This window comes from Pararge aegeria, chromosome Z (genome assembly GCF_905163445.1).
Source record: "Pararge aegeria chromosome Z, ilParAegt1.1, whole genome shotgun sequence".
NCBI lineage: Eukaryota > Metazoa > Arthropoda > Insecta > Lepidoptera > Nymphalidae > Pararge > Pararge aegeria.
In genome coordinates this window covers 8,968,305-9,040,393 of record NC_053208.1, presented here as the reverse complement: position 1 = coordinate 9,040,393, position 72,089 = coordinate 8,968,305, and the positions used below count along the sequence as shown (strand labels likewise).

The 72,089-nt window shown below is 34.7% G+C and overlaps 4 protein-coding genes across 4 annotated transcripts in view; 2 read left to right on the top strand and 2 right to left on the bottom strand.

Moving 5' to 3' along the window:
• Positions 1-3,570, bottom strand: part of LOC120636335 (ER degradation-enhancing alpha-mannosidase-like protein 3) — a 10,755-nt gene extending 7,185 nt beyond the window's left edge. Inside the window, exons 1-4 of the mRNA XM_039907766.1 lie at positions 3,226-3,570; positions 2,039-2,185; positions 1,384-1,536; positions 462-615 (exon numbers count right to left, since the gene is read on the bottom strand). Of these exons, the coding sequence (XP_039763700.1) occupies positions 462-615; positions 1,384-1,536; positions 2,039-2,185; positions 3,226-3,332 (561 nt within the window). The 5' untranslated portion in view covers positions 3,333-3,570. The remainder of the gene's footprint in view (positions 1-461; positions 616-1,383; positions 1,537-2,038; positions 2,186-3,225) is intronic.
• An 8,866-nt stretch (positions 3,571-12,436) lies between these two features.
• On the top strand, positions 12,437-25,127 carry LOC120636448 (histone acetyltransferase KAT6A-like). Its single transcript, XM_039907927.1, has 9 exons — positions 12,437-12,691; positions 13,260-13,767; positions 15,553-16,636; positions 16,891-17,636; positions 17,732-17,980; positions 19,401-19,675; positions 19,989-20,109; positions 21,109-21,396; positions 24,646-25,127. Exons 2-8 carry the CDS (start codon positions 13,294-13,296, stop codon positions 21,394-21,396), a joined length of 3,237 nt encoding a protein of 1,078 aa, XP_039763861.1. The 5' UTR covers positions 12,437-12,691; positions 13,260-13,293; the 3' UTR covers positions 24,646-25,127.
• Positions 25,128-41,584: 16,457 nt separating this feature from the next.
• Positions 41,585-45,149, top strand: LOC120636509. The gene is made up of 3 exons (XM_039908018.1): positions 41,585-41,686; positions 43,450-43,501; positions 44,395-45,149. Exons 1-3 carry the CDS (start codon positions 41,585-41,587, stop codon positions 44,949-44,951), a joined length of 711 nt encoding a protein of 236 aa, XP_039763952.1. The 3' UTR covers positions 44,952-45,149.
• Positions 45,150-49,441: 4,292 nt separating this feature from the next.
• Positions 49,442-71,270, bottom strand: LOC120636127 (sodium/potassium/calcium exchanger 4-like). Its single transcript, XM_039907430.1, has 11 exons — positions 70,931-71,270; positions 70,708-70,832; positions 66,990-67,092; positions 63,206-63,393; positions 62,606-62,753; positions 61,699-61,800; positions 60,704-60,805; positions 58,988-59,197; positions 56,127-56,228; positions 53,130-53,251; positions 49,442-51,696 (listed from the first exon to the last, which is right to left on the bottom strand). The coding sequence occupies exons 1-11, from the start codon at positions 71,076-71,078 to the stop codon at positions 51,481-51,483; spliced, it is 1,566 nt and encodes a 521-aa protein (XP_039763364.1). The 5' UTR covers positions 71,079-71,270; the 3' UTR covers positions 49,442-51,480.
• Positions 71,271-72,089: the final 819 nt, after the last annotated feature.

Sequence of the window (72,089 nt, the reverse complement as noted above, 5' to 3'; positions counted from 1 at the left end):
ACACGGCCGGCTCTTTGCAAAGAATGCTCTTTTATAATTCCTAAAGCGCTTAAATAAGTTTCACATGCAAAGACAATATTGTAAGCGTGGTGACGGCAGATCAGAAAAGCCTCCCGTTGGGAGAGGCCTGACTACTACTGATAGGATATTGACTTATTATAATTAACGGCCGAAGTATACGTCCACTGCAGAAGATGGTACTTTCTGAGAGAGCGTCACCACACTCGGTCCGCCTGTCTCACACAATCCCTCCGAACCATACAAAGAAGGTCTGTTTAACGCAGGATATCTTAGGCTGCTATCTAGAAGTGATATTTCCACAAAACCATTCCCACACGCAACTTGTCCATCTTCTATGTACTTTAATGACACACAAGGGGGAAAATTCTTCTTTAGATATGGGCAGCATAACCATAGTCAGCATAAGAAAAAGTAAATTGTTTTTTTTTATTTAAACTCACACGTCCATGCGGTATGCCAGTAGAGGTATAGAACGCGGGTAGAAGTCTTCGCCCCAGATCTTCAGCCATGGTTAACAATTCGCCATTGTACCATTTTAAAACTAGTATGTCATTTTTTAACGACGTTGCCAAAACATGAGCTGATAGAAGACCTCTGAAAATTGTATAAATATATGATATGTCAGATTAATCTTCTCCAGTCTAAAAATCATAGGATCCAAGATGCTGTCAATAGCGGCTGAGCATCATTGTGTTGAAGTCCCTCTAGGACACTTTTCCATCGTCAGCAGTGAACTAATTTATACCACGAAGACATCAATAGCCTTTGGGGCTGTCTCTGAATCTATCACATGTATTGTTACTGTGAGTTGTGCAAGCTAAACATACTACTTTGTTTTGTGATCAGTGAGATTTTTTATGGTAGAATTTAATCAACCCATAGATACAAAGAACTCTTGAAGTAAAATTACAGGTCTAAAAATAGTTTTGTGATTTTTCAGGTAGGAAAATAAGTAAAAGGTTAGCCTAAATTTATATTTGTCAATTCAGTTAAGGTTGTGTTGAACAAGGGAATAAAATTTAGTCACTAACAACAAATTTGGTAGGACATGGTTAGAATTTGCTATCATCAATCTCATCTTCATTTTATCACAGAATGTTGAATATAATTGAAGAAATGAACTGTGATGAAAATACAAAAGTATCATTTTTCTATTAGCAACAGTACAATAGTTAAGAAAAACTTTGCAAGATTAAAAATACATAAATTTATAATTCTTGATTTGGAAGACCAAACATCATGACTTTGCAATCCCAAATCCAAAACAAATTTAGTGAAGTGACAACTGTAAACGTGGAACTTACACCAGGGTCCCAGAAGGTCTCTATAAAAGAGCTGGGTGCTATGGAACAGTTGACATACCCAAGCATCCGTATGTTGGTCTCAAAAACAGAAACTATGATATCATGGTCGAAAGTTACATCATTGATGACCAACTTGATGGCTCTGCTAAACTCTGCAAAATCGCCCATCACCACCAAAGTGTCTAGACTGTCCACCAGTGTTAGTGAGAAGCTGAAATAAATTATAAGAAATATCATAAAATTAACAGTTTCATTTTATTCAAATTCATTTGATTGCACTGCTTTTTTTAAATAACTTAAAATCTTTTATTTATGTAATGTAAATTTTTAAACTATAACAGACAGATTTAATGACATTTTAAAACTGAACCACAATGTTTATACAAAGGTTTATAAAAAGAAACAAATAGCAGCCATTTTAAGTAGACATTGTAAACCTAAAAACAGCAGACACACAGTCGTTATATATACAATATTAAACAGATGTACAAATAGTGTTGGAGTATTCACTATTCATGTAATAAAATTAAGTTTTATATACAATATACTTTGTGGTTCTTTGTATAGCCAAATAAATACAAGGTTATCAACAAGTCAGTAAGCAATAATAATATTTAGGAACATGAAGGTAAGCTATAATAATTGGTATTACACAACCACTCAATTAAATTTCATTGTTTTCCTTTTTACTGTATAAATATTAAAATGCTTACTTTCCAAGCACATCATCCAGATCGCCGCGGTTTGGAGTCACCCCCCTCCATCTGCCTTTACAAGTTAGAGGCATTAACTCGTCTGCTGGGTATGCATTATCCATGTACGCATCAAAGGCATGGTAGAACATACGACGGGATTGTTCCCTATAAAAAAAATCCTATTATTTTAAATATACTGTTTACAGATACAGATTTAAACTTGGTCCTGAGTGGCCTATCAGGCAGGACTGTTTACATTTTATACTAGTTCTTAATTATAAAATGAATGTGAAAGTGCTTGTTTGTTAATTATTTTTCTCCTACATTTGGCTTAACCACAAACAGCACAAACCTTGATGGAAATTTGCCAGATATATTGCTTGCATCCTGGAAATCTACTTTGTTTCTGTTCCTTCAAGTTAAGGTTAATATTCTGTATATTTGTCATGCCAATCTTTAAACCACTTTGTTGACCACTAGAACTGCCAACATATCACACAATTCAAACAACACTATATATAACATCAAATCACCTTACAATGAACACTAAGCCTAATTATGGGACACTAAGCTTAATCTGATAAATTATGGGATAAGTTTTGATTTCAATTGTTTCTATACCACCACCACCAAAACCTCAGGAGATGTTGTCTTTACAACATACCATTGCTAAGATTAAGTAATAAAGATAATATGTTGAATAGAGTTAGTGTTATGGTGTCCAAAGAACATTCAAATGTTAACTAACAAATGAACATCAGTAGCTCTTACTCCTTCCAGCTTGTTGACAGGTCATATTCACTAATGAGGTCAATTAAAACACCAGCTTAGGTTGACCTGATTACCATGTGCCATGTAGGCATAGCCATATATTTGTATGCAAACACAGCTATTAGCACACTAGTTTGGTGTTATTTATTACATGTAAAGTATTCAAATCAGCAATATTTAAATAGTTTCAGGTTTTATAGACAAGAACTAGTTTGGTGTTATTTATTAAGTTAAGACCTTTTTTTCTTTACAGTTTTATATCTTAAAGATCTTAACATCATTCCAGAAGCTTGTGCAATCAGAACCTAAGTACTTAACATAACAACATATGTATTATGATAATCAAATGAATGTTAAATGGCTAAACTAAATATGCCTCAACACTACATACTGTAGTGCTAACTTAAAACCAGGAAAAAACATTAAGGGTTTACCTTAGAAACAATCTTTCTGCTTTCGACATTCGTAATGAAGTCTCCTCAACTGTAGTTACATATCCAATTGTAAAAACAAGACTCACTAAGAAATAATAAATATACATTGTTATCTCGATATTTTCAGACTAGCACTCTGCGTGTAGCAAAAAAACATGTAATGATATTGGTATGCTCATAAATTAAATGACACTATTACAAAAAGCAATTATCCAAAACGTGAATTTTCCATCGCAAGAGATAACGATTTAACATAAAATATACGTGTATATTTTTATTGGTTGCTTTCAATTTACAAAAGATTGGACGAATAACGAATGACCACCGAATCCGAATGACATTAAAGCAACATAATATGTGCCATGCGAATGACAGATACTATAAAGGTAAACAAATTGACAGATATTAATTAGCCAAAGAGGATTCAAACTAGAAAGCTCTTTGGTTAAACATTGAAAACGTTTTTGTATCATCAATTGAAACAAAACATGGATAATACCACTGGGCGTAGAGTTTGCACATGGATTTAAAATAAAATTATAGATCGGCTATGAAAAACAAAAGTGAAACTTAGGAACAATGAATAATATTGAGAGCGAGACCGAAAATGAAATACAAATATTGTGTTTGAGAATGAGCCTTTGTGTAAAACCGCTGTAAAACAGATAGTGTTGCGCCGTGCACTGATAACCATGGTTGATATTGACAAAGTATAAGAATCACTTTTACATAGTATAAGTAATTATACAGTGCATATTATTAATTTACGAAGGTATACTAATTTACGAACCAAGTGTTACCTAGGTTTTATTTATCAAATCAAAACTTATTTATTATAAAAATATATCAAACTTTCCTTTGTCATATTTTGCAAATTTGCTTCATCTTTTTATCTAATAGTCAAATAATTTTCAAATATAAGTTTTATTAAAAAATATTTAAAATGGGATATTGCTTTCGAGTCATTATATGAAAATCTAGTAAATTTTATTCAAAATTAAAATAAAACAATTATAATTTTATGTTAAAAAGGTTAATAATTTTTGATACATTTCGGAAAATAATAAAAATGTTATATTTCCTTAAATAATTGTTAACTTTGTTAGTGTTTGGGTGTTTATCTGTATATTATAAGTATTTATGCACGCGTATATTCATAACACAACACAAGCTACGCTTGCTTTGGGCCGGGCAGGATGGCGATGTGTGTTTCTTCGTAGTATATATTTTATATTTATTTGTTTATTGCACTTTTATAGAAAAACATTTCAATGGAATATACCTGCCAATTTTTGAGGGTTTTCTTTTCTTGATTAGTTATATATTGGTAATTACAAACCTGAGGTTTTAGAAAAATATGTATGATATGATCCTTGCTAAGTAAGTCCTTACAGGTCCATACGGTTTCTGAAAATGACCGTCTATCCACCTTACTCTAGCGTATGGTTGTATTTTGTTCTATCTTGGTTTCTCTACCGATCTATGGTAGATTCCTATAAGTTTTGTATAAGTACGTAAAGAGTATTTCATGCAGCTCTGATTTTTTTTTTCGTTTGCTGGTGTTTTATTTTATAAATTTCTAAATGGCAATAGGCATGATGACTTATTTTTAAAATTGCCTTAAGCTATACGGAATTAACTACTATGTCCAAAAAATATTTTATTTTTGCAGAAATTAAAGGTTCACTAATTTAAATTTCTTATTAGGTCAGTGGTTTTGATGATGTATATAGCAAATAATTTTTTTTTTTCAATATTTCCCTCGAAAACGCTCCATGGATGTCGTTAGGTAATAGGCAAATTAGAGCTTAAGTAAGTTCTTGTTCCTTAGTTAAAGAATTATGGTATTGATAAAAAAACTTAGCAACTGATAGTTTCAAATCACAAAGTACCTGATATACACGAGATTTTCAACCGGTACTAAAGTATGTTTATATATAAGTGGCGTCCTAATTTAGAATTCGGCGTTTCGACTGTCATGGCACATCGCTAGATTTTACAGTTTTATTAAATAAATAAAAATACGTTTTTTATTTTGCATTAATCATATATGATTAGATAAATACAATAATTTAGCTATTCGTTGTTACTGTCATCATGCCTATTTTGATCTACATGAAATGCACAACGTAGATATCTAATGTATTTCTCCATACTAATAATAATTTGAATAATAAATAATACTGCAGTGTTTAAAATGACATCGTCATTAAGCTATCCAAATCAGCCAAAAAACGACCAGCGGGCCACTTTGTGTCGTCAATGCACTAACCAAAATACTTGTTTTTGTAATAAAATCTAACATTTTTTTAAATACATAAACCTGAATAAGGATTGAGAACAACATCGATTTTACAATAGAGTATAAAATAATCGTGTATTGATTAATTATTGATAAAATATATTGTGCACACATTTCTTTCTAGTTTTTGCCCGAACTTCGTACCTATGCGTTTTGCTTTCGTTTGTTTACTATCCCGCGAGAAATGTTAGTACTACTGTGAGTAGGGTAACCTGGGTACGATTGTGCCAGGGTACGGTAGTGACAGTCGCCATAACAGCGAAACTATACGGATCGCGGGGAGGGGTGCAAGGAAAAAAACAAGCGGCATGCAAGTCTAAACGCGTGTCCAAGTGTTTCGTCAGCCGGCGTGCGACGGTAACGTAAGCAGGAGCCCACATTGATTTTCGACAGTCAAAAGTAAGTTTTTTTGTTCGATTTCTTTTTGTAATTACGGTTATTTGTACACAGATAGATTGCCTTTTACTTTTTTTTGTTATAACTTGAATATTGGCAGTTACTTACGAGTTATTACTTTTAATGCAGATCTTTTTGCTCAGTCATGGTAATTTTTTGTTTTCAAAAGTATGCGTTGGGTACGGTTGTGACATTGCTTTTTTTGTTTTGTTTTATTTTAGATGCCTAGAAAACGCGTGCGGAAGACCGAGAGAGGCCTGTCTGATATTAATAAATATGAAAATGCTTACGAAGAGGTGAAACGCGGTACTTCATTACGGAGAGCTGCGGAAATACACGAAGTTAATCGCATGTCGCTCTTGCGATACCTACGCAAACGCGACCAAGCCGGCGATAATCAAGGCACCATCAGCATGGGATATGTTTGCTAATAATAAAGTATTCTCTGTCGAGCAAGAACAGCAGCTGTCAAAATATATTGCACTATTATACTATTTATTTTGGCCTTTCTACGAAAGAAGTACGGAAGCTGGCATTTGAACTAACAACTAAATACAACTTAAAGCGACCTTTTGTTGACCGAAATTTTTTAGTAGTTAACCTAACATTTTGACTGATTATAAAGAAGACTATGATATGTGTTGTGTTCAGTTAATTATTTGTAACAATAAAAGTCATTAAAACTATTTGGTTGTATTTTGTATGCCTGTCACTACCGACCCCAACTACTGTCACAACCGCCCTTGGGGAGTGGCCGGTTGTGACACTTTCCCTTTTTTTAAAATTTGATCGTATGCCTAATACAGTGTAGCTAGGGACAATTTTTTATCAATTTTAGGTAGATAAATAATCAAATTAAGTATTAAAGTGATTTTTCTCCCTAATCCCGGTAAATTTACAAAATTATAGGCGATCAAACCAAAATTGTCACAACCGTACCCAGCTTACCCTACCTATAAGAAACATTCTGAGTGCAAATTATATACCAATTTTATCAAAATCTGTGCAGTGGTTGTTTCGAATATAGGCAATAAAAAATTGACTTAAAACTCGTAGGTACCTGCTAATAAATTGACAGAGCGTTGATCGTTCACACCACAATTTTTAACATCGTAGTCGGTTATTTTTGGTACAGCTAGTAACAGCTAGTAAATTATATAAATTATTGTATTGCACGCCTGTTTAGCTACCAGTCAGCCTAATTTTTTTACAACAATCGCTCGACAACGCCTTATTACGTTGCGTGGTACGGGAAGGAACTCAATACAGTAAACTAAATACTTTGCATGGTTGTTATTTTGTACTGAAACTCTATTTTACGCTTACTCTCTTCGACGTACGATAACGTAACTTATCTCAGGAAACAGTTTTTAAAATAGTTGATGGATTTAGGTGTTGTGTTGTTATTATAAATAACAATTAAGTTTCATTTATGATTAAATGTTTATTAATCACAATAAAAGTACAATTTATTTATATTCTGGTTCTGTTTTTTAGATAAAACAAAATTGTTCATAGGCGTAACTCTTCTTTAGCATTAAAAATTGGATTTTCGGGTTAAGTTAAAAATATACATACTTCTATATACTTTACGCCTTACTGTGAGATCGAGAATATTGAACACAATAACATGTCTCTATACCTTACAATCAAATAAGTACGGTGACATACCTTTGTCTTTGCCATAGCGATATGAGAAAGAATAAAGAAAAAAAGGGGGTCTATATACGTAAAACTTGCAGTCAGTTAAGTTAGGTTTACAGTATCTGATACTGTAAACCTAACTTAAAAATCCTTAAATTTTCTATCCAAATTACAAGTAATTGTGACAAAATTGTTATTATTAGATTTTATTTATTTTTTATTCCACTACATGTTAGCCATCGACTGCAATCTCACCTGCTGCCAAGTGATCTAAGCGCTAGTGTTAAATCGGTTGGCGGCATGTCTTTGTCAGTAGGGAGTAACAAGCCAAGGCCGAACCCTCCCACCAGACCACGTATAATCGCTTAAATTGAAATTGTTCTTGCGAGGATAAATCCCGGGACTTCTCACTTAAAACCACAGCTCGAATTTTAAGTGAGAGTCCCGAGTTTGATCCTCGCAAATACAATTTTGAATTAACTTAAAGAGCTTAGATGTTATAACCTTTCGAGGTCTGGAAAGTAGAGTTTTCAACAAGATTCCTTGCCTTCCTTTTGGGCGCCTCTAAGCCACTTGCTACACGCAGAGTTCTAGATGCAACAACCTCGCTACTCTCGATTCTGGAGCTACTTTACCCTCGTTCGTATTTATTCCGTAACGTAAGACAGTGCCTCTGTTGCATAGTTGAACAATCTGCTATTCCCACATATTTAGCAATTGTGATCATATTTCATCCAATTTTCAGAAAACCATAATGAAACCGTCCTCATGAACCTACAGACATCATAACATGAAGCACTCCGATCGTCCGTCCAGCATTCGTGAAAAGTGTATGAAAATCTAAGTTTTTGAGTTTTTCGCGATAAAACAGACGGAACGTCGAGGGACTTTATTTTGTAAGATATAATGAGATAGTCTATGTTAGACATTTTAAGATCCCGGTACGACTGTTTATTAACAGAATCCGCTGCACACAGCTAGTCCGCAAAGTTATTTTTTATCTACAGGTTAGCCCTTGACTACAATCTCACCCGGTGGTACCTAAGTGCCGACCCTCTTCAGTCTCACTAATCTTCATGTTGCAACTAATTTTGTATCTGTTAATTTTTCCATTCCAGACAAAAGTCTTTATTTAAAAATAAACCTTAATATGAAAATGTTCTGGAATTCATACTCCACACATTTACATTCTTATCATTAGTAGACGCTAGAAAAAAAATCTACAAAAATTTGTTTGGGAGTTCGCCATTGTACAATAAGCGCAATTTATTATTTACAAGCCATATGTTGCAACTCCTGTAGGTACTTACTTATTAATCAATACACCACTACAAAGTAAGGGTAATGTAGATAATTTGAGCCACAGCTTTTTTCTTGGCGCTTGTGTGCGCCTCACTGTTCGTACACAGAAGCGGCCCAGGTGGTAATCAATTATGCAGCTTACCTGCTAAGGCAGTTATATTATAAACCTACAAACTAGGTATATCTAAATAACCTAAAAATCATCGTACTTAAATAAAAATAATTTACTCTCTGCAATAATTGTAAAGTGTCTCGCAACTTAAAAATAAAACAGCGCCATATTGACGTAAATGAGAAACAGAATCAAGTGCCAAGGTATTATTAGTAAACCTATTATGATATATGCTTGTATGCTATACATATATAAATAGTCTGCATGTAGCGATGTTCATATGATATGAAGAGAGAATTATACAATTATAGAAAAAAAACTTAAATTCTTAGTTATTATAATAATTTGGATGGAAAAGGCAAGTTTACCGAAGGAGCGTAGTACCAGTATTAAATTTAGGAGCATACTTAATTATGTAATAGATATTTAATATAAGACCTCAACACACGACTGACAACCAATAAACTAAAACTAAGTCGGATCAACCGAAGGACGGTAGTAAGCATGATAACAGGTCATTACCCATTAAACAAACACCTTTTCATTTTAGGTATAACCTACAGTCCCTGTGCAGAGCATGCATGAAGGTATATGAAACAAAGACACACGTAACGCTCCGACGTAGAGGAGTTGCAGAGCAACGCGCAGCATATCTTGGCTCCCCAGCATCACTCCCTTAAGCACCTGGATGGCCTGCTAAGCTTCTGGAGGGAGCTCGGCTGCAGTGTCCCAGCGGAGAGCGGTACCAATGTCACTACGTACAACGGAAGGTTCCGGCCGACCAGCCGAGGAGAAAGAAGAAGAAGAAGATATTTAATCTCACCTGGTGGTAATTGACAGATGCACCCCATAAGGCGTGCGTTCAGCAGCTTCTTATTTCCATAGTTTCTGTTTGACGTGAAAAAAATTTAATGAAGCTGATATTATACTATCGCATGGCAGTTATCTAACCATGTTGTACGAGTAACTCAAACTTTTTCTATTTGACTGCATAATCAAATTTTTAGTAGTTCACATCCCTATTGGGTTTGTACTAACTAACTAACTTTTATTTTCGTGGTGTCAAATATGCGACCAGAAGTAAAATAAAAAAAACCTGTTGGGATTTAAGTTTGTTGGGTGCAGACATTTCTTATTTTCGTGAAATCTATGTGTCCACGTGACCAAATATTAGAAGCTTAAAGGTTCGATACTCTATGGCGCAACCCCGTAATGGTGGTGCTCAAACTTCTTATTTTCGTAGTGTCTATTTGACGACGCGACGCAACCAAAGTTTTAGAAGTTCATATCTCTTACAATATAGGCACAACCCCATCATGTTCTTACTAAATTTTTTAATGTAGTGGTGACCAAATTACTTTATTTTTGAAATCTCGTATAATCTATAAGCTCTAAAACTATATAGTATAGAATATAGAATTTAATATTTCGTTATCATCATCACTATCATAATGTCAATCTATATAATATAGAGTACAGGGCACGGCTCTCCTCCCACAATGCCGCTATTAGAACATTAAGGAGAACTCTCAGGTATGCAGGTTTCCTGACGATGTTTTCCTGCAACGTTGAAGCAAGTGATATTATAATGACTTAAAAACGCACACACTTAACTAGAATCGGGCTACAATTCCAGCTCGGCCTCCCGAAAGTAAAGCCGAAGTCCAAACTACTGGGCTATCACCGCTTCTCTAAACCACTGGGCTATCACTGCCTCAGTATTTATTACTTAATTACTAATTATATTATATTACAAATGAATGAATTTAGCCTTTATCATACTAGGTATCATATTTTAGCACTACGGTTACCGGTGCGTGGTCGCCATAGGTTCTCCAAGCATAAGCTCTCTACATCACTCGCTGAGTAACTCTAGACCTTCCTTTCAGGATCATAGTTTCAGAGCGGTAATTCATCATGACAATACGGATTGTTCCAAATTCAAATGCATGGTTCACAAAAAAAATGCGGAATACCAGTATTAGTGGTTGGCCCACCTTTTTAGAAACTCTGCCGAGGTTATTGAACATTATAAAGAGCATCAGTCTCTAGTCACTTGTCAGGGTCTTCATTTAATTTCATCGGTCATCTATAATACTTATTAAGCCTATACACACTTAAGATAATAAATGTTCTTTTAATAAAATAAAATAAAAATATATATCTTTGAGGATACTTAGAGAAAATAAAATACACAAAAAATAAAACATACAGACCCGTTCTGTTCGCCCGGGGTGGAGACAACTTTATTCTGATCTGCCGTCACCGTCCGAAGTGACTTAGAAATATAACGAAGAACGCTCAGCAGCGTTCTCTCGAAAGACAGACGGATGGACGGACAGAAAGACAGACAGACAAACGCAATTTCTCTGAAAAATTAACTGATGAACTGTCTGATGAACTGAAGTAGGTCTAGCGACTAGTACCAAGCGGCAATAATTGCAAAACCAATATAATATACATACTTACTAAAAGGTACACTCTGTATATATACTTATAAATTGCTCGAAAATTGCGTCCGACTTCTTAGACGGATATGAAGATTATATATATATATACTTTTCGAATTTAAACCGTGTGTGACTAACCTATATCTATCTTAGGGTATCTTTAGGCTTGTAGTTCCATACCTGGAGGTCTAAGATTATGCATTATTTACGACACAGTCTACATAATATATATTACTATAACGGTTTATGTCTTTCTACGGGTTTTATATGTTCTTTGGTTAGGGTACCAGGGTTATTTATTAGCTGCAGGGGGTTTATGGCCTACGCGGGTCGTGGATCCGCCCTCTTTAGAGATCTTACTGTACCTACCTACCCATTGATCGATAAAAAAAGTTCATCTACATGCTGAAATTGTGTGAAGGACATTAAATTTGAAAATTATAAGGGCCACAGAATTTCATGGTCCTACCAGATGCAGTCGGAAGAATATGGAACAATGCCCAAGGGATATTACGTAATGGACACGTAAACCAGCCCTCCGTTATACCTAGAATGCTATCCACTACTAGGTACTAATAATTACTATGGAATGCTCAAATCATTTAAACCCACGAAGGGCTATAAAAATAACTGGTATACTTAAAAATTTAATAAATTACACACATTAATGTAGTTCCACATTAACATAAGATTAATTTAACCTTTATAACAGTTTTTGTTAGAAATATACACTTGGATATTCTCTAGGTAGGTAAGAACGATTTGGCGCGATTCTATAAACATCAATGTACCTAGAACTATTTTTCAAGCAAAGAAACCTTAGATGATTATTTTTCTAGTTGTGAGGTGATCCACAGGGATGTATTACTGAATTGAAATACTTAAATACAATTAATAAATATAAAAATAATATTTTCTTCATAGTGGAAGTCACGTGACTTATTATTTGACTCATCGGACATCGCCGCCATATTGCGTTTATGCTGTAGTCAGGAATCATGTCGATTGTGCAGTCCGTAGTAGTTTTTTAAATATTTTTAAGATTGTGATAAGTACTTACATTTTGTGTTCTGAGACGTTCAAATAAATTGTTCATAAGTGCTGTGCTTAATATATTACCGTTGTTACATAGTGCATTCATAATTTTGATTAAGTTAGTTTGCCCTGGGTTATACCATAGAAATAACCAAGTTACTAACTAGTGAACGTCGAACGAGTACCAGAAAAGTGTCAGCCACGGAGCACTGCTAACTGGATCAGGTCATGATTCTTATTGTTTTTCACATGATTATATCGTCAAAAATTGATTTTATTACCCTAAAATCAAATACAATCACAATAAACTAACCGGCATTTCGATTGTTTACATTTTTAAGTGCAAATAATTTATTTGTTAATCCGTATTTATAACTGAGTGCATTGAGTTATAATCAATTAAATATTTTATGGCGCTTAAAGAATTAAGTTTATTGTTTGAAATTTAAATAGGTTAACCAGATTTCTCTGAATTTGGAGCGAAAGTAATTTCGCATCCTTGAGCAGTTTTCGTCGATTACCATTCATAATCATTAAACGACGTGTTTTAGTTGTCGTGTTCTTTAATGTCGGCATCCTTTCTAATGCTGGGACCTTTGCGGTCTACAACACGTATACGTTTTTCTACAAAATTGTACCATTGAAACCGCCATTTTGATTTCTAGCAAGGCGCCAGGGGAAGGGTGAGGAGGTCGGGAGGGGGCGGTCTTCACTATAAAAAAATGTGACGCTCAGTCATTTGGTATTACTTCATGTACATAACTATGAAACCTTATTGATTATGTTTTGACAGGTGCTGGTCACATGGAATGTAGCTTGATATCAATATGAATGGGGGAGTAAATGGCATAATGGAGGAGTCAACGGAGTTGTCTCATACCGACTCTCCTGAGAACTCACATACTGACTCTCCTGACAACTCTCAAACGGATAAGACCAATAATAAAGATGACCCATCATTAAACAAACTGGCTCACAGCAACTCAGAAAGTGACAATCATAGAGAGAGTGGCAGTGAACCCATAGAAAAGTCTGATAACACAGTTGAAGTTGCAAGCATTAATGGTATTGTGGACCACAAACCAGATGAATATACTAACCAAACCTCATTGGTAAAGGAGGAAGATATTGATAATACTGAAGAAACTCACTGTAGTACAATAAGTAATGAATCATGTTTAGGCTCAGTAGATAGTCAAGTAAAAACAGATTCTACTCAAGAATGTCTAAGTGAATTGGATCCATTAAAGAATTGTAATGATGATACCTGTGATGATAAAGGAATTGATTCCGATGATGAAGTAAGTTTGATTTATCTCACTTTCCTGAACTGAAAAAATGCATGCACCCTTTAACTATTGATAGAAATAGTATTTTTGAAAAATATTAGGTACTGGCTTTATTATTTTTTTTTTTATATTAATGAGAGCAGTCTTGAGTCTCCTGAATACTGCCAATTTGTACTTATGGTGTTATAAGCAAGTGATGGCAAGCTAGGTGTGCCCATACTCAAGATATGCTAGTAACACAGATTAAATTCCCAGGCCATTAAGTTACTCCATTAAATTCTCAACACCTGAATGTGGCCTTGTCTAACCTTGACTCTCATAGAGCACATTGAGCTTCAGTTGCAATCATTCACATGTGAAATAAATAAACTATAATATAAGTCAGTAAGCAAAGAAACAAAAAAAAAATAATGAAGTTTTCTTTAATATTTGTTTTAGTTTTAAAAAGGGCCACTGTCCTAACCGAATGTCCAAACCTAACTCTTTCTACAGTATGAGTTTGGTTTAAAAAATTACCAGCACCCATAACATTACAATTGACTGCTAGTAATAATTTCACAAGAGCTTAAATGTTTGTATATCTGTTGTTAAATTTGTTTGTAGCTCATTGCCTTAAAATCATCACAAAAAATTAACAAAACAATCAATCGTAGATTAAATTGGATGTAGCAAAGATCCAGTTTTGGCTCACTAAACACTTGTATGGAACACCCATAATCTTAATATATATAAATCTCCTGTCACGATGTTTGTCCGCGATGGACTCCTAAACAACTTAACCGATTTTAAATTAAATTGACACACTGTGAGCAGTCTGGTCCAACTAAAGAGATAGGATAGCTTAGATCTTTAATTATAGTCGCAATTTTATTTTATTGCAAATTATTTGTCTATAATTAATTGACAGTCTCATGTTATATATATACTACTATACTCATTTAAGGCTTAGCGATACTGAATACTTTAAAAACAATATCAAACGCAGACGAAGTCGCGGGCAACAGCTAGTGGTTTATAAATTGACTATATATGGAGAATGAATATTTATAATTAGTGAGTAGAGTTATAAATTAGTAGTGAGTGAATTCACTAATAATTTATTGTTATCAACTTTTGCCTCATGAAGCTCAGATTTCAAAGCTTTTCTTTATAGTCCTTTGTACAGTGTTCAGCCATTGATTTGGTTTAAAGCTCTTGAATTTGAGTAGAAAAGTTGAGGCAGTAGAAATTAACAGGACTTTCAAAAGCAGGTTGACGTTTAAGCAGCCAGCCTCAGGGGGTGAGGTAGGTGTTGGAAGAAGGGCCTGTCTTCCAATTAATTGATTTTGTTTTTTTCAACATGGTGGCCTTGTATTTTGTTTATTTATACAATATATTACTTATTTATATTGATTAGTTTTGACTGTAGGTAAACCAGGTGCCTAGTACAAAATTAATCGAACCCGGTTTAAAACTCCCTTTAAAGTTATGGTGTTGTTTTAATAATCATATGGCATAAGCTTCAGGTATATTTAAATGACACACCTACACTGCAATAATTTAGATATTGGTCAGATGTATTGGCATCTGCTGATGAAGGACAGGGAATTGGTTTGGAAATAATTTGAAAGATTACCTCCTTTCAAACAGTTTTTACCAATAATTCAACATGAATTAACTCAATTCATGGATTCCTTAGACCAAATTTGTCAAAATGTAAATAACACTTTGAAGGACAGTAAATTTTATTAATAAAATAAAATTTAATACAATGATAAGCTGATCTTGGATTAATATTTTTATTGTATCCTTTATTAGACATCTGATGAATCAGAATCTTCGCAAAATGAGGAAGGTCCTGAAGAATCGGTCCAGCAAAAAGTTGAAGAAACAGTGGAAACAGTAAATATCAAGTCAGACTCAGAAAATGATGCTGATGACTCCTCACAAGAAAGTACTAGTAAAAATGTAGCACCATTAAAAGAATGGCCAGGTGGTCATAATCCAAATTCTAATGAACGTTCCAGTCCAGATGTCCAGGTAATCCTTAGTGATAATGAAAACTCTGTGATAGAAGTTGATAGTGAACCTAAACCTGTTAAGGAAGATAAACCTCCATTACGAAGAAGTAGTAGGGCTATTAAACGAAAAAGGTATGATGTTGATATAGAAAATGGAGACAATGAGTCAGATGTTGAAGAAGTCGCCATGCATGATGTAAAACGCAGATCAAAACCGATCGTCATTAATAATACTAAAACTTTAGTTGAGATGGCATCAAAACAAATGAGATCAGGCACTCACAAAAAAGAAAACACAGTAGTAATCCTAGATACAAATCGTGAATTTTCCCATAGGGCACCGATGATGCGGAAAAACCCAATGGCTTTAAATAATTCCTCTTTGAGTGCACAAAATCTTTACCAGAGTATTCTTGCCCGTGGCACTACTGTAACACCGGTAAGCAATAAAATTCCTGCACCAACAACACACAGTTCTAGTAGTAACGCTCAACCTAACATACTGCCATCCCTAACAGATGACATGTTCGTTGTTGAAGCACCATCTTTTATTGTACCTTATGTTTATGAAAAGCCATCAGTGAAACCATTTAGAGAATTTGTTGATGAGCTTGGGAAAGAATTAGACGCGCAGAAAGCAAAAGAGGAGGAGTTACAGAAAGCAAAAGAAGATGAGTTAAAGAAAGCAAAAGACATTGAAGATAAAGAAAAAGCTGTTAAGGAAACCCCAGATGATGAAATTAAAGAATCAAATAAGACAAGTGGAGAGGCTGAGAATGACAAAACAGACACTGAAAAAGCTGAAAAAGAAATTGCCAAAATCTCTAAAACCGAACAAAATGCTGAAGAAGATTCGAAAAAGAAAAAGGAAGTAAGAAAAGGTGAGCAATATTAAAGCTATTTGAGTATTTTATAATATTATACAACCAAGACCTAATTACTAAGAAGTAACCTAATTAATTAAGTATCCCTCATGCATAATTTCTATTTTATTGCTTTATTTATGGATTCAGCTTGAGTTCATGTTTAACTATTCATTCATTGACTAGTTTATTTTTTCGAAATCATTGTTATGCTATGATGACAACAGTTGTTACTTTTTTTTTTTCTTTATTATTGTAATTTATTTTTTCAGAACGCCGTCGACGTAAACGGGATGATGACGATGATGCGTCTTGGGATGGTGAATCTTCATCTTCTTCAGATGATGACATATGTAGTGACGAAGAGGATGCTATCGTTATAAAAGAAAAAGCAGACTCTATTGAGGAGATAAAGGATGTTACTGATTTGACAATAGAAAAGATAGTCACTGGAAAGTCTGATAATTACTTTGATATGTCACTGGGAAAGTTCTTCATGGATATTGGTCTAAATTTTGTTCAAGAATATGTACAAAATGATCTATTGAAACAACAAAACAGAAAACTTTATAGGGAAAAGAAAGGAGGGCATAGTACAAAATCTACGGAGACATCAATTGTTGCACTGACGAAAAATTTAGAAATAAGTAAAGAAAATAATGCGCCGTATAGGTTTAAACAAATTAAATGTGAATTTTGCAGTTTTAAATCCGAGTCGTTATTGGCGATGTCCCATCACCTGGAGACTCCGCACATGAAGAATAATGTATATAAATGTAACTTTTGCGAGTATGACAGTAAAAGTCCTCACGATATTTTGTATCACATGGAAGCTGAGCATAATACTCGTGGAAGATTGGAAAGGGCGCCGGCGTACCACCAATGTGCTAACTGTCCGTTCGAAGACAATGGAAAAGGAAAGCTTGCACGTCATCTTATCGCGTGTGCTAAGAAGTTTAAGCCTGAGTTCAATTTATCGCCACCAATAGAATGGGAACCGCCTGCAAAAATACCAAAGGTGAAGTGTTACTATCCCATTTTTTTAATGCACTTGTGACCCATTAAAAAAAAGTTTATTAACTAATAATCATTTTAATGGGTACTTTTTTCCAGATGGCAAGAGCTCGCAATCAAATGTTAGGTTCATATCAAAGTATGTTCAATAAGGGTCCAAATATTAGCAACAATTTCGGAAGGCCAGTTATGAACAACTTGGGATCTTGTTCTACTTATCGACCGAGGGGGCGCTCCCCAATGGGCGTTCCAACTCGATTGACGCCAGTACAAGGCATACCAATTATTCGTAGTGGCATGATGGGAAGGAATCATCCTGCACAACAAACTTCTTCCAACTTCTCTGGGGTGAGTGTGATAATTTTACCATAATGTTAGATAAATAGGTAGAATATGTACAAAATGTGAATTTGTTGCAACAAATCGTAAAGAATAATAAATAATAATAAATAAACAAATATACTAGGACAATACACACATCCCGCCATCTAGTCCCAAAGTAAGCGTAGCTTGTGTTATGGGTACTAAGATAACTGAGGAATAATTTTTATGAATAATATACATAAATACTTATAATATATAGATAAACACCCAGACACTGAAAAACATTCATGTTCATCACACAAATATTGTCCAGTTGTGGGAATCGAACCCACGGCCTTGGACTCAGAAAGCAGGGTCGCTGCCCACTGCGCCAATCGGCGTCAAACAAACAATACAAGAAAACAAAGAAATGTTAGTGCACCCTAACATTTCTTTGTTTCCTTGTAGGGCTGCCTTATCAATTAATATACACATAATTAAATTTCAATGTTAATACAAATATGTTAGATGAATAGATAGAATAAATTGGTTACAACAAACGTAAAGAATCAATACAAGAAAACCAAGAAATGTTAGGGTGCAAAGGTGGCCTTGTCAATGAATATTCACATAATAAAATTTCAACCTTAAGCCAGCTAAATACATAGCAATCATTTGGTATTAGTATATTAGTAACGATTAATGTTAAAAGTAAAAACTTAGTCATTCAATGGTGAGAGTGTCACTAGTAACAGGAAAATGTTCCGCAGGAAATTTGTTTCGGTTGATATCACGCACATATTCAAAATCATCATAATGAAATGAAATTGGTTTAATTTAAAATTAGTCCAGTAATTTTCGAATAGCATAAATTGATAAATAGTTTTTGCATTGAGATAGATAATATTCTGTGTTTTCATAAGTGATTAGAGTAAATAGTGCAATTTTATGGAATTTTACAATGTTATCTTAATGTGGATATGCCATGCGCGGATTGAAAACTGATTTACGTTAGATTTACGTTACTTTTACGTATGCTTAATTTGAAACATAAGAAATTTAAAGCTATCTGTGGAAAGACATAACTGTTACGTTCAAGACAAAGAGATTGCATATATAATATTAGACATCATCAAATTGCATTTTCTATTCCAATCACTGGTTATCTATTGAAACAACACAATAGAAAACTTTATAGGGAAAAGAAAGGAGGGCATAGTACAAAATCTACGGAGACATCAATTGTTGCACTGACGAAAAATTTAGAAATAAGTAAAGAAAATAATGCGCCGTATAGGTTTAAACAAATTAAATGTGACATTACTGTTACGTTTAAGAGAAAGAGATTGCATATATAATATTTCGCAGTCACGCAACCCTCATACATATTGACATGATCAAATTGCACTTTCTATTCCAATCACTGGTTATCATACTTATAATAATTTATAATTATTACAAACAGAATAACGAGAAAAATATGGCAGCGCCTAAGTCAATGTACCAGCCGTCGATTTCCATCACACCATTGCCAAGACAGCCTCCCCCACTTCAACAGCCCCCTCCTCCGACTCAAAACCAGCAGAACAAGAGCTCTTGCGTTATTTGCGAGATATGTGATGGATACATAAAGGACTTGGAACAGCTTAGAAACCACATGCAATGGATACACAAAGTCAAAATTCACCCTAAAATGATATACAACAGGCCTCCGCTGAATTGCCAAAAGTGCCAGTTTAGGTATTATTTTATTATTTTACTTTAAACTGCGACTGTACCTTTCTTAACTTAATATGTAATTTATTTGACTTACGCCGAAAAACGTCAAAGAATATATATAACAAACTTTACTTATAATAGTTGAAGCATGTTTATTATTTTGTTCATACAACAAATTTAATAACTTAATATATATTTGAGGTGTCCATAACAATTTTTAAGTTTTAATATTATTAATGTATCCGGCCGTTAATGGTGTTGCATACGTACCTATTGTATTAGGAAAACTTAGCCGAAGAACCAAGGGACCTCAGTTAGTTCCTTTATTTTCCAGGTTCTTTACAGACCAGGGCTTAGAAAGGCATCTATTGGGAACCCACGGTTTGGTCACGAGCTCCATGCAAGAAGCGGCAAACAAGGGTAAAGACGCCGGCCGGTGTCCTGTATGTGGCAGGGTAAGCCTTATGTTAAAACATTTTTTTTTTTAATAAATCTGCAATCAGTCGCGAGACTATAATCAGATGTGCTGGGTTAGTTATTGGCATTTACGGACGAGGGAGCCATCGCTCAACCGTCCGTCAATTGTCGTACACATCAGCTCGTTGTAGGCGTTTCATACGTGGAAGCTACTAATAGTGAGCTAGCAAGACGGTTGGGGTGTTTAGCTGGGCGTTCTTTGTGTTTTTTACAGAACCTGCCGATTTCCTCAAATACCGTTGGCATTTCGAGATACTGATGACTCTCGTCGTTGCGTGCGAACCAGGGAGCATCAGTGATTACCCGTAGTTACCCGTGTTTTGGACCCTTTGGATGCGCATCATGATTAGATGTTTAAACATGAATGATGATTTTTATTTTAAAGATTTCTGAAAGTGTATGAAACTTAAGTGTAAATTGATAATTTAAAGGGTGTATCCATAAGTTTGTCTAACTGATCCTCTTAAATATGCTTTCTACATACTGATACAACCCTAGCTATCTGTCGCATCGTAAAAATTTACTTTTCCCTAACGCGCCAAAAGAAGTATAACTTCAATAAATGTAAATATATGAAAACTTTAAATATTTTATGCATTAAACTGGTGTTAAAAAAAAACAGTCGGTGTTCTTTTTATAAACACAGAGCTTACCGATATAACAGTTCATTTTGATTCGATAACGATTGCAATGCAATTTTCTTTGTGCTATTGCAAATCAAGCTTAGTATTCGTCATATATCAGGGACTTGTGCAAATCAACGCTGGCCCAATTTATATTTTTATAAGATATAAAAACGTGTCTCGCAAAAACTAGAAATTAGCCGCATTTTTCTAATAATGTAATAGTATTTATTGTATTGGAAAATGTAAAATCAGGAATATGCCAAAGGAAATATCTATCTATCCTCTATTGGCTAAAAAACAGCGAGTACGAGTACTCATTCGGTCGTTTTAAAAAAATAATAATAATTACAGGTATATCAATGGAAGCTCCTCAATCACGTAACGAGAGACCACAAGCTCACACTGAAGCCCGCTCACCTCTCCTACAAGTGCACGGTTTGCACTGCTACATTCGGGATGTACAAGCAATTTGAGAACCACGTGTACTCTGCGCACAGCGTCGTCGCTAAACGCGTGATGGACAAAGGCAAGACGCCTACGGCACCTGTAAAGGCTGGGCAGTCGTTACTCAAACCGCTTAAGATAAATGACGAAATTACAATTATACCACAGCCTGCGAAGGCTGCCGCTGAAAAATAAGTAAGTGAGTTCCATAATGCATAGATCTATATTTTATTGCTTGTGTAATTAAAATACAAAATATCTTTATTTATCGTTCATACATATAATATGTTTACATAATTGTATGGGGATGGTGATAAGTTCGTTCGCCAACTTAAAACTAAAGCTACGAGGGTTCCAAACGCGCCCTGGTCTAAGAGCCCACAACAAACTTACACGGGTAAATTTGTAGATTAGTGCACTTCGCAAGCTATATCAGCATGTGAGCTTTTAAATGTAAAATAATATATACTTTGCAAAATACTTTTTTTCAAGTACAATGAGAAGTTACTATAAAATCAAACTTGTCTGTTTTGTGTTTCATAACTGATCGAGAATCATTTAGTGATGAATATGGTCGTAATTATAAATGGAGGCTTGTTCATTTATTTATTATTATTTTCAATTTACGACTAGCATTCAGGGGTTTTCTTAATTCTCTAGCTTTAGGCTTTAATATGCTGATGCGCCTACCTACATACACCATAAACTGTATTTTATATACCTTCATACTAAATTGTTAGTTCATTCAAAGTACAACAAAACAGACCCGTTCTCTCAACGGTGACGTTTCTTGTCTGGTTTACGCGCGGGAAAAGGCCTACAGAGAGACAGAGAGAAGTCTGGCATCCGCGACTTCGTTTTTTTTGATAAGGATTTTTATTTTGTTGATAAGGGTCTTTTTTATCGCTAATTAAACTTTTCATTTTAGCGGTCAGCTTGATCAGAAATGTTGGGTTCACTCGTGGGTTTAGCTAATAATTACAGTGGTATTGGATTTTCTGCCAAAAAATTCAGTACCAGCTTAGAGTTGTGATGATAAATTAATTGTTATAGCACGCCAACACGAAATGGTGCTCTCATGTAAGAGAAAATCCCAAGCCTGAGTCGACCTATTCCCCAATAATAAGCTGAGAATGTCATTGCAGAACATATTAAATCTGTATGTAGGTTACTTAACGATTTCATTATTAGCCCTTAATAATTCGTTCAACGCAAAAAGGGGTTTTATATGTTTAACATGAAATGCGATTTTTTCTTTTATAACGCTGATGCGATTGACATGAATCTTAGCTAAAGTTATTGAAGGAGAGACAGGCGTTTCAATATTGGCATCTCATTTCTTACCTGACAAAACTCTCCCAAGTGTTTCTTTAGCAGACAGTGCAGCATCAGTAGTCTGCAGTATACCCAACCCCTCAGCATCTCACAGTTTAGAATACCTATCAATAAATAGGCGTTAGCTAAATGATGCTCTAAACCCCATGGCGGAGAAAAAGAGAGTTATATATCGTCAGCTCATTGCGTTAGAGAACATTTAAATCTAACTTTTGCTTTTATTTATTTATTTTCTACCTTTTGTTCAAACTTCTTTTATGTATATCTTTTCATTTTCAAAATTTTTATGCCTTTCTTCAAGCACATATTACAACATACATTTTTATATAAATATGTTCTTAAGTATTTATGTATGATTGAGTATTTTATATTAGTTAATTATTTTATATTTTATTTAATATGTTTTTTCTTATTTGTGCCATTTTTATAATCATTTTACACCACCTGTCTGCTCTCGCTCATTTTGTCCTAATCCTTAGGTTACCTGGCAGAGATTTCTACTAAGCGATAAGGCCGCCATTTGAATTCTACTTCAGTCTTTTCCTAACTTCATAGTGGGGTACAAATGCAGAGTTAAATAATAAATAGCCATCATTCTACTGAGCTAATATTTTACTATACACAATGAATGATGTAGCCAAACTGTGATAGATATCTTTCTCTGGCGGTCTCCCAATGTTTTAAAACGTTAGATTTCTCTGTATGACTAGTTGGTGATCAGGGTCTAACAACGGATATTTTCATGAATAACCTGTTTTAAAAAAATAACGTAGGCTAAGCGATATTTTTTTTGTATATAGGCTTCTAGCAAAGCATTTTTTTTATTGCAAGCAAATCGCTACGGCAAGTTTATATTACTTATTTTGTGTGTGTCAACTCATTAACTGATCTATAAAGAAGTGGGTTAACCTTATTACTCTTCACTAACTATTTCCAACCAAAATATATATTTGTAATACTTTTCAAATAATTGCTTTATTTTGTGAGAGAATTAGAAAGAAAAGTTACGTTTTGGTTTTCAAAATTAAGAATTAAAATCTTTCTATCCAATCTTTGACTCTTTTCTCTGAGTCGATTTGTATTTCATGTTATATCTAGTGGCGCTGTAATTGTGTATTACTAGGTTATTACTAGGTTTTTGGGTTATAGAAAAATTACTGGGACGATTTTGATATTGTTTTTTGTATCATATACCTAATTTCACCTTTGGGAGTGCTGTAACCACTATTACAGCAAACACTAGTGTTACTATTCTAAAGAAATACGAATGGGTTAATTTTTTTTGGGGTTTCAAGACCTACTTTGCGTACGCAACGGGAATAAATAAATAAATACCGATTATTGTATGACTTGCGAAGCATTGCTTTTTTTCTATAACGTGCTCAGCTCACGCTATGCGAAGTTACTTTAGGTAATTACCCAACTAACCCAATCAGTACTTGCTAAAATGTTCAGGAAGCGGTTTTACTAACGGCATCTAACTTTTTTTAGCTATTGAATTCACGCCAAAACGTAACAGCGAATATACACCACTCTTAGCATTATACTTATGTAGTATGTTTTGTGTTTTGATTACCTATCCACTACTGAAGCTTTTGCAGGAAGAATATATAATAAATATGCATTGTTTACGCAATCAGACAACATAACTTCAACAGCATGACTTCATGCAAATACACTCGAAAAAGTTATGCAGATGTATTCAGTATATCGGGATACATCTACATTTATTATCGAATTTGGCAGAAGTTGCATATTTTTTGACAGGAAGCCAGTTGTAGCACATATTATTCAAGTTTTATTAATATACTTTATACTTCTTACTGTAATATAGGCGTATTAAAGAATTTATTGTAGACCAAAAGCAACTGCGGAAGATATCGTTGCACAACAAAATAACGTTTAACTCTAGCACTCATCGGATTGGATGATTAGCTAATGGCTGCACTTTTTGTGTTAGTTTGGTACTATTTGTGGTGTACAAATAAAGTGTATAAATAAATAAATAAACAAATAAACCGGATAGTTTGATGTTTCGTGGTAAATTTTCTTTTCGTTACCGTTATTGAGTGATGTTCCAATGAATGATACGTTATTTTATTGTTTCAGATGTGTGCAGTGCTTCGATTGGTTCTAAGCCGTGAGCTTGCCAATATCTTGGTCATACATTACTTATGGTTAACGGGCATCACGGGGCCTTGTCAACAAATAGTGTACATTCCAATTTGTTATATAGTGTACACCAAAATTAATATATAAGATATACATCCATGTATGTTGAAACTACTATGGCAAATAGTATACCTTGTATGAATACGGATACCGAGTCTTTTCGGAATTATGTTGGACAATTTTGTGTCCCTTGTATTTATGTAACAATTTGTGATATTAAGGTAGGCAGAGAAAGTAGAAAACGGAAATGTCACGTTTCTTACACGCTTATTTCTGCCGCTAAGCCGCAATATTGCAATGCTCTGCTGCGTTATAAAGGGCGTTATTGCCAGTGTGAACTGGCACATTAGGCTTAAAACACCTACGAATCAGTTTAATGGAAGCAGGATGGCACGTTGCAGGACGTCTTCCTTGCACGCCCTGCGAAGGTTTGCTCTGTTTGTAGGTTTTCCACTTACCATCATGAGGTAAGCTTGGACCGTCAATTATAACTATTAAAAAAATAACTTGACAACATCCACTCTTGCGGCACTGCTGCACAGTTGTACGAGGCGCGGGGGTGGACATATCACAAATAATTTAAAAGATTAGTATTACATTGCATCACATTGCTAACATATGTGTGAGTATATAGTAAGTCCTCTTCGTCCGTCGAATCGATGACGCGCCCGCGACGTACGGGTAGACGGATAGGCTTTACTTGCGCGCCGGTACTTCAATGAGTAACGTAGTAAGAAGTTGACTCGCTATATCAGCAGTTCTTACGAAAATTGCAATGACTCGCTTTCGGACATCAAAATCAGCAGAATGAGGTCTACCTTTTTCGTTGAAAATTGTCAACGTCATGACAATTTTTACGTATCTATCAAGATTCTGGTTTATAACCCCGACTTCCATCTAAAAGGAGGGGGCTGATGTTTTTTTTATTTGCAAAAATTTGCAAAATACTATTACGAAATGGTTTTATTTAAGTTTCATATAGATCTGATGAAGGTCGGAGGGAGACCACGGAACTCTTCAAAAGATGACCGCAAATCAACAGCGATTGCTTCTACAGCATAATGTGCACTGTTTATGCAATCAGACATAACTTTATGCCAATACACTCAAAGGTTTTGCAGATGTATTCAGTATATCGGGGTACACCCAAATTTTCTATCGAAGTTGGCAGTAGTTGCGTATTTTTCGCGACAGCAAACCAGTTGTAGCAAAAAGTATTCAAGTTTTATTAATGTAATAATTTATTTCAGTTTTAGTTGGTATAAAATTTATTTCAGAAGTCAGTTTTTTTTTTGGTTGGAAATTTTCATTTCTGTTCATTAATCAAAGCCACAATATCCAGGGCTGTGGTTATGATAAGTAATTATTAAGATTGATATAACGTTAGTGGAAAGATTAGTTATATATTTAATGTTAGAAATTTAACTTAGTTTTTGCAGTTATTGTAGGGAGAGCAGATCACACTCACGCTGATAATATCTGTGATTATTAAATTTAAGGTTCAACATGGGTATTCTACTTGTTGAGTTTATTAAGGGGTTTGGGAGTTTTGAATTTCACTTTATCTAAACGTGCTCCCATTTCATAACGTGTGAGGTTAGACCGGGGCGCGTAAGGTATTTCGTGAAACTACGCTAAATAAACGAATTGGTATATAACAAAATAAATAAATGTGCATATTTTCTTAACAAACTGCGGAAAACAACAGTAAACACTTTTCTTGCTACATACTATGCATATGTTTAATCAGTTCTGAACTATGGGATACTAATATGGGGAAATTCTACGGATATAAATACAGTATTTATTGCCCAAAAAAGTGCATAATAGTGCGCAATGGTGGGAAAGTTCTCATTCCGGAAAGTTAGGGATAATTTTACGCGGACAAAGTCGGAGCAAACTTCTAGTAGAGTACATTCATTACAAGTTTAATGTGGTGTATCAGTAGACTCTGCCTAATAGTTTTTAATTCTAAATGACCCCGGCTATGACGTGACTCAATTTTAATTTAACTGTCACCCTTTTTTCTATTGAAGTTTTAAGAATTATGCATTATGAAGGCATGTTTATTTTAACCGAAAAAATAAAAGGGGGTTCTCAATTAGTTTGTATTTTTTTTATTCTTACTAAAAACTTTGTGAGTTTTTAACTGATTTAGATTTTTTTTTTTTAGCACGGTACACTTCACAAGGTGTCCCATTTTTGTCAGGTAAAAATCCTGTAGAAAGCCAAATATTATAGTCACAACTATATAATTTGAGAAGTTACTTGTGCATTTTTTCGAAAAACATTATTTGGTCGAGTTAAAGTGATGATGATGAAAACGAATCGAAATGCAATAAAATTTATTATTGAATAAATATTAAAAAAAATATATTCATTCCCTGTTTCTATCGTTCTGTTTTTTTATCGCACTTCCATACTATTTGTTGTTGTGTCCGAATACTTGCTTTACAATTATAGCTCCTAGACACACCTTTCTTTTATATTTCGTTTCGTACCTCGCCGAAGACAAATAAACACTTTTCTAAAATAATACTCCCTGCTGGGAATCTCTTTTCAAGATATTTAAATTTGTTTGTGTTGAATCCGAACATTTGTCAATGATATAACCACCATCTTGTCGTAAGCACCTTCACAAGATAAAGGGAATTGCATATTACATCTTTAATTATCATTGACATATAAAACATTATGAGTATTAGGTAAACGACTTTAAATCTTTCCAAAATTTGTATAATAGTACAAAGTACCGTTATTTAATGATTATTCAAAGGAATATTAGGTATAAACAATACCTGCACACTGACGCAAGTTATAAATGTTCTAATGTAAAGCTACACTTACTTTATAATTTAATAACACCATCACAATATAAAGTGTTCACTATTTTACAATATTAAGTAGATGAACAATTGTATGTAAGTTACAAGTGAAAACGCACTCTTATGTCAAACGCTGCACCGCGGAAAAATAATCGAATGCGACTGGCGAGGTGGCGAGACGTTAGCGGTGAAATTTACGTGCAAACTTTGGGCTGGCTACCCTTAAACACGTGTTTGGGGAAGCCAACCCGTGCCCGATTGAAAGACTTGCCTTGAATGTTTGTAAACTGAGTTGGCGTTACAAAACCGTATTATTCGTACGTACTGCCTGTTATTGAACACGGGAATGGCATTTTTATAAATAGATACAATTTGTTTTTTGGAACAGGATAAGTCAAATCGGACTAATTGTTAACAATGTTTGTTTTATAGAACAATTTGAGAAAAGAAAATCTATTGAATAAAAGAAAATATATAGACGTATTTTACCCGATAAAGTCGTGATCCGCAGAACAAATGAAAACTACATAGTTGCCATTCTTCTCCTTCTTCTTTTTCCTGGGCTTGTCTCCGTACTTGGTCGACCGGAACCTTCCGTTGTACCAAGTGATACTGGTACGGCTCCACGCTGGGTTATTCCAGCCAGCCTATCTCGCTCCAGAAGATTAGCAGGCCACCCAGGTCGCCAAGTGAGTTGCCATCTCATTGTTTACATTGCTGCGTAGAAACCGATTAAGGGTAAATGCACCGCTGGTATGCATACTTATAGGATATTTAAAATGACACAAAGAGTAAATCTTCATTTCATGATAGGCAAAAATATATGAATTGTAATCAAATAATCACAAATAAATAACAATCGAGCAAAACTCCTAACAAAATTCTAAAATTGTGAACGGTTACCATTCTTTCTACTTTGTCTGCGTACTTTAATGCCATGACTTTAACTTTTAGTTACTCAGCGTATATTTAAAACAATAACGAGATTTTTGTCTAAGGTCGCATTCAAATTTAGATTTAACTTTAATTACTAAAATGCGCCAGTATTGCTTAATTTGCTATGATCCGCGAGAAATCCCAATTTATAATTTCTAAAATGTTTTATATTTATAATTCACACCAAAATGTAACATCTACGCACTGGAGCATCCACTGATGTTTGCTAAGTCTTAGCAATTGTGGATTGTAAAGTTAAAATGAACAAAAGCTAAGACTTAGCAATTGTTGTTGTACGGATTTTCTTGGTTTTCGCGGATTATAACAAATAAAGCTTAATGTTCATTGTATGTTATGGTCTTCCGCAATGTAATTCCTACTCTAACCCAATACCTACGAAAACGACCAAAACCCGATACCGAAATATACGTATTAATACAGATACATGCGCCCCATAAATCGGCGGATCATACGACTACAGTCGGCCCTTTCCAGTCGGAAAAAGTGGTTCGAATAAAGGTAATGGAAATTATCGTTGTAGAATTTTCACTGGTCTGGTATTGTGAGAGGCTTCTAGTTACCAACCATACCGGCTAATCGAGCTAAATAATTAGCGTTTAGTACTAAATTCACCGATATCGTGTCTCTGTAATCGGTGGTCGTGCATAATTTGAATGCGCTCTAAGATATTTTTATATAGACTGATCAGGGTATTATGTGAATCGTCTTGTGTTACTCGTAGCAAATTCAAGTTGTAAATTTTTATTTTGATCGAAATTGATCTCTCACGCTTCTTTTTTTTTTAATCTTTAATCGTGGAGCCTTCATGCCCAAAAATTATTATTATAGGTGTGAGTATAACACGTTGTTAAACCGGAGGTTTTGTGTAGCATCAGCAATAATATTGTGACGATAGCAATGCTTTGTGATCCGGTTAACTATTGGTTAAAATACACAATTTAAGTGAGATTACCATAAAATCAATAGGAACATTGGGGAAAAAACACTGATATTAGTGCTGCATAGAGGGCGCTAAATGTTTATTACAAACTGTACGACTTTACTACTTTTTTTCTACTCCATAACACAGTGGCTTAAACCACAACCACAATACATGTTTTAATAAAATCTCTACTTATATTATAAATGTAAAAGTGTGTTTTTTTCTTGGTTTGCCCGTGTTTTACGCCCTAATTAGGGTACCTATATACTTGATTTTTGGCATAGGGTTAGATGTTTAATCTCAGGAAAACCAACATATCCTATGGGATTTTAAAAGAATGTAATAAACGCGGACGAAGTACACGGGCAACAACTAGAACTATTAAAAAAATATATTAAAAAAAAAAATTAAAACAAACAATTCAGTAATACTATTGTTTTTATTTTTTTTACGGTCATAACTACCTCCAAGCGTTCCCGGAGAACTTTCGCACGGCTGAGCTGGGCAACAACTATCTGAACGCGAGCACGAAGTTAATAGACTTCTTCGCGTGGCTCGACTGGGCGTTCGAGGGCTGCTAGGGCACTATTCAAGTCCTTTAAAACATTTCTTAAAAAATGTCATTTTAGCTCAAATCTAAGACATAATACTTAACTAAGTCCGATATTGGTGACAAGAAGAAAACACAGCGCCCTCTAACATAAAAGTTTTCAGTAATCTTCCCCAATGCATTGTTGCAATCGATTACAAGGCATGCAATCGACCTGTACGCTATTTTGAATTCGGTTAGAAAAGAGCCGCTGTATTCAAAATAAATTATGAGAATTTTTAGTATGTAAGACTAACTCACAAACAAATTTACTAAATGTATGTTAAGACAATATTCCATGTGTGGGCATAATTGACATTATCCGGGCATTAATAAATTAACTTTGGACACCTTCGCAAACATTGATGCAGACTATGGTTTACTATGGACATAACACACTAAATTTCAAATAAACTGGTTTTGTCTGCGAATCTGAGGTCGTGTTTTGTATCCCTACTTCACGACGGAACAAATGGGATTGGGGTTTTTGGAATAGCTCGGATTACGAGTTTCCCGGCTTATGTCTACAATGCCCTCACACCTGTCTTGTCCAGTATCATTTACATATAATATGTCGGAAAAGTGTTTTTAGAATATTTTTAAAAACAAATTAAGCGTATTATACAGCTTGCACTTATACTAGGGATGGCGAACTACGAGTTTTTAACATCTACAGCTATATGTTAGTAAAAAAAGACCAAAATTTCTCTACACTGTTTTCTTTATAATGAAATATATATTCTAAATATATTACGCATTAATGTGATTAACTTATTTAGCTATTTGTTTATTCGCATATCACGAAGACATTAAATATTTCTTGAAAATAATCATCTCACCAAAAACGGTACGCCATCCCTGTTATATTGTGACAGTGAAGGCTCGCGCACAAAATAACTGACCGCGTCGCAGCGTATTGCATTGCAAAAATTCACCTACAATCACTTATGTACATGTTTCCACGTATGAAAAATTCATACTCTCTTTTAGTTACTCAGTTTATCACATACACTTTTACGCAAAAATAAATAGTTTGTAAAAATTATTTATAGGCTCGAGATATTTCTTATTTTAAAGATCAAATTTACGTATATTAATATAATTTATTAAACCTCTGTTTGTGGAATTAGGTTTTAATTGTTTCTTCGCAAATTAGAAAATAGTGTTATACAAGATACTTGTATAACACTATTCTCTAATTAAATGAAATAAAAATAAAGGCCGTAATAGCAATAAGTAAATCACGTTTGACGTATTCGGCTTGTTTTCAGTATTACTCGACCTGCGTGTTATTTTATTTATTCCGAGCTTTTTATACTGTTGCATTTGTTTCAGCATCAGCGTAATATCACGTACAGTTACATTTGCAATGCAATGTGCTGCGGGCCGCCATGTCAGCAAGGCGCTTATGCCATTACTGTTCTGTATTTTCAGAGACTGAGTTCGTAAGCAATACTGTCTTGTAAGTATGCAATATCACAGGGCCCCCTTAGCCTAAGCCTTTGTAAAGTTACTGAATGTAACCTATCTACAGAATAAGTATGCACTATAGTACGTCACTGCCTCGGCTTTAAGCCAGCTATATATTGAGCAAATATAAATTTATACAATTCGATGTTATAAAATAGTTAATGATGCTTGCGTCTAGCAGTTTTAATGAAGCAATTGTTAAGGGAAATATATATATCGTGGCCAACATTTTTGTACACCAAACATAAAGCGTATTATCTCACTAGTTCAATGTTTTGTAAAAAGAATGTGTTCAAATTACTTATTGGATAATTGTACCCACATCGTTTGGTAATAATGTACTACGTACTGGAGCAATATAGCCAGCCTATCAGTGATCGACTGGCTATATTATAACAGAGAACGATTAAAGCTTGTAGCAAATGCAGATATTCGAAACAACGTAAGTGTCAAAAATTTCGTTTATTCGTTTTTGTTGCGAGCGTGGAAGTATACAAGTGACAAAATAGGAAAAATATTATGGATCGTCTTATTATGGATTTATTTTTCTCACTATGTTAGTAGTTAGGAGGTATTTAGCCGTATTGGAGCCGGTTTGGGATAATTCGCGTGGGATTTTTTTTTGGCTAAGGTACGTCCAAATAATATAACACCGCTTGGCGCTTGAACTTTTATCTTGCACCCATTGGTTCAGCGATATGTTTTGCTTATTTCTAGTACGTAGTGCAGCGTTACTTAAAACTCCACTCCTAGTAAAAGCTTTACGCATAGTTGAGGGAATTATAAGAGTAAGTCCTGCCTCATGTTATAAAAGTGACATGAACGGGTAGCCCACCAGGTCAGGCATTCAAAAGGGAGGTTTAAGACTGGAGAAGAATCCTGGTTAAATGGAAGGGATGCAGAAAAAGAGGCTAAATAAGACAATATGATAGGTTATCCAGTTTAAGGCTGGGATTACCTATCATATTGTCCATTGACTTACAACTTACGTAAGTAGCTTACAAAGTTGTTTACATTAATCGTATGTGACTTCCGTAAATGACTATTATACCAGATGCCCGCGACTTCGTACGCCTTCGTTGCCTACGTAGAATTTCTGTGAGATTAAAAAGTGTTTCTTAGAACTTCTCAAGGGAAAAAATCCCACCATGCATTACCTTCGTTAACGCACGCCAAGGTAGCTCTTGAGATGGCATCGTTTGTTCAGTCTTTCTTGACACTTTTTGTTATATTTAAGCTAATGAACAAAATTTGTTTATAAATTATAGCCATTGCTTTTGCTTATGTATAAGCTATCTTTGTGCAGTTTTATTAAAATCTACTCGGTAGTTTTTGCGTTAAAGAGTAACGAACATCCATAAATCTCACGAATTGCCTTGTATATACAATAAATATCTACAATAAAGAACTGTTTGGGAGAAGTTTTTTTGTATATGCCTGCCCTGGTAGTACCCACTCACTGGTCACAGTCACCCACAGTCACTGGTAATACGCCTTATAGGACAAATAAGTAAAGTCAACGCATCTAATCAATCTTTTATATTTTTCAATAAGGCAAAGAACTGATTTTTAATCAACTATTGTTTAGTTTAGTTGGATATTTGTGCAAAAATAATCGGCACAAGTAAAAAACTAAACTAAATAAAAATAATGAAAACGACTGAAGTCTCTTTAAGTAAGTATTTTCGATTTCTTAGATAATTTTATTGAATCACGATTCCTATAACTCAGACCGAGAAGGTTTATAAAATTTAAACTTTGGCTAAGTATACAATATCTGAAGTGTAGAATATTAAATTGGAAGTTAAAATTAATGGAGTACTATCCTTGAGTCTTTCCGTTGAAAATGATGAGTAAAATGTTTATTTTTTCATAGGTAAAAAATAAACAACGATTAAGGGAAAGCACTTAAAGAGACTTTAATCTGAATTTGTAAGCATGTTGGAATGTAGGCTAATTGCACTTTCAACTTGCACGTTAAATACCTCAACAAATGTAATATATTCAGTAATTTGATAGTAAACTTTGGGTAAGATGTATGTTTGGAAGTGATAGATATATATATGTAATATGTTTTGTAGTCAAAAGCAAAAAATACCGGCAGATCCACACAATTCTTAGCATGGGCAAGACCCTTCAAAGTCAAAGTCCAAAGTCAAGTTTTAAAATGAAACGCGGAGTTTGCCTAGACATCTGTTCGCGTTTTACGGCAGCGACGGCACCACTTGGCTAGTTAAATTACTTCGAAATAGCAAGATATATACAATATATAAATATATATATATCTTGCTATTTCGAAGCGGGGGCTTTAAAATCCTAAGTTTTTTACTGTTGAGCTTAATAATATAATCTAAGACTTAATAATCCAAATTTTTCTGGAATAGAAAACCTTTTTATGAAGCATGCTTCTTTAAGACATTGATTGTATCGTGAGGATTTAGGAAGCGGTGATAATGCATTGGATCGGCGCTCGACTTCACTTTCGGGGGGCCGAGTTCGAATCCCAGCTCGTACCTCTAACTTTTCTAAGTTATGTGCGTTTAAAGCACCTAAAATATCACTTGCGACAACGGTGAAGGAAAACATCGTGAGGGAACCTGCATGCCTGTGAGTCCCACAAGTATGTAGAACTCTCTGGTATGTATGCACATGTGTGTGGAGTCCACCAATCAGCACTGCGCCAGCATGGTGGACTAAGGCCTTAACCCTTCTCATTGTAGGAGGAGACGGTAATGGGTTGTTGTGACGATCGAAAGTATACATGTCGTCGAGGTTCTCAGATTTAGTTACTGCTTTTGACTACAGCATAATTACATTAGTAGTCTATAAATTGTAGGAAATTTACATAGTAAGGTTATCATTGCCTTGATATTTATACATTTATCCACGGTATAGGTCTTTACCAAATTTATATTTACATAGACGATATAATAGATAGAATCGATAGTTCTTAATTACCAATAAACGGATGAGCATTATCTAAAGTGGATAAGTTTTCCAAAATTATAGGAAAGTCGTTCGATATTGCACCACAAGTATTAATTTCGAATTGGACTCACAAGTTCCGGTCGGGATTACCTATAATATATTTAATTAATTAATTTTATACCACATACAACTTTATATTTTATAGAAGAAGAAGAAAAATGTGACGAATGCCATTTGGGTTAAAAAAAACTCTCTTTTTTTAATTTCTTCTACAGCTCTATATATCAGTTATTTTTTTTATATCTTTATTTAAATGAAATAAACTAAACTTTAACATATATTCGATTTAATTGCATGCACAAGTCCGATGTAGTAATTTTTTAACTATTAATATAATATAATTCTTGTCTCTAATTTTAGGATGCGTTTGCAGAAGTGTTTGAATAATAATTGTGTCATTTTACGATCAATGGCAGAAAAAATAAGAATAAATGTTTATTGGAGACTGGGTAATTCTGTATCTTTGACTATTTCAGTTGTGTTTATTTTCGTAAGTTCTTTCTAGATGTATTCTTCAAGAAAAAGTGAATGCACTGCTGACTGCAAACAAACTATTTGTTGTTATAATATTTTAAAGATAATAAACGTTTTATTTTCATTTTTTTCATTGTCATGTCATTGATCGACACACACACATACACACACCAATCAGGCTATTAAGTGATGTACTGACAATTTTATCACGTCCTTAGCTGTGTACTTTTTGTCGGTGATTCAGTGGATCGCACCCTAAGGCGTCCGATTTGAAATGGAATGCCACAAATGTATATTATGTAATATATAAGATATATAAATATATATATATATATATATATATATATATATATATATATATAGTATGTTATGATAAAATTAACCTTTAACATTTTTGGTGTATAAAACGCAAGTAGAATTGCTTTAGCGCTTGAAAGAAAAATATTTACGAAAGATTACGATGAGCGAAATGGCATGTACGTACATTTTTCTTCATCTCAATAATGCAACTTAATGTTAAATATATTGTATTTCGTTACCCCTTGCGTAATTATTATCTCGAATAATAATTTTCCCGGCGTGACCCATGGATATTTTTAATTATATTGGATTTCATTCTACACGTATTGTAATTAATGATTTCCGTATTCTAACGGTCTGATTAGTAGTTGTTAAAAGCGTCACTTTTACTTATAATGATCAATCAAAATTAAGCTGAGCTGTGGCTTACTACCGCCGCTATAAAGAGTATTATTTTAATATTATTGTCGTTTTGAAATAATACTGTTATAAGCGATGAAAGTTGTCCCGTTCTGGGATAAACTACGTTTATCCTACAAATTTAATAGGTTTATAAGAAACTTTGGCCATCACGGCACTTTAATTTTTTTCTCGTATTTTAATTTTTTATTAAAACTCCAAAGTATTTCTAGCGACCTTTCACCCCAATCATGGTGGTCAGAGCCGTTGTTACTTTTTAGTATTTTTGCCTATTTTAATTATACAGAATGGGTGGGTTTATGCGGACAGTGTATTTGGGTTTTGGCATAAGATGAACGCCTATCATTAAATGTCTCAAAAGCAAGCATCGCCGTGATCCCTTTGTCGGGATCATAATTATGCTTTTGTACTCGATTCCCCCACTTTTCAACTAGACATTTTACGCGTTAATTTTGATTGTCATTACTTTGTTGTTTATAACCGTAGATGAAAGACAGGTAATATTACTTAGATTATTCTCCATTAAAAGTATAACTATTTACTTATTACTACTTCCCAGTAATAATTCTCAGAAAGAAAAATTCGACTAATTTTTGTTCTGAGTAATTTCATTTACTTTATTGGTTTGCTTAAAATCTAACGATATGGATAAGCGGAACATAGCTTTATGTTGATTGAACCCCCTTAGAGTACAAATTTATTATTTACCGGATTTGTCAGTCCAACTGCTAGGCTGTGTACTGAAATAAAAGGGTATATATGTTTTTCACTTATCATTGTATATGATTTGTGTTATAATATTATCATAATATTTATTTTGTGCATACTTAGCTATAAGTTGATATTTTGTTGCATGCGTTGTTGTTTTATTTTAATTATTTCTGTCTAATTGCTTATCTGGAAATCTACTAGAAAAAGGTTAGTAAAAATTACTAGACGAGATTTTTAGTATATCTAACAAATAAATAATAATGATAACTTAGTTAATGAAATGTATTGTTTCAATAGTAAGTGTATTAAAGGGGTTACTTTAAAATATGTCCATATAACAGGATTATTAAAATGGCGGTTTTAATTATGCAATAATGTATGTTATTATTAATTTAATCGAACCAATTAACTTCCAAAAGCAGACACTTTAAATTATAATTAGTATAAGAATAAAACTGCATTAGTGATTTTCAGTATTTTTTGGGCATAGAATTTTTTTTGAGAACTCCTCTATACATTACTTTTTTCAGCAATAATAACGTTCTCTTGGCTGGGAACACATTTAATGCTACTACATCCCGAACGCTGTAAGGCTTCTTGCCTTACCATACTGGTTCTACGAAACTGTTTACGTCGTTTGAATTAACATGCATGCATAGATGGCCCTGGAAATTCGCTGTGACCCTACTGACGGGCATACGTGGGTGGCAGGTGCACGGGTGCTAACAGAAAACATTCTACTTCTTTTTCTATAACAAAGAATTTTATGTTGTCATTTATATAAACGTCATGAAGTTTATGAAAGCATAATGAAACTTTTCTTTTCGACAACTCATCTTTAGCCGCTAATAGTATTTCACTTAACTGTAATTTCTTTGAAAATTCTAGACCTTTTCCGCACCCTACGCGACATTCTTGTTTGTAGACATTACATTGTAAAACAGTCACGACTGGATTTTCGTAAACTGGTAGAAACACGTAGGGTGGAAGGCGGAGCGTGTTGCATAATGCGTGTCCGCGGCATTAAAGATTCCAATTTCCTCAAATTGGTCATGCATTAAAGTCCATTTTATTGCTTAACCCCTTTGAAGAATGCATAATATGGTTGCAAATCTTTTGTGCACAGATTTTCAAACATAACTAAATTGAAAGGTCTAAAAGTAGGGCCATCCATTGCCATTGGGAACATGGTCAGAAGGATAGCATTACATAAATAGATGCCAATTTAATTTAGCTTAGTGATTTTTAGTTTAGAAATTGGTAAAACAGAATCGGCACCAATATTTTTAAATAAATAATGTGGGCTTATTTTATTTACTTATTTAATATACTATAGTATTGACTGTTTTATTTATTATTTAGATTGATTGACGTTAACATACTTTTTTTTTTAATAATAATAATTATTAATAAAGTTTGATTTAGAAATCGGTTGAAATAAATTGTGTATGGTGTTAAGCTGTTACAAATAGAGTTAAAATTCATTGGGCAAATTCAATGTTGAACCATTTTAACAGCTTACCTCTGAGATTGTACACTCTTTGCCTGATGCTTAAATTTCAATCCTCAACGATGTTTAAATCGGCACATCCAGAATATGGATGTCGTTTAATTGGTACATTGATCTTATTAAATAGGTATTATTGAAGTTTATAATTTAAATATTGTTATATTCATGTACGAATTCAGCAAACTGCCTTAATACTAGAAGTTGTTTAAATGCGCAATAAAAAAAGATTAGCAACGCGAATGTAAGTATGTCGAGGCATTCCTATATAAAATTCTCTGTAGATTACCAGAGCGGTGCGTGGCTTATATTTATTGATATTTAAATTAGATTGTTTGAAATTAGTTAAAAGTCTAAAGATGTTTTTTTCTTCATTGTGAATATTTAAGGCGTAAGTACCCAATTCGATGTGTTTGATTATGCAAGAATAATGTTCGCCGAATAAAGATTTTGTAACATTTTGTTATCTTTGAATGTAAATATTTGGTATTGTATAAGTACCTATTTGTAATAAAGATACCTTACCTTAATAAGTGTTTTAATGAAATATCGGTTTTAAGGATTATATTTTTAACGTCTAAATACCTACTTGCCTCCCTTTTTGGTATAGGGGCTAGAAAGCTCAACAGCAAATTTTAATTTCAAATTAGAGTTATTAAACTATTGAATCTTCATAGTGACTTATAAAGCTTTCATAGTTTCATACATATAAGTTTCCATTATTGTGATACCTGCATTCGATAACTAGGAGCTTATGCTATGAACATTAAGCTTCATTTGCTCCATACATACTGTAATTTATAATTTTAATCTTTATACCCCACACTAAAGAGATATTTGGTAATGTATCCCTCTACACACATTTCGCTCCGAATCTGGAGCATCCTTAAGAGATGTCGTCTTTTCAATGAATAATTACGTAAATAATATTAATAATTTTCGCGGAGTATTGTAATATATAATGGAATTCCGCAAAGTAACGCCTGCTTCTATCCAACTAGGACCTGTTGATATCGATGTTCTGGGTTCGCTTCTAGGGGCAGTTTTTTAATTTCCACTATTGCAAATTCAATTTATGGTGAGTGATACCAAAGTCTAAGATGGTATCGGGCTAACCTGATAAGTTGGATGTGGCCGTCATATTAAATGCATGCACTAAACTGGAGTTTTTACGTTACGTTAGTTACGTTTTTAGAGCCTAAACGGTAGGAGGAATTGAATCGGAACGTTATATTGGTGCGTAAAATCTCTGTCCGTAGCTAGTCACGACCGAAGCCTTGGACCATACCAGACCAGCAGGGCTAGCAGGGGTAGGGGTTAAAAATTATATCCCCCGATTATATCCCCTGACAAGGGTTTTAATTAACGTGTCCACCTGCTAAAGCACGGGAATAGGAGAAATTTACCTCCGTTTATTATCTTTACTTATAATAAAACTAACTGGAAGATTTCTGTACATTTAATATATTTTGAAAATTTTGACCGGGGGATGCTTTATAATCAATACTTAGTCCGAAACAGATTTTTATTGAATTTTTGTCTGTCTGTCTGTCTGTCTGTCCGGGCATCACGTGAAAACTACTGAACGGATTTAAATAAAATTTCTTATAGTGGTAGCTGATAACCCGGGTCAACATATAGGCTACTTTTTATCCCCATAAACAATAAATTTTCTCCGGGAAATGGGATGAAAATTTTTATCAATTTGACTTCATATCTCCGTTAAATTTGCACCGATTTTAATAAATCTCTTTTTATTTGACTGTGTGTACTATCAAGCATGTATTGTCTAATTTTTATGAAGATCTGATGAATATTGTCGGAGATCAAGGACATAATTCTTCACAGATAACTGCAAGTTTGAGGGCATATGGGACAACGATCGAATAGATGCGTACCATCCTACTAATATTATAAATGTAAATGTTTGTGAGATGAATGTGGTTTTCGGATAGGTATAATAGAAATATTATTAAGCTTTTAAACTTTGTTTGGTTGAACGCGCTTATCTCAGAAAATGCTGTGTCGATTATAATTTTTTTTTTTTGATTGGTATTAACAATAATGGCTATTTAACATCACGCTACGACCAATGGCTACTCTCATTAATGAGAAATGTTGCAAAAACTGCAAAAAATATCCTTTTTGACAGACTGATGCGTTCGATGCGTGATCGTTTCACCAAAAAGCGGACGTCGGTAGTAAGTATATCGGAGTTATCGAAATTGTTGTTTGTTTAAAGTTCTATAAAACAGTCCTCGACAACATACGACAATTTTTTTAAGTCGACTCATTCGCGGACGAAGTCGCGCGTGTCCGCTAGTTACACATATATTATTTGGATATTATTTCCACTTGTGCGCAGGCTCATGCTCTGAGAGTTGAGATGTGGGAGAAGATAAATATTTATCCTTCCCCCGGGGATCTAATTGTCTCCTGCCTATGCCATCCATGCAGAGACAATTTAGAAATTAGACATTCCTTAATTGCTCGTTTCGAAGTTATAAACCTATTTTATAAAGTTTTCAACCAAGAAATTCTGAGTACCAGTGTCCAAGATTTATAAAATTGGCGTTGTTTAATTTCGTGCCTCAAAGAACACCTAAAGCCGTCAGTTCCGGTAATGATGCTTCAGCGGGCCGATTCACTCACTAGCCGCCCCTCACTTTACACAAAATAGCCACTGTGGAAAGTTGCCACCAAATAATCTGTTAAATCAATATTTTGCATTTTGAAACCTAACATTTCAACTCAGTTGGCTGATACAATTACGTAATATATAATAATGGTTTGGGCGTTACGTTATAGCAACAATGGCCAGCTAAATTACGGCAACTGAGATACAGTATAACCTAGCTGGTGTATAAGGCTCCTTAGTCATAGGAAACGACTAGAATAATTACAACAAAAATAAAATAATGACAACAAAAAGTAATTTATTTGAAACTAGCTGACCAGCGCCTGCACCAAATCTGTTATTACAGGGTTTTAATATCTTAAAAAAATAATTGCAGCGCCATTGGGTCCAGTTTTATTTCCAAACTATACTATTCGCGGTCGGGTGGCTAGCGGCATTTTTCTTGCTTTTTGCATTTCTATTCTAGTCCTTCTAAGCGATAGGTTCAATTTAAAAAAGGACTTTGCAGGTATACAATCAGACTTAATATTTATAAAACTATTTATTTGGATAAGGATAATTGCCATTCAAACATTTTTGGAATTTACTTTTATACCGACTGAAGTAAATAATAACAACTTGTAGAGTTAAAAACCCAAAAACGTGACGGACGAAGAGCGTGGCGTGTCTGGATTCCATTTCAATACGTTGCAAACTATAACGCGGCCTGAAATATAAGGTATGTCATTTCACATTTTCATTTCTTTCTCCACACACCTTTAAGAACATTATGGAGAACTTTCAGGCATGCAAGTTTCCTCACGATATTTTCCTTCACCGTTAAAGCAAGTGATATTAAAATTTCTTAAAACGCACACAACTTAGAAAAGTTAAAGGTGCGTGGAATCCCACTCGGCCCCCCGAGAGTGAAGTCGATGTCCTACCCACCGCTTCAATGTTAGATTGCTCTACAATAAAAAAATCAACTGAGACAGCTCGAGAAATCGCTGCTTAAAGGGAAGGAAGTGGAAAGTGTACTGTAAGGTGGTGGTTACGGGTTACCTCAGTAAAGTGGTTGCAGTCAGTTGGTGTAACAATGTTTCTGTGGTTGGTGGTGTGGCAAGCGTTCGCAATCGTGCGTGTGGCGAGCGGAATGTTGGACGTTAGACTGTTAAACCCGCGATATCCTGGATCACAGGTAATGCTTATTGATGTGATATTTATATGTACCAATTATATTTAGGCCAAGCCAACCCATTATATCCTAGTTCTCAGGTAATGCCTATAAATTATCGATGCTATATTTTGGTGGACCTAAGTATATTGAGTCGTGCAAAATATATAAAATAACACATAACATTTAGGTCTGCTTAAATGTCTGGATTGATTGTGTACACAGAATTTAAAATTTTATTTAAATTCAGAGAAAATAAAATGGTTTACTAAAAATAATTAATAAAAATTTAAATAATTGATCAAGTATTCGATGAAGTTTTCGTGTTTGATGAACTTCATTAAATTCATTTAATGGTTAAATGGTTAAAGGTTGATTTTCACTATGTTTCTGTAAATTCATATTCCGTAATACCGCAATATTACCGCCCGCTATGATGTCTATAATATTCTCTTAAATATTGTAAATTATTAAACAAAAAATGGGTAGAAAAATACATATTTTATATATATATACTTATTTTGTTATTTTAGTACTTAATCAATATTAAGGAGGGTAAGTCGCTGATGCCTATAGCACAGGGTTACCTAAATTAGGCAGCAGAGACCGTCTATACTTTTTGTTTATGTATTACTAAATGTAATCATGTTGCCACAATAAATAATTTTTCAATTTTTTTTTTAAATCAATATATATATATATATATATTTACATATAATACGTACTCATTTATTTTAGAACTGATTTTTCAATAGTTAAAGTATGCCTGAGGAATAAGTTTGAGAAATTTACTGAAGCCTAAGTTTGAGAATTAATAATAAATGTAGGTAATCCCTGTCTAAACTTCACGCAGAATGATCAAGAATGACTATTGTCCTTTATTACGTCAGACAAACCGGTGATTGAAAATTTGCCACTTGATAATAATATAAAAGTATTAGATTAGAGACTTTATATTTTATACACTGCCATGTAAAGCGAGTATATATTTATGTTTTGCGAATTATATTGTCAAGGCTTAGCGAGTTAATTTAACTGTTATGAACATGTTCTATATGTGCTAATTTCTTCCGCGATACAATCTTACCGCGGAACCTTATGCGTGTCTGTTAATTAATTAATTAGTTGTTTTCACGATTGATACGATGATATGATTGCATTCGTTTTTAAACTGACATCAAACAAAATTGCCGGCATCGCTTAGTTTTCCAATTTTTTTTTTGTTGATGTTCTTTAAATACCTTCTATTCTTACGTACCTACTTTCTAAGCCATTTTTTTAATTGTTGTTTATTCACGTACTAAATTGGTATTTAGTTTAAAGACGATGGTATAGGTAGAAATAGAAATAGCATTTGACAAAGCTTGACTTTACCTTCAGAAAAATCAATTTCCGTCGAGCTAAGCCTGTCTTACCCAGTAGAGTGCGATTGGGCAGAGGTCTGTCTATAGCTCGGACCGATTTTACCTATAAATTTGACGAGATTTACGGCTCTTATTCCGATTCTGAGTCAATTCAATTATTTATGGCATGAAAATTTTAAGTAAGATAACATCTAGGTTTCTTTTTTTTTCATATTTGTCTTTGAGTCCTCTGAACATTGCGGTAAAAAGATATTTTCTGTCATTTTAGAGTGTTAGATTTTCTAGAGTATTGAGCTCTACACTGGATATTAATTTTACGAAAAAATGTTATTGCCCTAGATGCATTATCCAGGGACTAGGTGCATTTGTGTGGAGAATCCTGCCTATACTTTCTTCTCAATATTTATGTTAATTTTATTTCAGTTGGAGTGTTACGACTATCCCCCTGCAATGCCACTTCGATCCTTTGACACTGGTAGGTAATATTTTATACTTAGCTCGATATAAATTAAAAATATTTAAAAAAACAGTGCTGCGAATTCTGTTGGCACATCTAAACTAAATTGCCAGATCTTAAAAAAGAGCTATGTTGTTCCACGAAGAAAATATAGAAAAGTATACGTTCAGACCTTTGAATGGTGCAAATTCATTTCTTAACTAAACTATGAGTTATCTAACATCTTCCCTGCGTTGTTGCCGAGCCATAAAAGTACCGGCACGGTACCGAAAGCAATAGGGGTTTGGTTTTAATATAACTACCATAGCCTAACAGGTTGGCCCGCTACCATCTTAGACTGCATTATCTCTTACCAGCAGGTGAGATTGCAGTTAAGGTGTGTAGTGCAATAAGAATAGCTAATAATAATAAAAAAAAAATTACAAGGTTATAAATATTGCTATACTCTTTCACGGCAAACATTTAAAGAAGGACAGCAGTAGGTACTTTTAGAACTTTAAGAGATTTATGAAAAACAGAAATGGCACCAACTTAGATTTTCTTACAGAGGTGGCAACATTACTTACTTATTTTATATTTGGATAATTTTCTATGCGTAGACTAGGTCTTGATATTGAAGAAAATGAAGTTGTGATAAGTATCGTAAACCCATTAATGTCACTGTGTTGAACACGGGCCTTCTAGAACCCTTTGTTAGGAATAGCATATTGTGGGCCTAGATGCTCTAAAGGGGGCGCTCCAGGTTTTCTTGCGATTATACCGTTACGTGTTCCCGAAGGCACAGGGGTACTCCGGTGCAATCCGGAATTCGAACTCGGGACTTCAAGACCCGTAGTTCGCCCGCATGATGACTTCTCAAATGTAAAGTCCACAACTTATTTAAGCCCATTTAATGTTTTTCTTTTTTTAAGGCTGGCACATTCCGAAGAAATTAGCGTCGATTCTGGACATAACCACCCCGAGATATTGGCCTAGCACAACACAAGGCTTCAACGAGATATCCAGGCGAATAGATTTACTTTGGAACCGAGACGATATCGTCAAAGAACACGCTAAATTGGTTCAAGACATAAATAGTCTCAAACAAGTCATGTACGTCGCGCCAGTAGCAGAAGAGAGAGATTATGAAGATAGCGTTTTTCCTGATATAATAGAAACATTTTCGTCCACAACCACCCGACCAACAACTACAAGAAGTAGACCATCTAAGACAGGCTTCCCGGTCTTGTTACTAGGTGGTGGGAGCCGTAGACACTCAACCAAAAGTCAACCGCCGAAGGTACCTAAGAAAACCATAAGCCTAGTTGGGACATCATCTCCCATAGTAAGGCATCCATACCCTTTTGTGATGGCAGCGTCGTCTCATCAGCCTGTTAGAATCTGCATGTCGTCACCGCTTACGTATTCAACCACCACACGTCGCCCAAGCCTATGGGAGCGTTTAGTTAGAGCAATAATACCTAGATAAAAGTCAGTTAATTAGTTTATAGTCGTAGATCGGGCTCGGCGTAATCTCCCGAGTGTTATTGTACGTAGGTGATTTATTATTGTAAACAGTTTTCTCATTGTTTTTGTCGCTGCACGGAAAGCGAGAGTACACTCGCTCATGCATATTTTGTAAAGGCTTGTACACAGCGGCTGTAACTATCTATTTATTAAGATGAATTTTCCGATCCAGTACAAGTTATCAAAATGGTTAGTAATGATGCAGTCCAAGATAGTAGCGTGGTAACTAGTAAGGGGTATGGTATATAATAAACACATACGTAGGTACCCTATAAATCGCTTTACCTCGCATCTTTGTCGGTAGGGTGTTAACAATACACGACCAAAGCCCGCCCACCAGTTCAGACCAGTTCAAAATTAATTTGATTTTTACTTTAAGAAAAACTACAGCATTAAAACTAATTTTTCGGGTGTACCTATTGTTGTTCACTAAAACTATATTGGTGAACAAAAATTTTTTCTTTATGTTTTGGGAATTAAAAGTAATTTAAATCAATTCGAGGCCTAATTTCACTGTTCTCTGCGGAAACCACATTTTGTCAAAAGCTCGATTTGTTTTACTTTCAAATGTTCACACTACAGCCCTGAATCCAGTTGAACGCTTTAATTGAATTTAGCTTGCTCGATCGCTTTTCGTTTCTACAGTAAAATCGTACCTCAATTATAAAGTAAAATTTGGCTCACACACACAAGTGAATCAAACACACACCACTTAAAAGTGGTGTGTGTTTGATTCACTTGCTGACCACTGGGAGGAATATGGATAAAAAAACAAGTATGCTCTTGATTTCAATGCACTACCGATTATTTAGGTAAAAAATCTGAATAAAAATTACACTCACCATTCCGTTCAGTCGTACATAGAGCGTAACAAACGCGTTAATTAGTTGCTTACATTTAACAAAATTCTAAATTCAAAATTCATTTATTTCAAGTAGGCCTAATATAAGCACTTTTGAAACGTCAAGTCTGTCTGTTTGTATTGACTCTACCACCGGTTCGAAAGGCAGATTCTACCGAGAAGAAGCCGGCAAGAAACTCAGCAGTTGCTCTTTTCCAACATCAACAATTTACATTTTACATTTTAACATTCATTTTTCTATCTTGTGAGAGCTGAAAGCGGAGCCGGATGCTTCCAAGCAACCTTGCCATTAAGAAATTCATCAATTGTATAGTAACCTCGCTGTAATAAATGTGTTTTAACAAATTCCTTAAACTTATGCATTGGCAGGTCCAAAATCACCTTAGGAATCATATTATAAAAGCGTATACTCAATCCCACAAATGACTTCTGTACCTTTCGCATACGATATGCAGATGACACTAATTTATGAACATTCTTGTAAGTCGACTGTTTATGTCCACTTTTTGTTTATAAAGACTAATATGTTGTCTTACAAATACTATATTGTTATAAATATATTGTGAAGCTACAGTAAGTATGCCTAATTCTTTAAACTTCTCACGGAGGGATTCGCGTGATTTAAGTTTTTATATTGACCGTACAGATCTTTTCTGCAACAATAAGATACTTAGTGGAATTCAAATCATAACATTCTGTACTCTAATAGCCAGGCAAGGCACTTTCAAACAAAAGTGCATGCATATCTTTTTTTTTAATGATCTCATCATCATCATTATATCTACGGATAGACATAAGGATTTTGTAGGGAGTTCTAAATTACAAAGACGTGGGCCGCTAGGGCCCAGTGGCCTGTGGCTCCTTGCGACTTGATGTTCAAGCACGTAAACATAGCGAGGGTCTAAAAATGCTCCATAAGTGGCATCAGCTTCCATCGACTCTTTCATAAGTTCTGATAAATTTTGCTATTCTTAACTACGAGCACAACTACAACTACGAGATTTCGTAGGGACGCTTCCTGTTTATCAAAAACTAGCTGTCATCCGCGACTTTGTCTGCCTTAATTACTGTTTATCGAACCTTCAGTGTTCAGGGTATTTGTAGGTAATACTAAGTACTTTAATCACGTAGTACATAACTTTTATGAAACAACAAAGTTTTCTCAGCGCACGCCAAATAATTAATTTACATTATTCCATTTTTTTAATATCTTAGCCTATGTTACTTTGTGAAACGTAAGCTTTCTATTGGTAATAATCAGTCCAGTCGTTTTGTAACCTATTGGTATAAATAAACACAAAATTCCTGTTCATAGTATTAGATCATAGACAATTGTCCCCTCCTATTTCTATGAGAATGGGTAGGCCTAATTTATCGTGACGTGCGTGTTAGCCCTACTGCTCTTGTACGTGTTCTTTTTCTTATCACCATCTCATATTGTCGTTGAAAACTGAGGCGGTACCTATTTATTTTTAACTATAAATAAATAAATATACTACACTACACACATCGCCATTTAGCCCCAAAGTAAGCGTAGCTTGTGTTATGGGTAATAAAATGGCACTTGTATATTGTATGAACAATAGGTATACGTAAATACTTATAAACAACCAGACAGTGAAATACATTCACGTTCAGTACACAAACATTTACCAGTTGAAGGAATCGAACCCACAGCCTTGTACTCAGAAAGCAGGGTCCCTGCCCGCTGCGCCAATCGGCCATCAACATATTTATGTAATAAAGGAATGGAAAAGGAATATAAAATAATGAGGGTTATAATATTACTTCAACTTACAGTAGGCTAACATTAAGTAGAGTTTCAAAGACCTGCCCAATATTAAAGACCTGCCTAGCATTTAAATAACTTTCCCAAAATAAACAAGTAATTTTGGAAAAGTAACAATGTTGCATTGTGGTTACTATTTATAAAAATGATTGTGACTAGTTCTTTACAAATGGAGTTTTTGCGACTTTGTTGTGCAGTGCGTGTCACGATTACTGAGGCGACGACCGCGTGGTTGCATGTTCCACTTATAATTACAGAACACTATACCTATTTACCAATGTATTGTGTATTTTTTTATAATCAACTCATCAACTTAATTCTCACTCAGTCAATGGAGATAACTATAATGATATCGTTAAATCCATTAATGGGGTGGGACTGTTACTGTTATGACATTAAGATTGTTCCATTCAGAGTCGACTGCGCAAATCTAGCCATTGGATTACGTAAACAATTATACTCTTTCATTAAACTTAAATATAGAGGACAGTACGAAAAAAATCTTTTCTGTAGACGTATGACGTGAGAGTTAAGCTGTACTTACTTATAGATAGAACTTTGCGCATAATAATATGTTTCAGCCCTATTTAAAATAATTTAATTTGTCATAAATACTATGAATACTATGCTTCTTTTTTATCTTGAGTAAGGGTTTACCGATTAAGATGAAGTTTCAATTGTTGTGTTAAAGGTTTTTGCAAGGAGAGTTAAAGTTATTACAATTTATTACTTTTTTATTTAAAATTTAACAATGTTACAGCGGTAAAGTTGTAAAGTGTTTAATTTTCTAAGTGATTATGTAATTAATATGTATAATAGTGATTATGTATACTAAGATATTTTTAAGATATGCAGTTTAAACTACGTAACTAATCAGCAGAAGAAATCCGAGGAGAAAGCGGTACCAAAATATACAACATAATAAATCACATGAAAATAACAAAGCAAAATAATTGTTTTATTATTTTATCCATTTATTTGAGATTGCTTGATGATGTTTACAACACGAGGTAGCTAATTGGTACGTACCTACGTAAAATTGTATACTAAAAAAGTAAATAATTATTAAAGATACCCACCGAGAAATCGTCCAAAGATGAAATACATAAAAAAGTCTATATTGATCCATGGATTGACGTTAAGACGTGAGAGTTTTATATGAAGTAAATACGCATAATGCATCATGGTTAATATGAGAACATTGTTAAAAACTTAAGGCTAAAAAGCGTTTCAAGAAATGTATGATTTAATCAATAGGGTCTACAATGTCTCAGTAATTTCTTACCATGAAAATTATTTTGAAACTAAGTCTACCTAACTATAAAATACGAGAAGTGATCAATATTTTGCAAGACCAGCTTTATATCTACTTTTCTAGATTTATATCAAACTTTCTTCGAGTATCTAAAACTTCTCTCGTTAAAAAATTTAAATTTTCCCTCTGAAACTACTTAAGGTGTCAGGATAAAAGGTAGCCTATGTTCTTTTCCATGTCAAATAATAGGCCTTTGACAAATTGGTTATTTTCCTTTTTATTTTAAGGGTTCTGTAGCCAAAAAATAGTTTGCACTTTTGACAAAATCAAGATATTTGAATGTAGGTAATCATTTTGACATTAATTTATAGTTTTATTTTACATCATTAATATAAATAACAAACACAACATAAAAAATAAAACATTTTTATTTGTATATAATATGTTCTCTATTATAAAAATTATGTATCTAATTAATATTAAAATTAACGAATCAGTTGCACTTTGACTGACAGAAATTGAAATGAACTTGATTGTACACTGCCGTGTAGAGCTAAAAAGCTAGTAAGTATTAAATTAATGACGTCATCCAGCAATGTAGTGAACTGAAAATTCGCAGCGTGCAGCTATTTTGTTTCTTGCAGGTCTAACGGAAGTCTGCTATACACTTTTAAAGAATAAAAATAAAGTAGGTATGTCGATTTATTACAATGCCACTCTTCATAAAAGAGTCCCCATGCACGAGATTCGGAAGATAAGTAAAGCAATAGTAAAAAGTATATTATATTCTGGACACATTAGAAATAATTAGGACACAAATAAAATGTGTATATACCATATTATGCCATTTCACCACGCACAACATCAAATATTTTATTTGAAAATAAATATTTGTGTTTGTATGCCCGGCAACGCATTAGAAATACCTCGGGGCTTCTTCCTATTCCGAAAAATAGTATTATTTTAAGAGAACAGTTTATGTAACCTACCTTTACGTTCTTAAAATAAGTAATATAATTTAGGAAAAAAACATCAACAATTAAAATAATACTTCTGTAAGCTTTTCGGGTGTCCGTAATGCTTTCCGGTAAGAGGATTTTATGACCAGGATGGCACTGGCCATCATATTGTTGAGCAGGGTTAATGTCAGGCAGACAGACGGTCGATTATTAAAAATATCCCAAAACTAAAATTAATAGCCGACTCCACATAGAGTGAGATTAAGCGCAAGAGATGTTTATTGTCCTGCCAAGGCATAATATAAATAGGAAAAACCTTTTTTTAATCCAAGTTATAATAATAATAGGAGTTCGATTTTTACAAAGTTTTTTAAACTTAACATTACCAAATCGCCAAATCCTGTTTGGTAATACGAATTTGACACTAAAATGTACGGCAGGTTTTATTCTAAAATTAGTGCAATCAGCTGTTTAGATTTAACCATGTAGCTAACTTTACTATACAAATTTATAAACTAAACTATACTATTCAAAAATTAACTAAATTAAAGGTCTATCATTTACACGGTCTGTGTAAATGATAGAGCTGAATTTTTGACAAAGTTTCGATAGGATAACACTACTAGAACTATCAATGAACTTGATCTAAAATAAACACATGAAACCAAACATACAAAGAATTGATGAGGTCGTTTTTAAGCTGGTTTAAATTACATATGATTATAATCAATAAAGTACCTATCTACTAGACTGATGTTCCTTAGTATTTAAGAACACTCCTATAACAAACTATTCTAAACTCGTCAGAACAATGAGATGTTACCTTTACCTCTAAAAGGTTTAGTTCTAAATCAGGTCAGTTAGAAATTATTATAACTTAAAGTTAAAGTTAAAAAAGATTTTTTTAACTTTAACTTAAAGGTTATAATAGTTAATTGAATTTAATTTATACTTAATAATTTGCTTCGCTAAATACCTACATTCAAAAAGAACCAGAAGGCGTATATGGAAATAGGGGACGTAAACTCTCAACTTGACGTTCACGCAACTGGGTTAAAATATCAAAAAATTCAAGTTATTGTCGTAATAGCATAAATGCTTACCTATTTCAATTCTGTTGAAATATTTAGTTTAAAAGTTTTTAATCATTATAGGTTAAAGTTAGCTAGGTAAAGTAACTTTCTTGAAGCCTGCTGTAGGGGTTCTTCTTAGGTAATAACATCTCATTGTGTCAGAATGTAAAAATGAAAACTTTTTGTCCTTAGTCCTCGTAAGTAAACTTTTAAAATCGATAACAATAATTATATTTTTTTAATAATTAACATGCAATAATTTTGGTGTTTTTATATAGTTGTTTATTTAACAGGAATATTTAGTTTTTTAGCTCTGTTCGGAGGTGAGGTAACTACGAGTATGTTTTCCGCCCAGCCGCTGAGATTTGGATAAAGTAATATTTTTATTAAATTATTTTGCTGAGAGTGCTGGTAAAACGACGTGTTACATTCCGCAACGCAATAACTCGGGTTGGCTAATTAGCCAAGTTTTAAGACGACACTTTTAAACGCATGCTCGTTTTATTTGATCATTGGGTAAATTGCCATTTATATCTAGATAAAAACCTTATATCTATGAATGTGGGCAAATAGGCAAATTTACTGGAAATAGCATGTTGAGTTCTAACATTGCAGCCATAACTAGGAATCCAAGATACACCAATGCACATGTTATACCAACTTTCCAATCCAGCTGGAATTTGTTTAACATGAGAGACACGTAGAGAGCCAATAGAGTAGACAGAAGAGAGATGGCGCTATATGATAGACCGCTTGAGTTGATTATAACCTGCAAAAGAAACAAAATATTGATGGTTATCTCGGTAGTCTAAGACATCTACGACTACGAATCTTGATTTCTTGGGTAAGAAATCGTGGACGTACCAATAAGCGATGTTTCAACCCGAGCCTTGATGAGCACATTTAACCTGTGGTACCTACCGGTTGTTATCCGTAACATAGGATTAGACCTCCAATGCAGCAACATAAGTTTAAACAATTAGACGGCCGATTGGCGCCGTTTGTAGCGACCCTGCTTTCTGAGCCCAAGGCCGTGGATTCGATTACCACTACTGGAAAATGTTTGTGTGATGAGCATGAATGTTTTTCAGTGTCATAAAAATATTCATCAGGTATCTTAGTACCCATAACAAAAGCTACGCTTACTTTGGGGCTAGATGGCGATGTGTGTATTGTCGTAGTAGATTTATTTATTTATTTATATTGATTACTGCGTGGTTACTAAACAATTTCTTAATAACAAGGCTACTTTAAAGCATCCGGCTTTCATCTCTCAAAAGATAGATTAATTGTAATTTGTAAAATTGTAAATTGTTGATTTAGGAAAAGAGCATCTGCTGAGTTTCTTACAGACTTCTTTTCGGTAGAATCTTCTTTGCAAACTGATTGTTGGGTCACTATTAACAAACTTATCGAAGAATTGCTTATAGAGTAAGCATGCTAGAAATAAATGAATTTAGAATTTGAATTAGTTTTTTAAAATATATTATATATGCTAAGTACCCAATGGTGTATCCAAAGTTAGAGCGTTATTTAGAAGATGCCTATTCATTCCTGATTTGTAGGTAGCATATAAAAGGAAGTAGGGTAAATGGAAGCAAGAAGGGCATTTCATATCCTTGTGGTGCGTCTCTAAATCGAGGAAGCAAAGAGTTCCGTAAGTGTCCAAGTTATACCAACGAAGTAATCGTGTCAACTCATGTCACGCTCATAAAGTAAATTTGAACTTATAGTTTTAAAATTCCCATTCAACGAGGACCTAAAATTACCGGTTTTAAAAACCATACATACTACTTTTTTTGAGCTCTAGTTCGAAATTCTCTTTTCATTGATCTTCTTAGTTTTAGCATTAAAAATCCTAAATGCAAACCGAATTTCCTAATAGCTGGTCTAATTTCTTATTTGTAGCTTACCATAAGCCGAAAGATTGCGTTTTTTTCACCAATTCAAAATAGGGTTGACGTCAGACAAACGGTCGGCCGAAATATGTCAAGACAAATAAAAAAAGTCTATCTTCAAGTTTGAAGGAGACATGTTTTGCCAGCCCTACATAGTGGGGATAGCGGCAAAAAGAAGAATACACTATTGACTAAATTATGTGATGGTTAAATCAAAATCTAGGGATGTATTGAAGCTTGGGAAAACCTTATCGAAGCCCATACCTCATATAGTTTTAATACCAACCAATATGTTTTAACTCACCCAGTGATTATCAGGATACGAAGGAAAGAACACGGATTTCACGAGCCAAGGCAGCCCTAGACACAGCAGGATGTCGAAAGTGTTCGATCCTATTGTATTGCTAATACCCATTGTGCCGTGACCTAAAATGTGATAAGTAAATCTTAATCAGGAAAATATATTCTGATATGGTTATGGTGGTACATTGACATCCATACTTGTACCTACATTTTGTGATGTCATACGTAATACTATTTGCAGCCAGCAAATCGCTTGCGAAAGATACCGAATATATCCTTATCTGTGCATAAGTTTAAACAAAATTGTGAAAAAAAATAATTTTGAAGCAGTTTTAAAAAAGAAAAAGTACCTAATCTATTTATATTATTACAATGACAAAATCCCGCAAAATCCCCCTTTGCTATGTGCGTCTAACCTACGCGTTTTTTAAAGAAAAATCTGGCGCATTAGCTGTGTACAAAATGTTTCTATACAATATCCGAGTATCTGACTTCGAATTAAAAATTATATTATTTTAACATTATTATGATAACAATGATATTACCTGTATAATTTAATTAATAACTTTTCAATGCTTGCTCAACAAGACATGTTTTTGGTCTTGTTTTGAACTTTATATTTCGCATGTTATATTATAATAAGACCCTATGTAAGCTCATATTCAGCGAATAAAATTTGATTTAATTTAATTTCATTTCATGGTCATGAAAAATAATATATTATTTTATCGAGAATATTAAACCGCCTGAAAGTTTGGTACTACAATAAAGATAAAAAACTAGAATAAAGAGCGTGAACAATATTAGATTAAACTTTAAGCGATTGAAGTAAGCACCCTGCATCTCATTTAAGACCAATTTTAGTTAGTTATACTGTTGTTATACATCACATTATTTTATCTGCCAACCGAGTTTAAATAAACTGGAATGATAATGTTTAAAGCTTTGGATTCAGAAAGCAAAATATAATCGGCACTTGGGTGGGGCACCTTGAGCGCTCGGTACAGCGTCGATTCCAGTAACAGAGTTATGCGTTTGGAGCCGCAGTTAAAGTCTAACCAGTGCTCGCGCTTACCCTAGACACAAAATTTTAATTTCAATTTCAATCAATTAATTTCAATTTCAATTTATTAATTCCTAGTTCAATTTATTAATTCCAATTTCAACTTATTAATTCCAATTTAAATTTGTTAATTCCAATTTCAAATATCAGGTTGGCATCCTTCCACAGTGGCTAGCTAAATTTGGTGTCAACTGAGATAGAGAACCGGCTTGCTGGTCGAGCCCTGTAAACGCTGGCTACCGTAAAAAAACCGCGGGGAACAGTTAGCATCGAATAATGGCGGTCAACCGCGGCATCTAATTGAAACCGGTGCTGAGCCAGGGGCCCTGATTCTTTACGACATTGAAACGGACGAATTGTATTTTGTGGAGCAAAAACTCTTTGTAACATCGTTCTTGAGAATTCTATACTAACTTATATAAATCATCATCACTGAAACAGATTGACGTTCACTGCTGGACATAGGTATTTTGTAGGGCGTATCGAGATCCACGGTCCTACGCTTGATTTCAGCCGGTCCCAGCGACTCGTTTGATGTCATCTGCCCACCTCGTTGGGGCCGACCAACGTTTATCAGTGCGCGGTTACAGCACTATGGTTCTCCAAGCTTGGTGCCACACATATTGCCACTTCAGCGTCGCTACTGGTTGAACAATGTCGGTAGCTCTAGTTCTTCCATGGATCTCCTAATTTCTGTTCGATCCAAGATATACTCCTAACATAGCTCTCTCCATCGCCCGCTGAGTAACTTGGAGCTATCTTATGAGATAGTTAGCGAGTCATTTCAGATCTGTAAGTCTTCAACGACAACACGCACTGTTCAAAGACTATAGATAGTAAAATCATCATCATCACATCAACCCATTAACGGCCCACTACAGGGCACGGGTCTCCTCCCACAGTGAGAAGGGGTTAAGGCCGTAGTCCACCAAGCTGGGATTGTAGTGCGGATTGGTGAACTCCACACACCTTTGTGAACATTAGGCAGGTTTCTTCACGATGTTTTCCTTCACCGTTGAAGCAAGTGATATTTTAATCGCTTAAAATGCACATAACTTAGAAAAGTTAGAGCTGCGTGCTTGCTGGGATTCAAACTCGGCCCCCCGAAAGGGAAGTCGAGCTCCTGTCCAATGCGCTATCACCGCTTCAAAAGGATTAATTAATAAGTACTGGTAATTATTCATAACAATTTGGAACAGAACCGAGTTACCAGTTTTCCTGGGGCTTCTGTTAAATAGTAAAAGTGAAAAATTTACGCTGTTTTCTATTATAACCGCTATGAACAGTTTTATTACGCTCATTATCAATTCAACCGATAGTCGCTTCTAAAGTAACTTATTCACGTCTTAATAAAAAATATGGCTCCTTTTTATCGGCAACTCCTGTAATCTATCCGATCTGAAATATCTACAGTGATTAAATATTAAAACATTCCGCAAAAACTGATAAAATTGTTGATCGAAATAAATACCTATTCGAATATTTTCACTCTGGAATTACTGCCATCATCTCACTACCGTGTAATTCTCATGTAATGTACGCATCAAAAGTGCCACCTACGGGCCTACGTGAATCTTTATTCTATATTTTTGACTTTGACTTTGACTTTGACTGGAATTATGAAACCACCATCACCGCACCGCTCCCGGGATCACGTGTGATTGTAATTCACTGAATAATTTTCAGTTTTTTTATTTTAAATAATTTTTTTTATTTTGAATTTTTGTGTCCCAGAAAATTTATCTTCAACATTATTAAGTATTAGGTAAAAATTACAATGTAACTGTACATTGGGGTAATGATTTTTAAACTTTAAAATGTGGTGATGAAAAATATTGTAGTTAACTAACACTTAAATAGATCCAACTACAAGGCAATTTACAATTAAAAAGGAGACTAGATTTAGCGCATGGATAAAGCGGAACGATATTTTACCTTGTTTTGTAACTAGCACGCTTGAAACAGCTTCTGGTAAACTTGCCCCGGCTGCTAAAATAGTAAGCCCAGTAATGCTGTCTGGAACGTTGAGCGTATCGCCTGAAAGAGAAATGTTCATTATTACATAAAATATATATTTTTCTAAATCCATGTTTTTTTATAAATATTGCTTGCAGAAACACTTTATACGGGCACAAAAGTACTGCATACACATTTTTATTAACTTTTATAGTACGAATTATTTTTTTCATTACCATTACTAGCGTACCCAGCCCGCTACGCCGGGCTTGATTTTGCTTTATATTATTTAAACAATAAACATACATAATTAAATTTTTAATTTAAGTCTCATAATATATTAAATCATTTATATCTCTCCGTATTCATTCTCTTTTATTCTCTTCTCGAGCGGGCGAAGATCATTATCTACACCCATGTACACCCAACAATAGAATATCATCATAGTAAATAAAAGCTGTATTTGACAGTTTGACAGTTCAAAAATAGGAGTGCTCCGATCGTCACCAAACTTTAGAGAATTACTCGCCAGTTCAATCCGGAGATTCCCTGAAAGTTTCATTGAAATCGGTCCAGCCGTTTCGGAGCCTATACGGAACATACCCACACACTTTCTCTTTTATATATATAGATTCCTGCTTTATGGAAACCGGGAAACTGGAGTAGATGGGGCTAGCTACATTATTTATTGATCATCATCATCACATTAACCCATTACTTGCCCACAACAGGGCACGGGTCTCCTCCCACAATGAGAAGGGGTTAAGGCCGTAGTCCACCACTCTGGCCTAGTGCGTATTGTCGGACTTCACACACCTTTGAGAAAATTACTTAGAACACTCAGGCATGCCGGCTTCGTCACGATGTTTTTCTTTCACCGTTGAAGCAAGCGGTATTTTAATTACTTAAAACGCACATTACTTAGAAAAGTTAGAGGTTTTACTGGGATTCGAAAGTCGAGCTCCTGCCCAATGCGGTATCACCGCTTCTATTATTTATTGATACCGGGTTGTTATTTACAAAATTCAGGCGTGTTTATAACATAAAAATAACCTAAGACACTCTCCGGCCCATAACAAGAACAAATAATCTTATTTCGGTTCGGCCGGTTACGAAAAAGTTACGAACCCTAATAAAATATTCATATTTAATAACCAGTTACGAAAAGACGAAGTATTTTACTTATTTCGTAGCTGATGGTTACGAAAAATAGTTATAAACGTGGATGGAAGGTAAGTATTTTTATGCGAAAAATCACGTCGACGCTTTGTAATATTTTTAATATTATATTTTATAATATTAGTAACTAATGTGAAAGGAATTCTTAGATAATCGATCTAACATAAAGTCTGCATAGCTTTTCTCCAGCGTAGACGGGTATGTATCTTTCAAGTTGCCAATATGCATTCTTTGATTTAATTTAACGTTTATAGCGACATAGGTGCCAATGGGCGAGAATATAGAATATAGGTCAGAATAATAAAACGTGTATAAAGCTGAATACCCACTAAGCCAGTCCGAGGATTCGCTGTTCGAGGTAACTTTGAACAACAAATATAATATAACTGAACTTGTAATGCCTTAGATCTGAGTATAGATGCATAAAATAATTATATGGATTAGGATTTAAGACACATATTTTTATGTTTGCACGACGGAATTCACAACACAAAACATAAATCAGGGAAACTAATTTGGCACCATATAAATTATCAAATCAATAAAGGAAATTAATTTACTAATTGTTTGTACGTACTAATTACTAAAGTACATATTGTATATTTGTTAGTTGATAAATATATGAATTGGGAGGGATTTCTATTAATTCTTATTTATATTTTCTGTTCATCATACTTTGTCAGTTTTTTTTCAGAGCTTAAACCATGCCAAGCTAACGAAAAAACGAATGAACTGAGGTAAGCAGTTTACTCGTCTTGCACAGCTACATTAATGTTCGCAAGATTTTTTTCCCATATTGTTTGCTTAGCTAAAAATAGCTACGTCTTGGCGATGTAATAATTAAAAAAATCTTAGCTTCGCTTTGTCTTGTTGCACCGCGTTCTAGTGAAAAGGCAACCTTATTATCCTCTTTTTTGTGTACATAAATCGGATCAACGTCATACCGATTAAATTGTTGGCAAGGGATTTTTAGTCAGGTAATATGTGGGGAATATAGGTAACGTACAAGTATAAAATCGATCTGTAGGACTAGCATGCCCGCCACGACAAACAAACTTACATTCTCATTTATCCATAGAAAAAATACGAGAAGTTGAGCTCATGGGCTGTTTAAGAAATGTATTTCTAAAGTTTTATCTGTGATCGTTTTTTTTTCTTTTTATCCTCAATTGGATGCTTTTTTGGAGTTAAAATATACTATGGCTTCAGTATGCATGATATTTCTGTGGTAAATATCCTTATACACGGTATAGTGGTTAAAACGAATAACCCAATAAGTAACAGTTATAAAAAAACACGCTTATGTAGATAACAGAACTGAAAAGAGAACCGATACCGGTCTCGGTCTTACCGGCACTGTTATCGGTTCTTTGTTAAGAGTGGTAAGTTTGTAATTAATTCGACTTATTGATCGGGGAGAAAAACACGTTCAAAGATTCCGTGACAATCAAACATACGTTATACCTTTTATTTATTTTATATCCTCTTTTTTTTCCTAATTCTAAGGTTGCCTGGATGAGATCGCTACTAAACGATAAGGCCGCCTTTTGTTTTCTTTTTACTTCATGTGGTGTACAAATAAAGAGTAATAATAATAATAAAAAAAAAATATATATAGATGCACTATATAGATATGGTTTAAATATTAAAATTAAACTCACCAAGAATTGTTATAATCCATGCCACGAGATAAGAAACTCCACCGATCCATATAACACACATCGTGAAGGTCAGGGGGTAAAGCCGGGAATGCTTCTTGCAGTCTGGGATAGTGGCCCATAGCACCAGACCCATGGGCCAGCTGACAAGCCAGAACAGTTTCTGGCAGCACGAAGTCTTCTCTCCCGGCCAAGACCAAATCGAGCTCGTGTCTGTGATAATTGTTAATTATTAACGTATCAATTAGATAATCACTTTCATCATCCGCAGCCTATCAACGTGACACTGCACACGCCTCGTCTCTCATAGTAGAGAAGGTTTTAGAGCACAGACCCACCACGCTGCTCCAATGCGGGTTGGTGGGCATTGACGACTATAACCGTAATTAAGGGATAAAACGAAGAAAGAAAACATCGTGAGGAAACTTGTATGCCTGAGAATTCTCGATAATATTCTCAAAGGTGTGTGGAGTCCAACAATCCGCACTGGGCCAGCGTGGTGGACTACAGCCTAAACTTCTTCTCATTGTGGGTGGAGACACGTGCCCTGTGTCGATATATCGATGGGTTGATATGATGAACCGGGACCAACGGGTTTACGTGCTCTCCGAGGCACGGGGGCTTACACCGCAAACCTTCCAACTCCGGGCTGTTAACGAAAATTCTTTAATAGAAAATACACAATACCTTATATAATTAGACGTGACTCGGGATTTGAACCCAGGACCTCGTAATCCGTAGTTGAAAATGCTAACCCCTAGACCAACGAGACAGTAGATAATCACTTTGCTATAGAATATATTGTATTCTTTTTTTGTGATGATATAAGTTTAAATATACTACGACAATACACACTCGCACTAAGATGATTGATGAAAAGTTTAATGAATAATATGATGATCATCATCATATAAACCCACTACCGGCCCACTACAGGGCACGATCTCCTTCTACAATATAAAGGGCTTAAAATCCCGTGGTCCACCACGCTGGCCCAGTTCGGATTGGTGGACTACACAAACCTTATGAGAACATTATGGGGAACTCTCAGCCATGCAAGTTTCTTCACGATGTTTTCCTTCGCCGTTGAAACTAGTGATATTTATTTACTTAACACGCACATCGTTTAGAAAAGTTAGAGGTAAGGTACTGGGATTCGAAAGGTAAGTTAAGCTCCTACCCACTGGGCTATCACCGCTTGGAAAAATTATATACATACTAGATGTGCCCGGGATTCGCCCGCGTAATTTTGGGAGGCAGCGTACTGCTACATAGTCTACACCTATAGTCATATATGAGATTTTGAGATTTTTTCACAATCATTTTTTTTCTTACGTAATTATTTTTTAATGAAAAGTATACTATAATATTTCTAATACCTCCAAGAATATGTATAAATAGTTTCATAAAGAACGGTTCAGTAGTTTTTTCGCGAAAACGTAACAAACAAACTTACATTCTCATTTATAATATTAGTAGGGATAGGGATAGGGATAGGGAAATACTAATAATAAGTATCTTAGCACCCAGACTCTAAATAAATGTGCACATAAACATATAACAGGTTAACCCTTTACCATTTTAGACAGCATCATCATTCACCACCAAGTGAGATTACAGTTAAGGTCTAACTTGCAGTAGAATATATAAAACTTCGGTTTGGGGAATATATAAAACACCAAGTGGTGGCAAACACAATAAACAATATTAGGTACTTACCAGAATCGGTGGACCCATGCCTTACATTTCCTCGTTCCATATAGTTTAAGAGCTGGTTTGAGGACGCGTTCCGATTGGACTCCACGGAATAATTATTATTCTCTGAAAAAAAAATTGGTTGCCTGTAAAGTCGGTATACGGGCGAAAGTTTTACGTGACAACGACTTTGAGTGGTAAAATAATTTTAATGTGAATATTCATTCGTATAGTAGGAAGAAGGATGAAATAATAGTAACAATTTAAAACATTTATTTATACAAAGAATTATATTTAAAACATTAATTTATACAAAGAATCTCGCACTGAATTTCATATTAACAAAATTTTATTTTTACCTTTACACATACATACGTATTTATATACAAATATACATACAATAACTTGCAATACATTTGCGTACAATGAAACAGCGTTTACTACAAAGGGACGCGTGCCTTTCACTTTTTATGTCTGTCTCTCTCGCTCTTAGGCGGGCTAACCATGCCCGAGTGGAAGGGACGCGTGCCTCTCACTCGCTCTCATTGTGAGCGCATAACGTGAGCGGAGCGTAACGCAGTTTCTTGAAGTGTCACCCGGCAAACCAATTTATAAGACGTTGTCACGTCAAAAATGTTGATGTTAACAAACCGTGTGCGTGAGGGCAGACAAGACAAATGACTCATCCGATGCGCTGAAGGGAATTTAACGGAGACTGTTCGTTCAGCATTCATAAAATAATGGTATATGGCGAATTTCCAATTCTAATACACTTTACATCATTATAGAAATTTACTAACAGCCCAGCTTTTGCTCGACTGTTTAATTTATGGTCGTGTACAGGCGAAGTAGCTCTAACCATGAATTACTTGGGCAAATTTACCCCGCGGCAATTTTTTTTCTTCTTATGAACTCATAACATTGTTAAAAAAGTTACGATAACGATCTCTCACAATCTGAGCGAAGATAAAAATAACTTATTCGTAATTCTAGATAACATCTAGTTGTTTTGTAGTTACCATCATCCAGTAGTGGTGATATTTCAGTGTAACTCTTCCTAGCATTGAAAGGACAGCAACCACTCCGAGCAAAACTTCCGAGACGTCCGTTGTACACCATGGCTAAAAACATATAAGAGTTACTAAAAGGTCTAGCACGAGCGAGGCACGTAGCTTGGAGAATCAATGGACAATATTTGTACTAATTTATGTGTATTATCTTATAACTGTTGATGATCACCCTGGTTAAGCGGTGAGCGCTGCGGTTATAAGTCGGGGGTCCCGGGCTCTCTCGACTCGATTATAATTTCTGAATTACTCTGGTCTAGTTTGGTGGGAGGCTTCGGCCGAGGATAGTTACCATCCTACCTGCAATGACGTGCCGCTAAGGGATTTAGCGTTCCGGTACGATGCTCCGTAGAAACCGATTACGGGTACGGGTTTAATATAACTGCCATACTCCCTAATAAGTTTGCCCGCTACAAGCTTGGCACATCATCGCATCGTCACTTACCAGGTGACATTGCGATTAAGGTCTAACTGAGCTGGGAGGCTTCGGCGCTGGCGAGCCACCACTCTACCTGCGAAGACGTGCCTCTAAGCGTTCTGGTACGACGTCCCGACGGAAAACAGGTTCTCGGACTGGTCACTTATCATGTGATATTGTATAAAATTCAAAATTCAAAATTCAAATTTTTTTTTTCAAATATGCCTACTTTTAAGCACTTTTGAAACGTCAAGTTTGTATGTTTGTAGTGACTCTACCACCGGTTAGGATAGCAGGTTCAGAAGCATAAAGAATAGAAACACCTTCTGATTCATATTTTAAACCTTCCCTATCCTACCATGTTAAAAAAAATAACCTTTAGATTGGCTACTGCACTGAAAGTTTTACTTACATAATATAGAAGACAACAATAATACATACCAAGTATATAGAAGGTGTACATCAGAACCAGTAACAAAGCTTCGTACCAGTACACTTTGTCGTCTAGAAGAGTCAAGATGAGGGCAACGACCGCAACCGCGTACATCATACAATCGCGGGATACTGACCACCAATCGAGTTCTATCACCTGTGTTATGAAATGCACAATGATAACAGCATTTTAAATGTCATCGAAATCAGGTCAGCATGGAGAAGAATTGGGTGACCCGTGTCTTATGGATATTACCGTATGTTTTTGTTATCAAAATTAAGCTTAATTTGCTATACTCCGCAAAAAGCAGGAGAATCTGTGTGGTGTAATTTATAATTATAAGTATTTATGTATATTATTTATAAATATATTCATCAGTTATCTTAGTACCCATAACACAAGCTACGCTTACTTTGGGACTAGATGTCGGTGGGTATTTATGAATAATAAACACCCAGACACTGAAAAACATTCATGTTCATCACACCAACATTTTCCAGTTGTGGGAATCGAACCCACGGCCTTGGAATCAGAAAGCAGGGTCGCTGCAAACTGCGCCAATCGGCCGTCTGAACTATAATGATGATTTATTTGAAGTATTAACATACCTTGCCAGCAACTAGGGCGCAGCAAGCGGGTACAGCAAGCACGTTGAACACCGCCGACCCCACAATGGCCCCCACACCAAGATCCCCCTCAGTCACAAAAGTGCCGACACAGTTGATGAAGAGCTCTGGACTTGAACTGGCTGCTGCCATGAACGTCGCGCCGGCGATATCAGCTTCCATATTCAAACCTATAATTTTAAATGCTTTAGAATAAATACAAGTTAGTGATAAAACACTTAATATATATAATAGATAGATAAATCTCACACACACAAAAGAAAGAACGCAAAGGAAAACTTAATACTATTAATAATTTGACGATAATTTGACAAATTTAATTCACGACCTCCCCGGCGCAACGGTGAGCGCTATGAATTTAAGTAGGAAGTCCCGGGTTCGATGCCCGGCAGGGGCATTTTGGGAATTTATAATTTCTGAATTTTGTTCTGTCTTTTCTCTGCTGCCCCAAAGTAAGCGTAGCTTGTGTTATGGGTACTTAGATGACTATTTCTATGAATAACTAGCTGTACCCTGCCACGCTTCGCTGCGTCACATTGTGATTGAATGGTTGAGAAAAATAGATAAAAACAATCCTTGATGCGTATTATATATCATGCTAAAATTTCAGCTCGATCGGTGCAGAACTTTTCGAGTTTTTGAAGCGTACAAAAACCATCATTTGTACATATATATATATATATATGTATATATATATATATATATATATAAATGATGATGTATATAGAATAATTGTTTTTTAAATATAACCTAAAATAAACTATTTAAAACTAAATAAAATCTAAAACTTCCTCGAAACCACCGCAGCGAGGCACAGTTCCTAAGATGCTGGCAGCATTGCCCCTTTGGTTGGCCAAACTAATTCGTTGGCCAAGGTAACTGCCCGCTCTAGGATCACCGGTAGACTCGATAACCCTTTTCGATAATTCTTTGAAAGGGCTCTTGCCTCCTCTTTATGTATATCTATATAAAGATATATATAAATACTAATAATATACAGATAAACACACAGACACTGGAAAACATTCATGTTTATCACACAAACTGTTTCCAGTTGTGGGAATCGAACTCACGGCCTTGGACTCAGAAAGCAGGATCACTGCTCACTGCGCCAGTCTGCCTTCTTATATAATAATACTCCAAATTAGATGATAGTTCCTAAGATTTGCGAGTTCTAATTTAAGTATAAATTTCCTATCAAACTCTTCGGCCTTATAAAATTAGTAATTACCAACATTAACGACTGTATTTGTAATCAAACGCAATGTAATCTAATTTGTAAGTGAGCTGCGTATATAAACAGCTACAAATAGCCTTAAACACGGGCAATAAGTGCCCGTCCCGTTATCACTAGTATAAGTCGCAAATGACCCACTAAGTAGGCATACTGCAGGACACTGACCGATGTCCAATGAATGTTGAATCCTTCTCAATACCACTTTTCCAATCATACTTAGTCACCATTCTTCATTCACGCTCAACGGCAAAAGGGCAGATTGACATACGAAAGGGTGTAGCTTCAAACATACTTTCAATATTTTATAGGATTATCCCTATTCACTGGGAGACCAATGAATTCAAAATCCAATAAGAAACCGAATAAGGGCAAAAGTAATTACGATTCACTATTCTTGAACGATTGAAATGAAAAAGTACGAGTACCTTTTCAATTGATACAAAATATCATTTTTATTTCATATTATTTTTATATCTTCACTATACATTATTTACTTTATACAAACGGATGGATGTTTTAAAATTACTAGTAATAATACAATCTTTTGTTTGTGGGTCTACGTACAGTATTGTTGTTTGTATCTATATATTTGTATAAAGTTAGCATTCTTGGCCGAATTCCAAAAATGTAATACTTATTAGTTATTAGCTCGGGTCAAGTTGTCAGAAAAAAAAACACAATACCGATTTGCAAATCGGTATATACATATACGTAAATTGAAATTCTGATTAAAAAGTACCTCTTTATTTTAAATGACTGAATATTATCATCATCATATCATCCCATTAGCGGCCCACTACAGGACACAGGTCTCCTTCCACAATGAAAAGGGGAAGGTTAAGGCCGTAGACCACCACGCGGGCCCAGTGCGGAGTGGTGGACTCCACACACCTTTTAAGAACATTATGGGAAACTCTCAGCCATGCAGGTTTCCTCACAATGTTTTCCTTCACCGTTGAAGCTAATAATATTTTAATTACTTAAAACGCACATAACATATTCAAGTTAGAGGTGCGAGCTGGGATTCGAACTCGGGCCCCCGTAAATGAAGTCGAGGTCCTGCCCACTGGGATATCACTGCTTCAGTCCTGCCCACCGGGCTATTACCGCTTTGGCTGAATAGATACTAATAAAATTCGGCACTAAAGTATATTGGTCTTGAAATAATGCACTCCCAGAATACAGTTTGAAAATTCTACTTATATTTTAAGTGTCCAAGTAAATAAGTCTGTTGATAAGTGCTTGTTTCACGCAGCGATGGTTGCTTTAGGTGAGTAGGGAGCCACCTTAATAGACAGTTGTGTCTTATTTTATATTTGGTCTACCTAAATTGGTATATGTATTAGGAAATCATTTTGTTATGCAGAGTGATCTGAGATTTAAATGTTAGGCATTCATAACCAAGTACTTCTATTGATAAAACTGAAATATATTTCTTTGTATAAGAACACCCAGTTATTTTGCATAACAAAAATGCGACAGATAGGATGAGTAGATTCGATAACGCTTTGTTATACAATAACTTACAATAGATGTGACGCAAGGGTTTTAATGCTATTCTATATCATATACATCACTGTTACAATAGTAAATACCCTGTTATAATAGTTTAATTTTCAGTGGAATATAGCTTAGTACAGAGGCAAAAAAAATATTTATTTTGCTTTTAAAAGCGGAGATTTTTATAGGCTGAGGTTTGCAGTTATTATAAGTTGAGGCCATTCCGAGCAACTTTTTTAAGCATCAAAATGGTTTTAAATCTCGCTGAGATGTGGTGAGTCATCGCCTTAATACTACGTAAAATAAAGACCGCGTTTACTTAAGACTCGATAACTCAAAGTCGGGGGAAAAAGATTTGGCATTGACTTGTGCGCTAGTTTTGTTTTATAAGGGCTCTAAGAAAGCAGGGGGACATACCGGAAAAAATTAGTTCGATCTGTCCCCTCGTCGGGAGCAGGGGGACAGACTGCACTTTGTATTTCCATCTGTCCCCCTGAGTGCACAAAGCATGGGGAAAGATAGGAATAATCGCGAACGAGCAAGATTAGTATGTTATTTAATTCAATTTCTATTCCAATATTCGATTTCAGGTCAAAATTATTTACGCAGTCCTGTATATCCGACCGCCAATGAGCTACAAATACGTCACATATGAACATACCGATAACAAGCAACGGATGTAGCTAAGCCATAAAATAAAACATGAAAAATTTATTAAAAAAAGAGAGTTGTTATTATTATAAACATTAAAAAAATCATGTTAAATTTATCATGTTTTCATAATTTAACTCCTTGCATCGATTGTACCCGCGACATGTGATATCTGTTATATTATCATCTGAACATACCTACCTAACTTAAAAAAAATATGTACCTGGACCGCAATAGGTATTGGTAACTCAGCTGAGTCACCACCAGGATTTGTATTATGATATATTATTATTTGCAAGGTAAATAAAGTTTTGAAATTACAGATAAGCCAAGTTACCAATGTTTATATAAGAAGGTGAATTATGCAATGACACTCACGTTCACATATTATCTCGATGGCGGGCACGAAGTATTGTTCGCAGACGATCCCAAGCAGCATGAAGCAATACACGGCCAACACGCAATGAACTAGTATAAAGCCCTGGAAAATATTAGGGATTACAGTACTGAGAGAAATGGTGCGGTAAGTTTGGTAGAAGGAATTCTAATTATATACATTGAGAGTCGCATTCTAAAAGGGGGAAACAACATTTTACCTTCCTAACCAGGGTTGACGTTTGACTGGTTGTCGGGCGTAATATAACAAAACGAAAAACAACAAATCTGTTGGTACGAGTATGTCGTGCCAACCAAACATAACGCGAGCTAAGATTCGATACCTTAAGCAATAAGAGGTACAAACTGTCTGAAATTTTTGGAACGTGCTCACATTAAGTGTATACCCGCTTATAATCTTCTTCCTTTTTTAAAGTCACACGAAAAAATAATTCTACTATGGTTATAAATGTGAAAGTGTTGATGTAAGTTCTCAATCACGCAAAAACGGCAGAACGGATTAAGATGAAATTTGGCAGGCATACATTTGACATGGAAAAGAACACACGCTACTTAAGTAGTTTCTTAAAACTTAAAAATGAAAATCGTTTACGAGATAAGCTGCGGGCAGACAGCTTTGAAATATGGTTTGCATGCCACCTACGCCATGGAAAAGGACATGTACTTTCCATAACGATCTCTGAAATAGTTCCCATGGTAAGATTAAAAATTGTTAACGAGGTTTAGACCCAATTCTGAAGCTAGTATAATATAAATCATCATTCATAATCAACAGCCCATAACAGTCCAGTGCTTTAGTCCAGCAGTCTCACCCAACGGGAGGGTTTTCCCATAATCACTACGCTGGGCAGACGGGTAGGTAATTTCAGTAGGTGGTAGTGAAACAGAGAAACTTCTTCTGCACTTTCTCCCATATTCTGCATATTCCCTTGGTCACCTCTTACGACACCCGCGGTAAGACTGGAGACTACTGTATCTGCCATCAACACCCGGCCATTGTTCAATATTTTATTATTTACTTTCCCAGTATAATTGTATTATCTAGCACTATGGAATTTACATTAGTGTTCCTATGTAAGTCAATAATTTAAATATTTGTAAAAGAGGCTTTATGTTAGGGCCAACAGTGAAAACGAATTTTACGAAACGAAAACCAAATTGGATGGATATAGATTGAAGGCTTATATATAATTTTAACTTCCATAGATAGATAAATAAACAAATAAATATACTACGACAATGTACACATCGCCATCTAGTCCCAAAGTAAAAAGAGCTTGTGTTATATGAAGTAAGATAACTGATGAATATTTTTATGAATAATATACATAAACACTTTTAATATATATACTTAGAATATAACTGTAACTGGAAGATTTGTGTACATTTTGTCCGGGAGATGCTTAATAATCGATACTGAGTCCAAAACTGATTTTTATTTAATTTTTGTCTGTATGCTGTTTGTCTGTCTGTCCGGACATGATTTGAAAACCACTGAACGGATTTCAATAAAATTTGGTACAGTGGTAGTGGTAGTTGATATTCCGGGTTAACATATATTATATTTATTTATTATTTATTTAATAAGTTTCCTCCGGAATGGGATGAAATTTTTATCAATTTTACACCATAGCTTCGTTAAATTTGAACTGTTTTTAATAATTCTTTTTTTATTTGAAAGTAAATACTATCAAGCATGCATGGTCTTATTTTAATAAGGATCTGATACATATTGTCGGAGATAAAGCACATAACTCTTTACAAATAACTGTAAGTCGCAAGGCATATGGGACAACGATCGAATGCATGCGTACCATCCTACTTATATTATAAATGCGAAAGTTTGTGAGAATTGATGTATTGATGGATCTATGTATGTTTGTATGTATAAACTAAATTAATGACAACTTACTAACTCAGTATACCACGTAAAATAACAGTAGGTACATAGCTAGCCACGATGATCATGATGTTAGCATCAGATATATTCTAGCTTCTTGATTCATACGCGGATGAAGTCCGCTAGTACCTACAAAGAAACACCCAGACACAGAAAAACATTCATGTTCATCACACAAACATTTTCCAGTTGTGGGAATCGAACCCTTGGACACCGAAAGCAGGGTTGCTTAAGGTATTATTATTTCAATATTATTTAAAGTTTGCTTCAGAATTATAGTACCTATTTTAGATGACGTAACGGTAAGTCATGTTATAAAATAAAATATTTTAAAATTTATTTTAAAACAAATTTTAAAGCTTATATTTACCCTTAGCTACAACATCATCGTGCCCGTTATTTTACAATGCTTTCCGTCAGCGGAGAAGGTTAAAGCTACCTCTAACTGTTAAGTAGAATATGCGCATGAGTTTTAACAGATAGGCGTTTATTACACCAAAGTTGCTAATTTATAGACTTAAAATTATAATTCAACGTTTAAAATAATATAAGCCAATGTATGTTGGTACTACCATCGCAATGCAGTAGGTATTATTTTACAACTTCGCTACACGAATTTAATTGAAATTTGATATAAATATTTATAGCAGATTTTTATATAGCGATATCCTGTAATATATCCCGAAAAACAATCGATTCGTTTTATCGATTTTACTTCAAACTCAGTCATCCTTTCCGATTCTAATAATTCTTTTTTAATTGAAAATGTTTTAATTTAACATAATTTTGTTCACATATCGTGAAGATTTGGGGAATATTGTTGTAGGTAGGGCAGTACACCACAGTATGTCTACTGTGGTGTACTGGCAGCAAACCACTCACTTAAAACTGTAGATGTACATTAATTACTATCTCAGACTTACCTGTGAAATCGAAACGCTAATGGTTTTTGAGTAAACCATTGCCATAGTTTCTACTGAAAGAAATCAGATACCCTAACCTCACAATAGCCCTAACCCCACATGCAAAAGTAGAATCAAGTGACTCCCGTCACTTTATTTGGTATGTATGCATCTTTAATAGGGTTGTCAGAAGTAAACACCTAGAAAGTTTTGAATTAGTTTGTATGGAAAAATAAATATGTTTCTTTTGATTTAATATTTTTCCAGGGTGACTTTAAAAAATTTAAAATTATTTATGCACCTGTCAACAGTATTTCGTAATTTCGTTACACGTTGTATATAATGTTTTAGTATATAGGTATATGCGTATATATGTACACAGGCCGCAATACTTCGCGTCTCATGTTGTCCCACTATCAAAAATCGCTAAGCGCGGCTACATAAGTTTTCACTTCAAAATATTTAGAACTACCAATATCTTTGAAAACATCAATCATATTCGTAGTTCAAAATATACAAACACAGAAAGAAAAAGAATGTTCGGTTCAAAAAATAATCAATTTAAAATATTTTCCAATCTTGGGCAGCCGATTTATTGATACTCGGTTCGGTGGCTACCGTAGTTAACGCCGATGAAACCGCAGGGCACAGTTAGTATCGCATAAAATAGCACGATGCGCAAAGCGAATTATGCCTACCCATTTACTTAAGTCTGATCTCATACAAAAAGGGGATGTTAGCTGTAAAAATTTTGCGCAAACTACGTTTTGCGATCATTAAAATGTATCTCCAATGAAAGACCAGCGCTTGACGACAATCATGCTTGTTACTCTTAAAAAACAATATTATGTGGGCTAGGTCGAAGCACGATTGTATAAATGATTCTAATGGTACTTACATGTTGTCTCTGAAATCTGTTCAGACCATCTGACGGAAATTCCAAAATGGCAGCTGGCGTACAGTTTTTGCTCCCTTGATCTATCAAGCCTAAGAGATGGCGGGAGGTGAAAGCAATATCTTGACCTGATAAAAGAATAACGTTTTTAGCACTCAAAAGTCCCATAGCTTACAGTTATTAAGAAGGAAGACATAAGTCTATAATTAAATTGGTGATTACTCGCCTGACTTGTTTGCTTCGTTTGTTGAATCTTGAGTGTTACTGAGAAAGTAAATTATCGGTATTCCGAAGAACAGAAGAACGCGAACACAAAAAGCTACCCTGTATTTACTCGCACACATAATATTAGTCCGTAACATCATTTTAGCCATTTAAAATAAATATTAAAACAAACTAACAATGACTAGAACTTAATAAATATAAACTCAAAAGTCCGGCACAACGAATTTATCCTTTGTCAAATAAAGAACTCAAATATTTCTCCGTTAATCCAACTCAATTTCATTAGCAGGTAATAGATGGTCGTTAAATTAAAATGGAGTAACATATACAAGTTACTTCGACGCCGGCCAATTACGAGTACGCATAAAATTTTCTTGAACCCTCATTTTGTACAAGAAGTTGTTTATCTTTCGACGGTATCGATTAGGTTCATTTTATCACATTTATCAGTTGTAGGGTAAACAAATAAAATCTCAGGTAGTTGATATGCACTGGGTATATTCCGTTGTGGCGACCTTTTTAATATGAAACTACCGTGTTTTCGTCATTACCAAATTGGACGGATTTAAAGGGATTACTGATATCTTAGCTTAGCGTGTGGAAATAGTTCACAAATTAGATTGAAGATATATTAGACATCTATAGATAAATGAGTGATATCATTATTGCATACAAAAATAAAAATAATTAATTTAGTAAAAAAAATACATATTTTTAACTGGTGGACGTTGGGGTCCCGAGGTACCTTTGCAAGTGACCTTTGAACTTTTTCTTGGTGGACAGGTGACATAAAACGAGTCGCAGGTAACCGCTGCGGGGTCGCTAAACTACGTAAAGTAAAACGCAAATAACTCCGAAAAGTCAATGCTGGGGCTCGAACCCGGTCTCAACGAAAGGAAAACCGAAGCGTTATCTTAGCAGTAATCTTGCTGCGTATTGTGTTGACGACCTGCCTGACGTAACATTGGTTTAGTGGTTTTAAGTGGGAGAACTTGGGTGATAAAAACGTGCCGCGTAGAAACCGATCAGGGTTGGGAGGCTTCGGCCGTGGCTAGTTACCACCCTACCGATAATGACGTGCCGCTAAGTGAGTTAGCGTTTCGGTACGATTTCGTGTATAAACCGATGAGAGGTATGGGTTTTATACCCCCTAACAGGTT

What these genes read in the sequence shown, in the direction of transcription:
- LOC120636448 (XM_039907927.1), top strand. Translation starts at nt 13,294, where the DNA reads ATGAATGGGGGAGTAAATGGCATAATGGAGGAGTCAACGGAGTTGTCT. An exon ending in TGCCAAAAGTGCCAGTTTAG is followed by an intron (nt 19,676 to 19,988) that starts GTATTATTTTAT and finishes TTTATTTTCCAG; the next exon opens with GTTCTTTACAGACCAGGGCT. An exon ending in GGTGTCCTGTATGTGGCAGG is followed by an intron (nt 20,110 to 21,108) that starts GTAAGCCTTATG and finishes TAATAATTACAG; the next exon opens with GTATATCAATGGAAGCTCCT.
- LOC120636509 (XM_039908018.1), top strand. Translation starts at nt 41,585, where the DNA reads ATGTTTCTGTGGTTGGTGGTGTGGCAAGCGTTCGCAATCGTGCGTGTG. An exon ending in CGCGATATCCTGGATCACAG is followed by an intron (nt 41,687 to 43,449) that starts GTAATGCTTATT and finishes ATTTTATTTCAG; the next exon opens with TTGGAGTGTTACGACTATCC. An exon ending in ACTTCGATCCTTTGACACTG is followed by an intron (nt 43,502 to 44,394) that starts GTAGGTAATATT and finishes TCTTTTTTTAAG; the next exon opens with GCTGGCACATTCCGAAGAAA.
- LOC120636127 (XM_039907430.1), bottom strand. Translation starts at nt 71,078, where the DNA reads ATGGCTAAAATGATGTTACGGACTAATATTATGTGTGCGAGTAAATAC. An exon ending in ACAGATTTCAGAGACAACAT is followed by an intron (nt 67,093 to 70,707) that starts GTAAGTACCATT and finishes AATATTTTCCAG; the next exon opens with GGCTTTATACTAGTTCATTG. An exon ending in GTACACCTTCTATATACTTG is followed by an intron (nt 61,801 to 62,605) that starts GTATGTATTATT and finishes ATATGTTTTTAG; the next exon opens with CCATGGTGTACAACGGACGT.